Source organism: Pomacea canaliculata, linkage group LG3 (assembly GCF_003073045.1).
Source record: "Pomacea canaliculata isolate SZHN2017 linkage group LG3, ASM307304v1, whole genome shotgun sequence".
Classification (NCBI taxonomy): Eukaryota; Metazoa; Mollusca; class Gastropoda; order Architaenioglossa; family Ampullariidae; genus Pomacea; species Pomacea canaliculata.
Window position 1 is genome coordinate 3,656,848 of NC_037592.1, and position 60,948 is coordinate 3,717,795.

Consider the following 60,948-nt stretch of genomic DNA (forward strand, 5'->3'; position numbering starts at 1 on the left):
CACAAGCCAAAATTTTAAACACACAGTTGCTCTTTATGTGGTTCAAGTTGAAACTTTTTTTTATCCAAATCCGGTTAGGATAAGAGTGAAAAAAAAAAGACAAAGAAAAAAAGAAACAAAAATTCCGTCCTGCATGCCAGGACAAATGTGCTGTTGTCTGAGGAACAAATTAAGAACATCTTATCGTGACGTGGGTCCTATGTCTTCCTCAAGCCATCCTCCCTCATCCCCACCAACCACCCCCTCATCAGTTGCGTCACATGACCTGCTGCGTTCAACTGTCTTGGTGCCCGCGAGGGAGGAGGCTCGCCATCGTCTCGCTGACCTCTGGGGGCGCCAAGAGACAAATTGCAGGAGCAGGGATTCCCAGGCTCCGTGTTGGACATTTGGCTGGGATTCCCACTGACGTGGCTCTTGTGACACGAGAAAGAATGACTCACTCCACCCACCACCACCACCATCACCACCACTACCACCATCTCCGCCACCAATTATAGCTCTTGCTTCGTCAGGGAAAGTACAGACACACGGGTGGAAACTTCGTGAAAATAAACGGATGTCTGTCGTTCTGTCTGCTTGTGTGGATCCCGACCTGAAAAACACTGCAGACAGGAAAGATGGAGTTGCTAGTACAATTATAGGCAGACAGAAAGATGCGTTGTTTGCAGAGAATAAAAAGTTTCCCGTTGACAACAGCTTTCTGTGCATCTTGCGGTTAGTGGTTCACTGTGTCTAAGACATATAATATACAGATCGAAGCTCTCTTTCCACAGCCTTTTATCTTCTGGTAAGCATTTTGTTTTACTGTAAATCACCTCAGTCCACACTCTGGAGTGGAACTACAAATACTTGGACAACAGTTTGTTGTTGGCGAACTGTCTTCCCAGTCACCGGCCTCAATGAGGCCCCAACTGCCAAACCTTTAGTCCAACGAGTGGATGAAATGTTTGGCTTATTTCCATGTATTTCAATGAGAAAAGAAATAACCACTCTTCATCATATACGTGTATCAATCAGAGACTTGCAATAAAAATGGATTCGGCTATCTGTTGTATTAAATATGAACAAACACAATGACAATCATTTTTCTACAAGTGTGATTAGAAAAACAAAACAGATTTTAAAAAAAATATCTATTCATACCAGTGCAAACGTTCGTTAAAAGGCTAGAACTAATTGTGAGATAAAGGGAAACAGTTTTAGTTATTGATATAAAATATCTGCACGTGAAGCCACGAAGTAGCAAAATGTTTTTTAACAGTTTTCGCGCATGGTTTCCAACTGTGAATCGGAGGCCTCGGTATTCGACCCTAGGGTATGATACAAATAGAAAGAGATACTGGCTTGAACAGGCTGAAGATCGGTATGTGATTTCATTTATGACACAAGCAATGCACTGACTTAAACAAGTTTTGTATGTGATTTCCTGTGTTTGAAATAAGAAGAATTATTTAACAGAACGCATTCTGAGTCAAACTTAAAGAAACTGATCATATGGCACGCACCCACGCACGCACGCGCACACACAAATGGCAAGTGGAGGGGTGACAGGAGGGTAGCAGACGACTGGGTTTTACCTGTTTTGAGTTGGGTATTTTTTAAGCTGACCTTTGCCTCGCCTACTGTGGGATTTCCGCTGTCCATTTCGGGACATCAAAGGGAGGTCGACTGTGTTTCCTTCCCTCCCCTTTGAAGTAAGGAAGGAGGGTGTGTGGAATCAACAACAACTCGACAAAGGCGATGAGTGGGTCTGTGGTCCCCTCCCCGCTCCCCTCTAGTCGTGCTTTCAGCGCCATTCACTTTCAGTCAGCGGATGAGTAAAACGTGTAGTTAATTTTAGAATGAACTCATGCATGTGTGGCAAAATGATTGACAGGAGCTTACTCATGTAACCCATTTCTCTGTTGTGAAACAGGCAAAGCAGTGCACCTGTCCTCCTGACATGTTATTTTTCTGTCACCTGGTCCGCTCCTCCGAGTTACAGCCAAAACATTAATGCGAGCAATGGTGCTTCATTGGGTTCCCTCACACTTTGGAATAGCTGGCAACAGGCAAGACGACGTGCTAGCAAACTTGGCACAAACGAAAGACAATAAGACAGCGGGGTGTTAGTGACGGAGATGAAGACAACAATCAGATCCATCTACACACGACCATTGCATATGATAGCTATCATCAGTTGTCCAGACAAAGACATGTGTCCATATGCAAGCTCTTCACTGGGCACAGCAGATTAAATTCTCATCAGCTGACCAGACAAGAGCAAGTAATTATCTTTATGCTCACAACTCACCCGCGGACCAGTAAACCCTGCAATACAGGGAGATATGGCAAAGAGCAATGCCCTCTCCCCTCCCCTACAGGTCAAACTGTGAGGGGGTGAAGGAGACTCTACAGGAGAGGACTGCGCTCATATCAAGAACAATAAAGTGATGGACATACAAAAATAAAGAGGTCAAAGAAACGATAGGATGACCCATGAAGGTTGTATAATCCGTATTTTAACACCTTTACACATCCTCGCCGAAGTTTGGTAGTTAGAATCATAGTCTATCTTAACTCATATATGATATATACCTGATATATACCTACCGGTATCCTTAAACTTTATAATCCTACCTCTAGGTTCTCTTCAGTTAATATTCGAGATCAGGAGATAGGGTCAAGGGCAATGGGTCAAAGGGAGCGAATATGGACTAGCTCCATGCATAATCATAGCCAGGCGTGTTCCTTCTCCCAAGTTTACCTCCGGTCGTGACCCGAGTTCACACGCTGTCAGCTTCCGACGCCTGTGAGGACTGGTGCACTGTGACGGCGGTGTTGACAACTTGCCAGCTCACGCCCCACGCCCGCCCCACGCCCCACACCGACTCCCGCTGCAACAACCTTTCTCACCGAGACTGGCCCTCCACGAGTCACCCTCAGCGCCAGGGACACGCTGGTGCCGCAAGCATCCTGCGTCATCGTCATCATCATCTTGATGGACGTTCGGTCACGTCGCCATCGTCAGTCGCGACATCGCCGAGTGGGACTTGTGGGTGTCGTGGCGCAGTACCTGTGTGTGTGTGTGCGCGCGTGCGCTTATCCAGTGTTCATTCGCGTTCACACACACACCAACATGCATACACACTCCCACTCGCACATGCCACGCATTCCACTGAGACAATTCTCATGGTGAGAGTGCGAATGGCCAGGAAATTGTGTGTTTGCCTCTTAAAAGTCAGTTATTTGTGGCATGCTACATATCCTGTTGTCCACCTGTTGAAAATACTCTACAGTGAAGAGGATAATGCTTCTCTTATTGTCCAACCCTTGTGAACTTTAATACACGAGGCTATTGAATTCAGACTAGTCACACTATTCAAAGCCCTCACGACTGTTTCCATTAACCTTTTCGTACTGGTGTTATATACTGTTATATACAGAAAACCTGTATTGTGGAGCAGCACAGGTGGAGGACAGGTGGACTGGCGAGGCAATGATGTCCTTTATATGATGAGGAATTAATACACAAACATACAGTCCTACACCATCGTGACGGAATGCACACACACACACACGTACATGCACGCGCACAAACAAAGAGAGCTAACTAACCAACCCGTCCACCCCATCCCACCCCACCTTATAGAAAATGGCCGGTTAAACAATTCAACAATTTGTTTAGTGAATGTTATTGATAACACTAAGCACTATGATGAATGTGTGCACGATGAGCCACTCAAAGATCAACTACTATGGCTATGTCTAGGAGAACTCTCTTACTGTGTCCTCCTGAGGTAGACAGAACCTTCTTGTCAGACCTGTAGTAAACCGATCTCACCAGTTATACCAGTGGTAAATTGAGGTATATCGCTTCTATGGTTATATCAGTAATAAACTGGTGTAGGCATATAGCTATACCAGTAGTATATTGTATCATTTACATCGTTTAGCCAATTAAACTCGGTCTAGTGTTACACCGAATAATATGATCTAGTGATAGAGTTATACGATAATAAACTGTGTACACATTGTCTTATTGTTATATCACTAACAAACTCACGCAGTATATCGTTCATCGTTATAACAATAATAAACTAGAATGGGTATAGCTATATACTAGTAATAAGCTGATCTAAGTATGATGTAAGCATCGTTTTATCGCTACACCAGTAATTAAACGATCCAGGTAGAGCGTTGTCATGGTAATGAGCGTCTGAAGGTGTCTGAAGGTGCGATGTTGGTTTAGCCTTATCATTATACAGCTAAACACGCACTAGACTTCTGTCGCCCTGCGTGTGTATGTGCGCAGCACCGCGCGCTCAGGAAGTCGTTGGTGACGCCGACCAACCCGGATGTTGTTTGTACACCAGCGATAAACGTGCTTGGCGTCAATGCTGTCGTCGACATTTTGTGAGACCCACCACCTCTCCAACCTCTCCGCCACCCTCCCCCACCCTGTGCACTGAAACACCTCGGAGATGAAGGATTGGCATGCTTTGGTTGGCTGCTTGGTTGGTTCGGTTTGGTTATGGTTGGTTGCTTGGTTCGATTTGGTTTGGGTTTAGTTGGTTTGGTTTGGTTTTGGTTGGGTTGATTGCTTAGTTGGTTTCGGTTGCTTGTTTGGTTTGTTGAATAGGAATGCGCTTCCTCCTTGGCTGATTTCGCGCCTTGAGGACCGAGAGAGATGGCTGACTGCGCTGCAAGCCCCGGATGTTGATGGTCTCGGTAATCTTGATGTATTACACCCACGGGCGATGGCGAAGCAAGACAGGTGACAATTTTAGTTCTGTTTTTATCATCAAAGGAAATAAATGTTCGGATCAATTATCAGAAGATAGTGTTTGAGATTCATCACAACCTCCCAAACATTCAAGCGACACGAAGTCTACTACACACTACTGCCATCTACACACACCTGGTTGGTCGGTCTGTTGATTGAAGAAAAAGTGATAATTTCGTACAAAGAGAAAAGCGAGAAGTACTTAAACTCCAAGACGAGACCATCTGCAAGTCTTTTGATGCTGTTGGTTTTATTGGTTAAAGTCAAATGCTATTGACCGTGATACTTGATTACACTAAAACTCCTGTTGTCACCCTGTTGTATACCCTGTACACAGCTTTAGCAATGCTAATAGTGGATTAACTATCTTGTTAAACTCTCAAAAGATTGTTGACAGTTCAGGGCCGTAAGCAAGATTCATGGTGATGCTATATCAAGTTTTTTTTTAATGGGTGATACGTGAATTTTCTTAAATGAAATGTAGATGAGCATAGAGGTAAAGAATGGAATCACAGGTAAAGAATGGAATATCGACATCACAGCTTTCATAGGCGGACAAAATGACATGGACAGGTAAAGTAGAAAGTTTGTAAGGGCTCGCGATAAGACGACGACGTGCACACAAGCCGTGGAGACAAGACTTTGCTGTCGGTAGCGAAATTCCTCCGTGACACAGGCTTCGACCCCCGACCCCCGGCTTCTTCCCGTCGACGACATGCCATGCACCTGGCGATACCGACATGCCATGCACCTGGCGATACCGACATGCCATGCACCTGGCGATACCGACATGCCATGCAGCTGATGATACCGACATGCCATGCACCTGGCGATACCGACATGCCATGCACCTGGCGATACCGACATGCCATGCACCTGGCGATACCGACATGCCATGCTTCCGGTGAAGCTCACGCCACGTGTTGTACTAAGGGGACTCAAGCGACCTGCAGCACGACGGGCAAAGGGAGACTACCACAAACGAACGACAACTCATAGACAACCTCAACGTTTCATGCATCCTCCATCTCGACTTGTCACGAGGACTGACAAGCACTTTCAAAACAACAGCAAAAACGAAGGAACAAAAGGTTTTCAGATCCTTCTTCCTGTTTTCTTGCAGTAAATTTAGAACTATGGGTAAAACTCGTCCTTGAAATTTTCCAACATGTACTGGATGACCTCGGCTTAGAAGATCCTCTTAATTAGTCCCCGTGAGGCACAATGTTAGCAGAACACTTCCATAATAATAGAATCTGTAGAGTCCGGCTCCTTGAGCTCAATGCACTGTACAAGAAAGACAACAAATGAACGAACAATCAACCACACAAGCGGCAGCAAGCGAATGACACTGGAAAACAAACTTCGAGGTGTATTGATGAAGATGAAAAAACCGAGGAGTTCATTGTGAAAGTGGTTTGTGAGGCCAGAGTTAAAAGCTTCGAGCGCAGACAGTTCAAAGAGAACGGGGGCAGAGAACTCCAAACGGTGGGCCTGGGAAGAGGACAGGAGCATCTGTCGAGTTTTCCCAGGCTGATGTGTGGAGCAGACGAGAGGGCAGCAGACCAAAGAGACCGACTTGGGTGGTGAGGCATCACAAGCTGACAGGTATGATGGGGCGAGGCCGTCAAGAGAACGGCAGCCCAGTGTGGCCATTTGTACTGAATACCACCTCGGACTGACAGCCAGGTGAGCTCGTGGAGAGGGTGTAGCATGGTCTGTGATTCATCCACGAGCGGCATGATTCTCAACCCTTTGAAGTTCTCCGATAGGCAGTTAGGGGATCAATGAGTTGCAGTAATCCAGGACAACACAAAAGCAGACATGAGCTTTTTGGTGGCAGAATCAGACAGGAAGTGACTCATCCTGCGAAAAAAACTCATGTGAAATGGATTTGCAGACTGTTCTGATGCGAGATTCATGAGATAATGATGCGTCGATGATAAATAATAACACCGAGGTTCCCGAGAGTGGCTTAGTCACAGAATAAAAACTTTCGTCAAGAAGAAAACACATTAGTCCATAAAATTGACGAAATGTTATACATAGAAACTGAGGTTTACATGTTTTACTGAAACTGAGAACATAAGAACACTGAAACTGGGGAATGTAACTAAAACCTGAACAAACTAAACAACAAACAACCTCCGTTAAACAAATGTCAGAAGAAAAGAAAACATATCAAAAGTACAGATGTCATCAGATACATGACAGCACACTCAACTGTGTTTTCTTTGCTCCTGGATGACAGCCAACAACTAGTGGGTGACAAAAAGCGAGTGCATGCGCTGACAGACACTTCGTGTAAACGGAGCACAGGAAAATACTTCCCCTCCCTCCCAAACCCTCGCACTTTTTTCTCCCTCGCTCTATCTCTCAGCTGACATCTGGGTAACAAGGCCTGTTGCTGGGCCATCGCGGCACATCTACAACCTACAGGACCCATAAACAAAGCCACCCACCCTTCATAATTGGAAAGAGAAAACTTTAACAAGTGTCCAAATAATAGAAAGTTTTTCTTATATTTACCTGCATGATGGTTTTGTCCAAAAATCCCTCCACCTCATATGTTAAGCTGACAAAAAAAAAAAAACCGCAAAGAAGGTGGCAGAAAATAGTTCAACAAGACTTCCATTAGCCTGCTCGGTGGGTTCGTCCAGAAACCAGGTGACAAATGATGCAGGTGTGCAAGGTGGGAAAGCTGAGGCTGGAGCAAGTTTCAAAGGTCTGTCTGTCCAGAAACCGGACCGTCCTGGTGCAGGTCACAGTTCACTAGACGCAGGGAAGATTGGAGTATTTTTGTAGGAAACTCGATCGTTTGCTCCATCAACCTTCAGATGTCAGCTCTTGGGTCAGAGGTCAGGTCTTGCTGGCGTAGAGCATGCAATGACAAGTGATGGTGATGGTAGGGAGGGGGGAGTGTTTGGTAATTAAAGACTCCTAGGGACCAGCTGCACACCACTGTTTACATCCTTTTAGGACATAAATCTGTTTAGATAATTTAGCTAACGCGAGACACACTGCAATTTTAGATTGTTTTGGCTAAAATTGTTCGAATAAGATAAAACTGTTTACTCAGACTTGTGTGAAGAGAAGTTTTTTATTTGCTTCTTTAACAAAGTTTTGAGTTTGAGAAACATGTTGTGCAACTAGCCACAGGGTTTATAAGTGGATAGCACCGAGAGATGACTGCCGTGGAAAAAAATCGAAAAATAACCCAACCCGAGAGCAGTTTTCATTTCCTCTGGTTTCTGGCGAAAACGTCTCTCTACAGCGCAGAAAATGACAACGGATGAAAGGTCACGTGATGTACTTTCTGCTGTCCTCGGTTCTTAGATGAGTGAGTGTGTGAGAGAGAGATGCTCTGGATGGTGTTAAGGTTCAACGGCTTTGTTTGTCTTGGATGGAATCCTCGAAGCACATAGCATACGAGCTTCTAGCGAGGTTTTGTTATATTTTTTAACACGAAGATGAGGTAAGCAACTGACTTGGTGCAGGAATACTGGGTGGCTGCCTGCCACACAGCCCGTTACCGGAATATTGGCGATGATAGAGCCAAGGGTAACGACGATACTGCAATAAAACTCGACGGTGATAAAATAATGTCTCGGGAAACGGATCCCACCTTCTCTCTTGCCACAGACAGGGGGGAGAGTGTGGTTTTTTGCAGGCCATAATCAGTCTTCAGGGCTTACGCATGCGTCAAAACGATTCTTCAGTTTCCATTTCCTCAGCGCTTTCCTTCGGTGGTGCATTGCTGTTTGCTGTTGGTTGAGAGACTGATTTACATCAAGCTGTGTGCCAAGACCTCTTGGCCGCGAAGAAAAGATGCAAAGTAATCCGATGCGGAATGTTTCGAGGCTATTAACACAGTCCTGTTGGGGGCAGTGCATGAAGGCAGACGAGCTGGGATGAGAATGTCCAAGTGCATAGTGGTCTGGACACTCAGCAAGTCCAGTATGACAGCACGTGTCCCTGCGTTAGTTGGTTCCTTGGTACAAGCCTTATTTAATATACTTTCCTCCAATACTACCAAGACATGTAGTTCACATCTAGTTCGTTTAGTTTACATGTAGGGTTGTGAAAATCAAAAGGCGGGGTGTGTGATGTGTGTGATGTGTGCGTGTGTGGCGCGTGCGCTCGTGTTCTCCGTAAAGTTTGTAACTCTATGTCGCTTGTTGGAATGCAGTGGCGGGCCCCTGTACTGCCATGTCGTGCCCTGAAGAACTAGAAGGCAGAAGAATTTCTACAAGAGTTTACCTTACCTTAGTTCCTAGCCAGTATGTCCCACCCCTGGACTACACGGATGGTGGGAGTGTGTGTGTGTGGGGTAATTGTTTGCCGGCTGTGGTTAAAATATTCACTTGTCACTACTGTAGTGAGAACCAAAAGATCCTTGGTTCAGATCTCGTGTCGGGGAATGCATTAACACTTATTCGCATGACTGACCTTCGTTGAGGTCCTCGGGGTACTTATGTTTTCTTCTCCTTAATACAAATTCGCCTTCTAGGAGGAAGCGCTCTCCTGCCAAACGTCGTTGGTCACTGCCCTGCCTGGTTAGCGATCTCACCCGTTGGTCCGGGGCTACTTATTCACGCTCCGCCTAACTGGGTTGGTCGTCCTACTCGCGAACTGGAGACAGGCTTGACCCAGCACTATGAAGGATCATGGGTATGCTTGTTTGAATGTGCACGGAGTTTTCTTGTGTTGAGCGTCCTGCACGAGTGTATGTCTCCTGCGACACACACATACAGCCCCCTCCCCCAGCCACACACACACATAGCACACCACACAACACACACTACATGCCACACACACATAGCACACCACACAACACACACTACATGCCACACACACACACAGCACATCATACAACACACACTACACGCCACACACACACAGCACACCATACAACACACACTACACGCCACACACAGAGCACACCATACAACACACACCATACCCTCAACGCACACACACACACAGCACACCATACACCAACCACACATCCCATAACTCCCACTACACACACACAGCCACCATACACACACTTCAACACACACACCATACCCACACCACACACACCCCATAACTCCCACCACACACACACTGCAACACACACACCATACACAGATATGTTGCCATGCAGGTACTGTTACGTTTTGCTATTATTCGGCAAATGTAAGAAAAAAGAGACTTAAGTGAGAGTTGCCACAAACACTTTTATAAGAAGTTAAAAAAAACATTTCTTAACCATTGAACGTGCACAAGTGCAATGTCACAGATACCAATCGAAAAAAATGCAAAACTGCAAAACGTACTCTTCGTCCTTCAGCATTACGTAACAAACTCTTCAAGTCAATGTACAGTGCTTTCTGGCGTAACATCATCATGGGGTGCTTTCACACGATCCATATGACTTAGCCTGACAAAAGAAATAAACATAAATGTAATAAAAAAAAATCAATGCCAAGTGGTCATCGAAACCTGCATGATCCCTGAAATCTCGTAAAAATTAATACTCTTATAAAAAGTGGTATTAACATACTCAACTAGCATCTAATATCACATGAACAACGGAAGGAAACATTACAAATCAGAATGAAAGTCACGTACAACATGTCTGGAGAAGTGGCTATATCTTGTTACCAAGCACGTGTGAGCATATACAACCACTCTTTGGATACCTCACCCATTTATGATTTGCTTGCACGCTTATGTGTGTGAGCGCATGCATGCACACACACAATATTCAAGTAATTAGCACCCTTAGTTGAGATAAGTGATGAAATGACATACTGCTATGATTATGGCAACAATTTGTGTAAAAATAAACAATGTATAAATACATCTTCATGTAAAAAGTAAATGATAAATACCGCCCCATAAAAAGTGATGGACAAACACACATAAAAATTGCTAGATGGGATCAATTAAAAGCAAAGAATGACCAAGCTTTCTTTTTGTAACTTTGGTAAGAAGCTGAGGAAAAATCATCTGGATATTAATTCCAGCACCTAAAACACTGAATGTTGACATCATTAAAAACTGGAAAACATTTTAAAAGGTAATAGTATAATAATCCAAAATATTTAAGCTCAGTGATTGTAACCATCAATAACTCTGATAACAGTGATACCCAAGACTAACATTATGTGTTTGACAGTTGAACAAAAGATACAAAATTTTATGGATTTGTAAATATCTTCGAAATGGAGCTATTATACCTGTCTGTAAACTGAACAGTAAATACTTAACAGAAATAACTGTCCTAACTGTTCAATGCAAGCTTTGTAAGAAATGTACATCCAATCTCTACACTGATGTATACTTATCTATAATATTTTAATACAAATGTATACATGATTTTTATAGAAATGATGTAGCTCAAAAGCTCAAAATAAAAACACATGAAACCTAACAATGCACAAGACTGATACTTAAAAACCAAGGCTATCACCGGCCCCACCTCACCCAAACTCTTTATACTATGTAAGTATAGATACTACACAAGCATCCTCTGTTCCTTACTGGATTATATCTTCTCCCCAGATATATTAATAACTACAAGTGTTTGTTTTATATTTAAAATATTGCTGTTTTCACAGCACTTTATGCCAACATTCAATAAGCATTGGTAAGGTGGGAAAGGTGTGAGCTATAATGGGTCTTCAAAGGATGTGGGAACAGAAACTTTGGTAATGAAAATGCCCAGTATTGTTTGTATGAAGTACACTATATTCTTCTGACCTAGACAAAGTTATATTTCCACTATATATTAACAATAAATAAGTAATAAATAACTATGATAATAAACACATGGTGACAAATCAGACAAACAAGACAATTAATAAGTACTTCATTAAAGCCTGAATTAAAATTCAGCAATACGACTTCTGAAAAAAAATGAATAAATCAACACAAACAAATGATGCACAAAAATATGTATAGTACCTTTATGTGTGGTTGGTTGCAAAATACATCCATGTGACCTTAAGGAAGTGGCTACAGCTGTAAGTACAGTGTTGACTACTCCGTACGGTGGCACAGATTCATGCAATAGCAAGATTGGTAAAAGGCATGCTGATCAAAATATTTATCTGTCCCATCTCTATCTGTAGAATTATCATCCACTGGAGAGACAAGCATACTCATCAAATAAAATATACCATTTGTGCATGTCTAAATACCATGCCAATGCAGATAAGTCCAGTGGAAGATTTATGGCATCCTATTATTGATTCCTACAAGCAGAGTTACTTGCATTCTGGTAAAAATATTCTTTCTTTTCAGATCCACAAAGCATTTCTTTTTTTAAAGAACTTTTAATGAAAATGATTAACAATCATCCTTGCCTCCTCATAGACCAACATGCAACCTTCGCTTCTTTATTCCAGCTCCCATCATGTATTGTGCTTGCATATTTTTTCCCTTGAGCCAACACCAATTAATACTTTCCATAGATTAAACGCTTATGTCTTAATAAAGCTACATGGTTGTTGTGGCACTCCTAATATGTCTTAAAGGATTGTTGAAAATAAATTTCTCAGATCTGGACTGACCAGATATAACAAGTAGTACAGACAACCTGCTTCTCTTCCCATTAAAAGAGATAAAAATTACATCCAAATATGTAAAGCTTCCATGTTTGCGGCAGAAATTATTTTCATTGAAACTCTTTTTCTTACATAATAGTCATTTAAATGTTTCCTGGTCAAAGAAAAATCAGCTTCTACTACAAGTAAATGAAAACTATGGTCAAAGAATTTTTTTAATGAACTTCCAAGAGTTATCTTCCTTAGATTAATCACTCAAATGTTGCAAACATGAAAATGACTAAATCTCAGGATAAAATGCCAATAAAAGGATCTAGAAGCATTCATTTAATTTATTGCACAATGTTTTTTTGTGCTTTCTCCATCAGAACACTCCCTGTTAAATTAATGTTCCACTTGCATCAGACAAAAGTGTGTGGAATGATGATGATGGTCTGCAGATCAAGTGTCCTTGAGGATGAAGGCATTCATGACAACATGGCAAAGGCAGAAAATGAAAGTGGTGCACTGCTGACATGCCATAAAAATATTTCCTAACATAAAGAAGAGCATCAGTGTGGTACAGATGAGATAAACATCACCACAAACCCATAAAATTATTCAACTTACATGCTGTAAATGGTTTTAGAAATATTTCAGCACTAACATACTAGTCTTACTTTGAAAATAGTATATTAAAAGGTAAACTGAAACTTTCAAAACAAGTTTAACTTCCACACATTTTCAGCAAATGAAATGTACTTCCTTATTATCCTGGATAAGTTATGCTGCATGCAGAGGAAGCAGAAAGCATGGAAATTCTGAAAGTTCTTCTTGCCACATAAGGGTAAAAGTGCCAGATAAGCCAGTCCCGCGCATCAAAGTGCTGACTGAGCTGATACCTCATTCACATGATGGCCACTCAGAGCTTCCATGAGAAGCATACGGCTGTCAGAGTCTTTCATAAGCATCTGCTCTGTGGGAAAGACCTTTTCCTTCATACTATAGAGCTGTAGCAAAAAATAAACAAAGGGCACTTTTACAATGAATCTGCTAATGTATAAATGTAAGCACAAATGCTCATCTATATCTTAGATTGCTCTGACATTTATTAGAATCAATTTAAATTACAAATATTTCATAAAATTCGTAGCAATAAAAAAATGTTATGAGGGCAGACATTATACTGCAAGTAGTCAAAGATCTTCAACCATTTGAAGGCATTCTTAGAATTTAAGAAACATAGCAGGTAAACCACCAAAAGTTAAAGCCAAGCTAAAATTATAAACAAGCAGGGATTTTCAGACTGTTGATTTCCATAAATATACTTGATTTCCAGAAATATACTTGAAAAAATTTGTATGATGAAGAAATAGGAATTCCAAATGATCTTTTCTTCTCCTTGAAAAATCCCTTATGAAACTCCTTTAGAACACTTTTAACACTGTAACATTAGATGACTGAAATTATAACTGCAAGCCAGTTATAGTGATTTTTAATATAAAACTTTGGGAATAATATCTCTGTCATTTAAAAAAAAATATGTTATTTTTCTTCCTGTAGAGGATAAAGTTTATTGTAGATCTCTCGAAGTTTAACAAGCTGATCATCAAGATACTGACCACCAGAACAGCAACGATGAGTCCCAGGAGTCCACCAGCTAGAACATCAGTTGGATGATGCTTGTAGTCCGAAACTCGAGACAAGCATGTGTAGATGGCCAATAACAGGAAGACAGTCTGCAGAAAAGGCTTGATCAGCAGCATCCCCTCCCACAGAAGACGCCTTTGCATATAGATCTGGAATAACATGAATAAAAAAATGCACAAATGAATTTGCAGAAAAATTGCGAACTTGTTCACCATAAAACTGCAGCTAAGCACAGTCTCCAGTTCACAGACATTCTCCCTTCACTCACACCAAATTTTATGTGCAAAAGAAAAATTCTTTTTCTCTTTTTGCCTGGAAATGCACCAGAAAAAAATTGGTGTAACCCTAGTTTACCCTGACTAAACACAAAGCACTTCCAGAACCAGAACTCATACACAAAACCTAACTTTAAAATAACCCAAACCCCTGACATTAACCCCATCATGTCCCCATGAGTATATGCATGCACACACACACACACTCTCTCTTCCTTTTCTTACAGCCATTTTTATCCTTCCTTCAATGAAAATCTCTTTTTCCTTTGTGAGCTGGTTCCACAGTTTGTTTGTCCACAATAAGAACAACCTGAGCAGTATTGTCAACACAACTGGTGTCAAACAGAGGGATTTAGCTTCCTTTTTTGTGAGTTTGTTCATACCAAAACACGTATAGTAGCAGGGGAATTTGTTTTATAGAGTTTAGGTAAATGCCATCGCATAACTGCATGTAAAAGTAACAGGCACTTGAAATCATTTCTACCGTCTGCAGTCCAGCTGCTCAACCACAGATGAACTGTCAGTTGTGTGAGTGCATGATGTTGCAGGTGTGTCTTACATATGGTCTGAATTTAAGATTGCATGTTTTTTGTGTGATACATCACTTAGTTTATCCTTATCTTGTAACTAGCTTGTCCCATCTTTTTTAGTAACTTTTGATACTAAGCACAGTTCCCTAGTTATAACTGCAGACTGGGATGAATTAAGTTGGCCATTTGTCATTTGTCTCTCTCACTATAGTGGATTCATGCACACTGCAAAACTGTTCAAATAAAGTAACTCACCACCAGAAACACCATACAGTACACGGAATTGGAAGAATGTCCTGAGGGAAAAGACACCCTGAAAAAAAATCTTAAACTCTCTTTATCTGAGCTTTTACCAAGGTAAAAAAATAGAAATGGAAAAACATCTTCCTAATCTTGGTATTTCTTCTCCCCTTCCTGCTATACATGGCAGGGAAATGACAGAAATCGACTATATACTCATTCTGATCAGTTAGTTCAACAACCACTCCTTGCAGCATTCCCTTTCTTTTAAAATGCAAAAGCAAAAAAATCAACTAAAGCAATAAAAGAAAATTTAAACTTCTTTTAAGATTTGGTTACCACAGAAAACTGACATCTCACACTGTAACAAAAAAAAGTAATTATAGATCAGACTGGGAGCTTTGAGAAAACGGAAAAATTCACAGGCAACAATCATAAGACCAACCTTGCCTCTGTAATAAGAGCAGAGTCCTGACCAGTACAAATGTCTTCTTCTATGTATGGGAATGGTCTGTAAAATGATCCAGCACCTGTACCATTCAACTTACTCCAGTCTGGCTTGCATACATCAAAGAAATGTGGACGAAGCCTGTGGAATTGTAAAAGGTTTTCTCACAAGAATTGTATTAAAAACCCTTGACAGTGCTGTGATTCAGCTAGCCCTAAATGAATGTGGAAATTCTGACAAACAAAATGCACATATGTAAACATGGAGTGAGTGCACAAGCTCATAAAGCCTATGTTCTCACTGTCAGCTTATCACTAAAAATTTCCCTAAAATACTGTATAAGAAAAAAGCTGCAATCTAGAAGTGATGTAGAGCAACACAATATTTCCCTCCCTCTCTTCTGGCAGCAGGCTCTAGTGGATATAGACACAGGTAGAGAATTAAGAAGAATTATTCTTCCAATATGTTTGGAAATAAAAGTAACACCCAAAAATACATAGTAAATCTAGGCAGGCCAGGTTATGAAACACTTTACACCATCTTCACGCGTTTAATAAAATTATCAATAAATATAGAATTTCAGAGAAAAATATATATCAAGTTAAAAATCTACACGGTCAGAGTTGTTTTACAATTACGTGAATGTGGGAGTGGAGGAAGCAATGCATCTTTTTTCAAAAGGTAATTACTTTAATTCGGTAATGAATGATTTAACCTTTTAAGTATTGCATTTCCACCATTCTCTGGGGAAAAAGATGCAACAAACCTTCCTACTAGATGAGATCAGAAAAGCGGTACTCAGGCTTATTACTTCATCTGGGATCAAATCAAGTTACCCTGAGTACCGCTGAAGGTTAATCCTTTTCACATAAATTTCTGATCCAAAGTAACATTCGTGGTTAATGCCATGGAGGTTTATATTTTTTATTTTATTTATATTATATTTATATATAATAGTCTGATGATTAAGCTTACAGATGAATAGACTACTTACTATAAGAAAAAAGGGCTTCTGTAGGAAATTTGAAAAAAAAAAGAAATCAAACATACCTGCCTATGGAATACTTGCCAATGTTTGTGGCCAGATGGGTAACAACAACACCGAAGTAAAAGATAATACAGACTCTGAGTACCCGCCATAACCAGAAGTAAATCAAACTCTTCTTTGATTTGACTGATGCCAGTTCATAATTACTGTTGCGTGCCACCACAGTGAAAACCCAGCCTCCTTCTAAAAGTAGTATCTGAAACAGATTTGCTACATGTGAGGGAAAGAAAGTGGGTGGAAAATGAATTAATGATAGAAATAGTTGTCCCTGTCTTTCAAAGGACGTAAATGTATCAAGGTTACTAACATAATATTATAACAATCTGTTATTAAAAGAAAACTGTAACAATCCTTTTATACTTGCCCATGAATACATTTGTGTTTCTGTAAGGGTTGTATTTCTGAGAACTGTATGCTATATCTTTAAATATGGGACTTTGTAATAAGTTGCTCAGGGAAACATAATCAAAATATTAATAAACACCACATTTAGATAGCCTGATACTCCATCTCAAAGTCACATCAAAAAGTATTAATTAAATTCATTTGTAAAGGTTAAAGAGAAAAGTGCAATAGTTAACTGGTCAAAGTATGCAAATATGATAAATAAGCTAACAGTAGAAATTAAATGACAAATAGGAAAATAAGTTATTTAAAGTTCAGATGCTACAATAAATTGGGCAGTTCCCACTCCCAGGATCTCAGACATATCCCAAAGTTTGGCAGCGGAGTCTGATTGTCAATGCAGTATCAAAACTTGGTGAAGTTACTGACAGACAAAGCAGTACATGTACAGAACAGAGCAACTAAATGCTAACAGATGAACAAATGTTTCAGTTACTTTCAGCAAAACTCACAGCAAGGGAGGGAACTGTAAATCCAACAGAGTACATGACAGCTGATGTAACTGTTGAGTCCCTGTATGGATGCATAAGACTTTCATCATTCTGGAAAAATCCTCGGTGAAAGGGTGTGACCATATGCCTCAACAGACCAGATATAATGCCAACTGTAAAGAAACAGCACAGTTTACCAAAACAGAAGCATATTAATAGTCATCATTTCATGAATACTCCTAACAACTTTTCCCCTAATGCTAATCCTTTTTCACACCCTTCCTTTTGCAATATCATATTACTCTCAGCTCTTGTTCTTGTTATTTGATTCCTCTTTGTGTTTTCTGTATTTTAATTTATTGCTCGTTTAGTACGGTTGTTTATTCTTTTATAGTTCATATGTTATTGGTTTGTTTTCCTGTACTTCATATGCTGTCCATGTTTCGTTCTTGTTCTTAAGCGCTAAGAGCATGCTCCTTAGGAGTGTGAGTATGAGCTTTACAAATTTTGCATTTATTATTATTATTAAATTGTTTGCAAGTCTATTCTCATGAAAATTGCCTCAATTTTTTAATATGACTAATAATAAGGATACTTCTAAAAATACTACTATTAATACTTTTAACATCATTAACATTGTCATGTAAATATTGGTGTCTGAGGATTTTGTATTCAAGTTCATTTCAGTCCATTGACCTATTCTGTTCGTTAGGTGTCGGGAAGGAGTAGATCCTGGCAGAGAATACACTTCCTTGATATGAGGTGTTACACAAACATCCTGTATTTCTACTACAAAGACCACGTCAACAATAACGAATTACAAATCATAATAAAGCAGATATTTTAATCGGGATCTATGAACAGCTGATCACAGTGTAAAGACAAGAACCTGAAGGTACATAAGCACAGCTCAGGATCATCATGACAAGCAAAAATAATCCAACAAGGAACTGCAAAATAAAAGAAGATAAAAGAAAAGGCAGACATAAGAAGCATCCAATGGACTGCGCTGTCAGCAGATTGCACATAAGTGCAAAAGAACAGAGGCAACTTTAGTAGTATAGAACTATATAGATGTATAATTATATTGAAGTACAGCTTTAGTGAGACCTGGTAGTAACATCCATATGATGGCCCCACACCTAATCTAAATCAGGACTACGGGCCTATGATGATTATTATTATTTTACTATAACAGGTTGAATAAATGTTGTAGCTGGCGATATGTCCATGGGCATGTATTGCCCAGTCTAACCATGAACGTGGGATATATTAGTTCGTGGTCTAACTTGACTAAATGGCACCACAGAATATAGTCACTTCCCTAGAAGTCGTATCATAACCGTTAGTTTACTCACTTATACACACTATGGCGATATCTCCAAGTGTGCCCCAGACACAAGCAAATCTAACTGTTGACATGTTTCCTGGCATCATCAACTCAAGTAAGCCGCTAGACTGAATTCACAAGAAACAAACACGACCATCACCCAGGATCCTTTCCTGGTTACATTTGGCCTTACCCAGTCGCTGCAGATAAGTCCATTCGACTAACCATGTTTTAAAAAACAACATAATATTTTTATTTGAATATTTGTATATAACTGTATCTATAAGAAAAGTAAAGGTAATTTTAAATCGCAGTTGTTGTTTTATTTGTTTCGTTTCATTAAATGTTCGACCTTTGATGTGTCCAGTTTTCAAAATGTCGGCTACTTTCAACTTGAGACTTTATTAGCAATTCGCTCCATACTTTGTTACCATTGAACAGTTTCAGGACCGAAGTGTAAATATCCTATCAGGGATAGGATTGGTTTGTGCATCTAACCAATTTGTTTACAAAATATTACCTTTGAAGATGCTAATTACTTTCGGAACTGATGGATAAGCCATGATTAAAAAGAAGTCATAAGAAAAATGTTCTTTCAATATCTTCTTCCAAATAAAGATAAAAAGTTTAGATTTTTTCATATATTAAAATGATCATATAAATCCTTGCTAAAATGTATATTGTTCTTACAAACTGTTTCGCATATATACAAATGGTGCAAATAGCATAATTACTAAACATTTCCAAGTGAGAGCAGACGAATTTTTAGACGTTTTGTTTCACTTTCATGTTGCTAATATGTTATAATTACACAAGTTTTATACTTGTAAAATATAATTCAGTTAAGTTCTTTTTAACGTGCATATGCATATGAGCAGTTTTCAGAACTAAAATAGACTAAACATATCCCACTATTGTTCATAGTCCATGATTTAGGCTGGATGGGTAATTTTTTAGAAAGCAAAATATATAGTTTCTGGCAGTTTGAACATGTAATAACGTTAAATTGTAATACTTTCAGTCATTAGAGTCTGTATGTAAGAAAAAAGATGTAACTTTTTAAGTCATTAATCAAATTAGTACAATAAACTAAATACTGGAAAATTAACTGAAATTTGATATGGGGAGTTCAGCAGCAGACAATGCATTTTTCCCTACTCTGCATAGTAACGCTGGGAAGAACTGTGGCAATGAGGGTGATGATGTTGTATTGTGCTAATCACATGATCCTTCTTGCTCAGTGGTGGTGTTATATTGCATCAGCTTTTTTGTGGGTTGAGGGGGGCTGATTATACAGAGTTGTCTGCTCTTGTCAAAGATTCTTTTTTTTTCTTTTTCGTCTTGACAAAGTCTGCTGTGTGCAGGGATCTGAAGATCATTTTCTCCATTAGTGTATCATGCAGCAGGCCATGTCTCTGCTCTTCAGGTGGCTGGACAGTCTTCCAGGAAGTAGGCTATTGTCATTGGTGCCATGCACAGGAGCAGACATGGGGACTGTCCAGTGTAAACATATGTCTGAATGTGGAGTGACCTTTCAGTCTCTTGGTGGTGACCTGCACTTCTCTGTCTAGTTTTTAAAGTGGTTCAAGGCTGCTGTAGCTGGGATGCTGTTGAAGTCATTTTTTGTTTGCTTGACGTTAATTATTGTCTTGGCCTTAGCAAGAGGAAGGGGGAAGGTCCTCATGTAGTACATTGAAAGGAGAAAGCAAAATCATTAAGTAGAGTGTTACCTCATGAAGGATATATTTTGGATGAAAGTGCAATGAAAGCATTTATTCATGCCATTTTGGAGCATTCCGAAGTATTTCTTGAGTTTGTTCATGACTGCTCATTGCTTAAAAGCAGCTGCTTGTATGAATTAAGTGGTATTGAGAAGACACTCAGAAAAGTTGTGTTATAGAAATTAGATGGTTATACAGAAATGTTAGGATTCCATTGGACAAAGGTCAGTAGTACATGGAGTAATAAACTCCATTCAATGAACTGGATGATAGTGGGGTTTTTTTTAATGTTTTTGTTTTGTTTTTGTTTTTTTTTGCATTGGTTCAGAATTACATACAGGCCTTCTAAAGTCATCACATTACTAAATTTAAAGCTCCATCCACTTTTGGTGTGGTACATTGTTGAATAGAGCATTGACTGCTGGCCTCCCTAAATCAGATTTGTTCCCCAAATTAATGCAAAACAACTTATCACTCCAAATCTTTAATATTTGCATCCATTTAAAGAATATTTTGAATGGAAGGGGGATATCAGTAATATGCAGAATATTTAAAAAGAATAATTTAAAACACAACATTGGTGGCGGGGGTTCATAGTGAGACAGTTAAAAGGAGTTCTGTTATGAATGAGTACATTTATCAGGTTGGACCAGTTGCCCATCCTTTTTTAATCTTTTTTCTTCTGGAGTTTTGTTCTCTCTTATTTACTTTTTTTAACTCCTCCCAACCCAAGCATCTTACTGACAAGAACTGGTAACCACAACAGCACCATATATTTTCTGCAGATTATCGCCAAACATGATTTGGTCAAGACAGCTGGTAATGTTGCCTTTCGTCACCATGTTGTGGCATAGCCTGCATATCTGTCATGCTTCACAGCTTCACACAGGTATCTTACTTCTTGGAGGCACAGGTGACCTTGCTCGCAAGTACCTGTGGCAGGCACTGTTCAATGCATATATGAAACAAGAAAACACTGATGGTGAGCTGCAGCACACATTTTCAATTGTAGCTGGAGCATCTTCTCATGCCAATGTTGCATTTGCAAGATTAAAGGTATGTGAAAATGTTCAGTTGTGCATGCATATTCTTTGTGTTTTCTGTGTGTTGCTACCACTAAAAAGGCTAAAAGTTTCATGACTAATGGCCATAGTAGAAGCAAATTTGTGGTTCACCTTGTATAAGGTATAGTAAGTGGAAGGCCGAGCCCAACTCTCACCTGCTACATTTAGCATCTTTGCTATGTCAGGTACCAATCACTGCTGAAAGGATAGGGGTTTGTTTGGGAGTTTTATGTACTAACTTACAGCATGCTACAGAGCCTCCAGTCTTGTTTGTTCAAATGTTCAACTAAACTAGCAGGAGGCTGATGTGAATGTTACAACAGATTACAGACTGTAGCATCTTCTACTTAAAGTATCCTGGATAATTGTCTCGGGGCAAACAAATGTGACATACAGAGAGGGGGTGCAAGAAGTTCATGAAATGACTGAAACATTTGTCATTTTTAGACTTCGAAATGATGGCCAAGAATGTCTTTTGCCCAAATTCAGCTGGTTCAGAGATTAGAGAGGTCTACTCATTTGTACACATGACTTATCGCCCTGTGAATGTAAACTGTAGAAGATTGCAGCAATTCATTTTTTTTTTCTTTTACCCATTTCCACAGCAGGTTATCCTTAGAGAGTGCATTCCATGGACACATTACAAAAACACGTAAAATTTTCTGATTAATGCTACCAGGATCAGTGCTAAAGATAAAGGATATCCTGTTAGTAATTCCATGGATGGAATACGAAAGCACTTGAGATTGTAAAATCTTCTGATTAATGCTATCAGTGTCAGTTCTAGAGATAAAGGATAATCCATTAGTAATGCTAGTGGTAAATGTAAAAGAAAAGTAATAGCAAAGATAACTGTGATGATAATTGAAATTAGTGACCGCAAAATTTGAAGTGCAGCATTTTAATAATCCATGTATAAAATAGATATACCCAATTTTTCAAAAGATGATTAGATGAAAATCCAATTACAAAGGAAGACGTATCACGATAACACTTAACAGTTGTCACACATTAACCATGGACACCAAGTGCTTTTTTTTTAGCTTCTTTTTATCTCTTTTTATTGCAGGATATTTTTGACAACAATGTGATGTGCTCAGATGCTCATGGTTCCTTCACCATATGTTCCTCTAAAAAAGGAGAGTTCTATGACAGTGTGTCATACTTTCAGCTTATTGGTGCTGAAGACTATCAGGCCATGTGTAAATCATTGGAAAATTCCTTTAGCCAGTTTTCAAAAGACACTGAGAAAAAGATGATTATCTATCTTGCTGTACCTCCAAGGGTCTTTCTGCCAGCATTGAAGAACATCAAGGCCTCTTGCAAAATTTCTGAGCTAGGAGTTTCTGTCAAGGTTGGTGAAAAAAAATCTTTTCACACATACAAAACAGTTAAACAGAGATGTTGCTTACAAATTAAAAATAACATGTCACAGGCTGCATTAGCAAACAAGTGGTTATGACAAAAGAGCCTAACATTTATTAATATATTTATGCAATTCAGTGAGTGGGTGTGTGCTGTAGAAGTGAGCGTGTGAATATGGGTGCATAGTTGTCGATTCATTCTATATAATTATATATTATTTATGTAAAGCACTCAGTGCAAATCTTTGGAAAAGTGCTATATAAATCCTCATTATTATTAATTCAGTAACTTTTAGGTGAATAAGGGATGCCAGTATGCTCTTTCTTTTCTTTCAAAACATTGTTTTATTTTGTTTGTTTGTTTTTTAGGTAGTTCTGGAAAAGCCACAGGGTCGGAATCTTAAGTCTGCAGATGAACTTTCAGATGAACTGTTGGGTATGTTTGAGGAGCACCAGCTGTTTAGGGTGGACCATTACCTGGCAAAGAGTTTGGTCACAACAATTCTTCCTTTTAGGTGAGGACTCGGAATGATTGAGAGAGAGAGAGAGTTTGTATGCGTGAGCTTTATATGTACATGAGAAAGTAAGGGGTATAGATGAAGTTGGCCACCTTAGTCAGAAAATATAGTAGAAAGAAAAGTCCTGACATTTTTCCAAGCAAGATCTGATTTAATCATACATCAGAATGTCCACAAGCTTAAATCAGCTTGCACAGGAAACGTTCTTAGTATTTTGTTGAGATCAGCCTGAAGCAGTAATGGTTAAAGAGAATAGGATGTTCTCATTTATTTTCAACGTGTTTTATTTCTGACATATTTGCAGGGCTGCTAATCCTCAGTTAGAGCGAATACTCAACCGAGACCATGTGGAACGAGTAGAGATCTTTTTAAAGGAAACTGTCGGAGTAGAAGGTATTCACACTTACTGCATTATTTAGACTTCAGCAGCAAGAATCGTTAACACTGCAAACCTGTGGGTTTTGTATGCAGATTATATGCTGTCTCTGTATAGCTATGTGCTAGACTGCTTGCCTTTCTGTCTTTTGCCTCTAGTATCATTCTCCCTTACATCCCACTCTGTTTTTTTCTTGATCAGATTTTGTTTATTGTTTGTTTCTCTTTTTCAGACCTTTCTACTTTTAATAATTTCTTTCTTCCTCTCATATGCAAGGTACAGGACCAGTTTTCACATTCAGCCTGTCAGTTATTTGACAGTCACGTGAATAAAATTAACTGCAGGGCATTGGCACTGGCATTCTAGGCATTCTATATTATTTCATTAACTGAAGAATATATCCTGACACAGCTTAGGGAAAAGAGTTTTGTGAGAAGGATCACGTAGTATACCAAAAAAAAAAAGTTCTAATGTGACCAACGTGTAGGTAACAAGTTGAGGAAAGAATAGACAAAAAGGGAGAATACAGCGTGAGGTCCCTCAGCTTCTGGATGGTACAGGCCCACGATTTGCAGCCGATGTGAATGCCAGGACAGGTCATCGCCGTTTATTTCCTTTGCGATATATGTTTGTGATTAGTGTTTGCTGATTTAGTAGTAAGATCCAGTGTATTTATCTCTTTCACTCTGTCCTCTTAGCTTGGGGCCCATCAGCTTTATTGTGTGAAGAATTTGTGGGCCCCTTACAGGAGTGGGGCCTGTATAGTCAGGGGGAGAAGACCTGTCACCTTTCCCTTACTGAGCAGTAGCAGTGACCAGGTATTAATGTCACCCATCGAAGCCTCACTCCCTCCCTAGCGCTCATGCATCGCCCAAGTCGCTTGTCCAATTGGCGCCCTCTGCCCTCGACACCAAGGACAGCTGCAACGACCGAATGGCCGCGTAATTAGGAAACCGTCCTCATACGTCAGCAGGGCCAGAACAGCTTGCATTCGTCACCTCGAACAAGAAGCCACCAATTCTGATTAGTTCGTGACGCGCGGACCGGCCGCTGAAAGGAATTGATGACAGAAGCTGTGGAAACAAACATCAGAAACTCGACATTGAAAGGTTAGGACGTGTTTTGCACGTGCACCTCGGAAGGGACATCAAACAGTGAGTGAGCAAGGTTCATCGGTAGTTGCAAGGCTGTCTGGGTATTCTATGCGGATTTTTTAACGTTTAAAGGCAAACACACATGCTGGCTTATACGAATATGTTTTGCTCGGATGTTTTATGAATTGTTCACTGCATAAAAGAATAATATCACAGAAGATAGATTACTAATGTGTGTGTGTTTTGCCAGAGCACCAAATCAGCAATCAACAATAGTCACAAATGGCAAATGGAAGGCTGTAGCATTGGTTCACAGACACAGAAATCAATCCAGGAACATAACAAATGGGGTCACAGATGCACAGATCAGTATCAGACACAAAACATGACGCAGGTCAACGGGCAATGACGAAGAGTGAGGGACAACAGTCACCCTCTACAAGTCTACATCATGTTGATACCTGGCCTGTCTATACTACCGTGTATGTTACTCAATAAGTTTGTATCAAACAAGTAGTTCCTGGTATTGCTCAGTACCCTTCAAGTAGCTCTAAGTATCAAAAAGGTTGGTGACCCCTGCTCTAGCCAGTTAGGCGAACTGATATCATTCTGTGTAGAATTATTTTTTATAGCTTCTCCGGCAGTTTCATTCCCTTCGCCTTTCGATAAGACTCATTGTACTGTTTCTCTTCTAAATTAGCAGCTGGTAGACCATCTCTTTTCAAAAGTGTGAAACTCAGAACAGACATATCGGATTCTGCCTGTACCTGCCAGGTTCCGTCAAATTTGTCTTCTTAATTTCTCTTTCCGCGACAACTTTTCATAACCTGTGCTCTACTTTCTGTGTTCATTGTTCAAGCCAAATAACAACATAATGACACGTGAGTAAAGTTAAGTTTTTTTTGCTGTTTTCTCTGGAGAAAAGAGCGCTTTGGCTTTTATAATGACGTAGGCGTCATTCGCGACGTCTTCCAGAACCATCTAACCCAACTGCTGACCTTGGTGACCCTTGACCTGCCTGCAAATTTGTCCACGTCGACCACGTCTGTACAAGAAGCCAAAGTAATGACAATGTTTGCTTCTCTTTGCCTGATGAAGAGTTTTGCTTTTTTAAAGAAAGAAGTTAACTTTTTAACGTCATTTGACGGTTTGATGTGGCCCCCGTTGTCGCCAGGAACCGTTTTGCAGAGTACACCCCTAACCAGCCGTCTGTCAGATGCGTTGACATTACAACCACATGCATCAATTTGATGATTATGACCATACATGCCATAACCTGATGATAAGACAAGCAGAGCTGGTTTTTTTTTTTTCGTGAATACCATCTTTTTTCCACAATATTCCCCCCCTTTTCTCCCCGATCCCTCGGTTTTTCTAGTGTACAAATGTGCCATTGTGTTTGTAGTTTGCTTTCATCTGTTCATTCACATCAAGTTGCTTGCTATAAGGAAGTAGGCTATACACATTGTTTATGATTGTTGTTATTATTATATTTTAGATATTGAGCTTAATTCTAAAAAAGAAGATTACAGCAGAGCGTTATTTTGAGTTATTTGCACTCAGGTACGACTACTACGACAAATCCCCCGTGTGACATCACAAGGACTGTTGTTGGGCCAGTACGCGTCATATGCTTACGAAGCAGCCCGCGAACTGCCGGACTCCAACGTGACGTCACTGGTTCCCACGTTCGCTGCAGCGTTGGTCAAGGTATGCTCACGTCACAGCGTGTCCGATGTTTAGAGCTGTTACTGTTCAAACCTTCCCAAGTCCAGGTTTTCGTTGTTCCTTGGCTTTTGTGCAGTTCTCGCTACATTCCTGTGCTCGTTCTCACTGAGTTGTTTTACCAGATTTATATTGTGTTAACGGAGACAACTGTCAAAGAAAGTTGTGTCCCCTCTGTCTCTCTGCTGTCTTTCTCAGTACATCTACTGTGCAGTGATGTGCTCCTCATTACAGTTTTTGTAAATCGCCGTTTTGTACTTGGCAGTGGCATAGTTTTCAGCGTCTGAGTCTCTGTTAGCATCAGTGAACACTCGTTAGCAGTAGTTCCATATGACTGGAGGTTTGTCACCGACAATCCGTAGCTGCCAGATTGTGCTCATCAACATAATCTGCCATGAGACAAATGGGTTCGCTCCAAATCATTGCGTAAACAGCTTTCTTTTACTAGCATAAATTCCGTTTTCCTACATGTGTATTTTGTATTGTTATGTCAAAGTAGCCAAGAATTAAGTCATGGAAACACGTTTCCTCTGATCCAAATTCATTCAAGTTTCTTGTGTAATTCCTGTCGTTTGTGTTCTTTTTTTTTTTCCCTGTTGTATAATTTTAAATTAATTTTATAGCGAAGTGAGCGAGACGAAACAAATAATGCGTAGTCTTAGGGCCACTTAACAAACTGTTATAGAAAGACAGCTGATGTTGGAAGTACAGAAAATAGACAGCAGTCCTAAAAGATATAATTCCTAAATATCGATGTAATATTTAAATCAGTCTTATATAAATTAATTTTACAAATAAGAGGGAAGAGGGACCAATAGAAATAGTTTATTTTCAGAGTGCTGTGTAATGAATGTGAAACGAGAACTAGTGTTGCAGGTACAGATAATAGATATAAAGTTCACACGAAAACTTGAAACTCGTATTATCTCGTAAGAAAAGCACTCGTGCCAGTGGGAGACAAAGCCGCTTTTGAAATCGAAAGTTTCCATAGATAATTTTTAACTTCTTTCGGTAATTTAAAAGTAACAGTGCGGGACCGCGTCTTCCAGAGGCCTCCGGCTTTTAGCGATCAGTGATGCAAATAGGGGCTTACATGGGTTTCCATGTACACAGCTTAATGATCAAAGACACAAGTGATTGACACATCAGGGCGTCGAATGTCATGAGGTGGAGTAAAGCAGTTTTGCCGAGGTTTTTGAGGCGATTTTGACCCTTGATCTTTTTTCCCAGGTTCAGTCCCCTCGCTGGGCCGACGTCCCGTTCATCCTTGTGTCCGGTAAGAAGATGGACGAGCGGTCCAGCTACATACGGATCGTCTTCAAGCCTAACCGCGTCTGTGTCAGTGGTTGTCACGATGACTATCACCTTGGCGAAGGTGCTGGCCACGCCTACCGGTCGGAGGTCAACGCCAGCGAGGTCACCTTAAATGGAAAGGGAGGTCAGTCGCCGTACTCCTCCCCAAAACAGCTGGTGTTTCAGATCGGTCACGGAGGAGTCGGCAAGCCCTTGATCTCGGTATCCACGTCGTTAGGCAAGCCAGTCTGGCCCGACTGCTTACAAGAGACCTTCGACTCGGAAGTTTTCGGCACGCTCAAGAAGTACCACGGTGCCTCGCCGGACGCTTTTTTCCACGCCACGCCGGTTAGCCAGTCCGACGCCTACACCACGGTGCTGGACGACGCCTTGCAGGACAGGCGTGAGAGGTTCATCAGTACCAGCGAGCTGCTTCTGGCCTGGCGGATCTGGGACCAGGTGATCGAGCCCAGTCCCAACCGACCCCCACGAATCTACGATGCGGGCGACCCCGCCGCGCTGCTCAACTTTGAGGTCAAGGGCGGGCGGCTGGCGTACACGGCAGAGGACAGGGACCAGGACGCAGGCGAGAAGACGAGGGAGGGGCCTGCCCCTCACCTGCAGCACCTGCAGACACCAGCCTCGTTCTTGGGTGAGATCTCTTCTCAACACGCTTTTTATACGCACCTGACAACACTATTTTATCAAGCACGACTTGAGCAGTTGGAGGAAAAAAAATTTAAACTGAATGTTTGGGCAGGTTGTAAATTATAATCCGCAGTGACCTTGCCATTGCGCGCAAACTTAGTCGTCTTCTGACAGTCTGTTCAGACTCTCCGTAATAGAAAGAACATGTCTAACTAGCTTTCTGTCACTTTACAGTCTTTACTAAAACAATAAATATTCTTTGTGTAAGGTTATTGCTATCCGTCACATGTAAACCGCATTTATCATTAGGATTACAACACTGCTGCACACTAGTCGGGAGAAAATGGCAGACGGTTCTTCTTTGCTGGTCCCGATGTTTGGAATTCTCTTTCTCTCTTCGGCCTGTGTATACTTTCGAAACCAAATAATCTGGTCTAAAAAACAAATATCTTGCTTTATCAGGAGTACAGCTCTGCCCACTCCTTAGTTCTTCATCTAGTCATGGATTGTTTATTGTTTATTGTATGGTCGACTCACAGTTTGCTGGTTGTCTGTCGTGTTCGGCGCTTTGAGCTCGTGTCTACATGGGGAAATGCGCTGTATAAATACCACTGTTATATATACATATAAAAAAAATTTTTCAACGTGTATTTTGTTTTTCTAGATCAGTGTAGTTTTGTGCAGGTCACCGACTGGTCAGCGGGACGAGAGAGTCTTTGGCTTTGCACCTGGCGCGTGAGATAGAGACTGCGGCGGAGGCAGATATTATGAGCAAGGGGGTGTTCCACGTGGCGTTTTCAGGAGGTACCTCGCCGATCCTCCTGTGGCAGGCGCTGGCGCACAGCTTTGCCAGCGAGAACTGGGCCAACATTCATGTCTGGCAGGTCAGTAGCAGATCTTTCTTACAAACGTGTGACCTTTTTCCCTACTATTATAAATTGTTATTTTCTTTCACTTGCTTCCTTATTTGGTTTCATTCACAGTCTTCAATTTCGATGTCCGGAACAAAGCCTGATTTTTGTTCTCGTAAATTCACCTGTAGTGGTTTTCTTCTCAGGTGGACGAGAGATGTGTTCATCCTGCCGGAGATTTCCGCTCAAACCTGTTTCACCTGGACCGCCACCTGTTGAGACTAGCGGGGGTTCCTTGGTCGCACGTTCACACAATGCCAGTCGATCTGGCCGGTCGTATCTGTGATCCCGAATTGCAAGGTCCAGGACAAAGTCTGGGTTTATTTGTTTCCAGTGAAAATACCACACTCACACACCCCACACACTCACGTTAAGCAAAAATTCCAGAACGATAGTTTAATTGCAGTGTTTTTAAAGTAATTTCGTTTCATTGTTGTTGTAATGATATTAAATTTCTCGGCAGGTGCCAGACTCTACTCTGACAGCATCCGTAAGCATGTCATGAACCTGCAGATGGATTTTATCCTCCTCGGCCTAGGTGAGGACGGTCACACAGCGTCGCTGTTTCCCAGAAGCCCTACACTCAGCGCCGACTCGGAAACGCTCGTGGTCTTGACGGACAGCGGACCCAAGGACACGCCCTCTCGCATGACCATGACCTTGCCCCTCATTAACCGGGCCAAGCGCGTGGCCTTCCTGGTGATGGGCTCCCAGAAGCACGCGGTGCTAGAGAAGCTGGAGAAGGCCCACTCAAGAACGGGCATCGTCGACGAGTTGCCTGCCCTAGGTGTGAATCCGGTCAACGGAACCCTGACCTGGTACATCGACTATGACGCGCTGCTAGCAAACCATTACGAGGAAATTAAAAGATGAGAGTACGGGTCACCGCCTCGCTATCACTCGTTGTACAGACTAGATGGATGAGGTGTTGAAAGCACGAGTGTTGTGATAAAATTTGTGTTTGGCGCAGCGAACTGTCATTAAATGTCTAGTGGTGGGCAGTTTTCATTAATGACTGAATAGAGCTAGGTTTTTCTGTCATCCCAAGTAATCTTTCTGGAAGTAGTTGACTTTGTCTCACATGGCGCCCAGTTTCATGAGCAGATGCTTTGAATGCTCTCAGGTACTAGAGACTAAATTTAGGGAAAGTTCAAGTCTCTGGAGCAGATACAATGATCGACTATGGTGCTGGTCAACGTAAACCGGCCTCTTTCGTCCCCTTTCGTCCCCCTGCACGGGTGCTGTTCCTGATTGTTAGGTCGCAGACTATACAGAACTATATCAGAAACTTTTCACAAGGTAAAACAGTTCGGATTCATGGTTTTCATACTACACTTAACTAAATCTTTATGACTGAATTATGGCGATATTATAGCCAATGTAAATTCTGATCGCAATCAAGAATCGATGTTTCAGCTACACACATTTTAGACTTGACCATAATTTTCTTGTTATAATTAGGTAAATTGCATATAAACTGCAATTATGCAGTTTGTCTATCACTAACAAAAACTGTTAAAATCGAATTGGAGCTGAACTGGACTGTCATTAAATGTTATTGTCATCGTAACAAGAACTTATTCCATGCGAAGTGATTTCAGCAGCAAGACGACTATGTATGAGAAATGTTTTCGTAAGACACCCAATGTCCAGCCAACCTATCTACATCAAGTTAAAAAAATTGGGGGTTCAAGCAGACCATCATCATTCCTGCTGAAGATATGAGATTCAGACATGCGCATTACGTAGACAGACCAACGGAAGCTGGTGAGCCTCGGCTGTGATGCCATTACCGTTGCACTTTGCGGCTCTCTTTACTCACAGTCTTCACCTTTACCTCTTCTCCCCAGGAGAGCTCCCCACAGCAGGACAAATTTCTACAAATATGTGAAGTTCTAGGAAGTAAACATTGACGCGGGATGTGGGTTTTTCCTCCTTTAGGTGCACTGAGCAAATACTGTTACCATGCTGCTGTTTCCAGTGCCAGTGAAGCCATAAAATCATCAGTGGCCTACATACACTATTCACAAAGACTGGAAAGGAGGGTTTGTGGGTTGGTGGTTGGGAGTGAGAGAAAGCCGTCCATTGAATGTAAAACATTGCGACATCTGCTGCTGACTAAGACGAATTAAAATTCTTAATTAAATGGCGACCACGAGCTGGTTTCGTATTGATTGCTCATTTGAGTTCCGGCTCTTAATTGGCGCAAACGCACTGACACCCGGAAGATGGTTGTAGACGATTTTGCTCTCGGAGTTTTTAGTCGCTGACTCTAGAGACTCAGTCCTCGGAAAAACGAGAAACTTTGGGACTTTCCCCATATTTATTACATTAAAATAGTATTATACAAATCAATACATTCAACTTTGACTACTTTTAATTTAAAAAAAACAGGATCGACGATAAAAATTTAATGCCCGCACCTGCTTTGAACATTTTTCCGACCCAATCAGTACTCCAGCCGGGGTTCTTCTTCCTAGTAAACAATGACACTGGGCTCCTGATCAACAACGGCCAAGGAAGAGATCACTCAGTTCTCTCCAGGTAAGCGGTATCTCGCCACTCTACTACAATCCATTCTGGAAGGCTAGTCGAGTGCCAAGCACTTTTTCCCATAATTCATTCGTCCCTTGGTACCGGTCATTAGGGGGTGGGGGAGCACATGGATGGACTGACAACTGAGAAAGGCCGCCACGTGCAGGACTGAGGTGATAATGAGCAGGTCCTGTACAGGACGACCAGTCCACTCATTTGCACTCTGCACTTTACTGAAGAAATGGCTAAAATGCATTTAATTTGTTCTTGCACCCACAGAACACAAGTATTTATTCTTTCTTTCCTTTCTTCTTTCGTTTTGGCTCTCTTTTACGCATTAAATACCGAAGGCATGCCCTAAACATGTTTTGACCATTCCATGTTCTGACAGATGTCCTTCCATTCCGCCTGTTCTGCGGTCATGTGCATAAAGCATGAAACTATAGCTTTTTTCATTCCTTTTAGCATCTTTATTTTTTCCATTTTATGGTGTGTATGTGTGTACAGATATTTTTAAAAGGTGGAAGCAGAATTTACGTACATATAATTGTGGTTTGGATTTTAACTGCTCAAAAAAGTTTCAAATGAACCATCAGTCGCTGGCCTAATAAGCTTTGTTAGTCGAGCCGAGTGTCGGACAATCTGCAAATAGTCCAGGCTGGCCATCGCAAATCAGACAGACAAAAAACGTGCTTCTGACAAAAAGCAAAAGCTTTGACTTGTCAAATGTCTGGCTGTCCTCAAACAAATGAGAATTTTGCCTTTTAAGGATGTGGACGTTTCCGAGTCAGGTAGTCAGGGAACACGATCTGCACAGCGGACTCCACACATCAGAGATGTTGAGGGGATGAGGGAAGGGAGGGTAGACTGAGGAAGTGGTTGAAGGAGGGAAGTCGACAAGAAACAGTAGAGTCCAGATAAGACATTGTTATTATTGCTGTTGGTGATGTCACATGTAGACTGCTTCTTGCAGGGACGGGAAAACAGATAACATACAACTCACAGGATAATAGGGGATAATGAAAGATAATTCGAGGCTTAGTAACATACGTGGAAAGGCAGCCAGGCATGCTCTTCCTGACTGACAATGGAAATTTAAGTCAAAACAAGAAGGGAATAGTGACAATGTTTATGAAGATGGACAAGTAAGACAAATAGATATTTGAAGACGTGTCCTGCGAACGGTAGATGCCATCTGGCCCACGTGACTTACCAGAATAACAAGTTTTTTTCCTGCCAGCAGCTAGATTGAAACTATCTTCAAAATCTCTGCTGAATCCTTGCCGTTGACTTTGTTCTTGTCAATGCTGGCTTCCGGTCTGTATGCAATCACAGTATCAGTAAGTCTGTTGGTAAGGTCTTGCAGTTCGCTGTTGTTACCTGCTCTTAGATGTACATCTGCAAAGCTCTGGCTACACGTGGGCCACTGTACAAAAACACACGAGAATCTTACACCTCAACGGTCCTATAATGCTAACTGAACGGAAAATATTCCTCCCTGGAACACTGGTACACACTTATTCTTACATCAAGAAAGAACCTCATCCTGGGAAAAGGCTTTGATAAAACTTTTGCTAATTATTCGTATAAAAAGAAGAGAGATATAAAAATCATTATTTCAAGTTACAAACTGCTTATAGAGTCAGAATGGCTATCATTAACATTGTAGCCTCTTTGCGAAAGAGGAAACTCCACCACTGGGAGGCAGGAGGAAAAACCACTATCTTTACACATATAATATTTCATTATATTATAATAAATACACTTTGCACTCGGAGAGACAAAGAGAGACACATTTAGATGAAGACAGTTTTTACCCTCTGTACACTAAAATGTATTCAACCTATTTCTTTTTGTTTAAATAGGAATTTTTTGACCATTTTTTTTACAAGAAGTATTGTTTATTCATGACCAGCCATTAGACACCAGCTGCAGCAATGAGTTCATCCCTGATGTCAGTGTCTGTGAGTTGGTGATGTCTGTAGCCTGTTTCTTAATGTGGTGTGGTGTTACAAACTCAGGTTTTGATAAACACTATCTTGTAATGAGGTGAGCCCGAAAGAAAGATGCTCCCTTTAAAGCAATGAACGCCTTTAAAGCAATTGATTGTAAAGACTTGCAGGTGCGCATAATGCATGAGTGAAGAAGAGTATGCATGGGCGTTTGAACCGAAATTGTTATATCTGACATATAATGCATGAGCTATACAGTGGAACCTCGGTTAGCGAACGCCTTGGATAGCGAATATTTCAGATAACGAACAAAACATTCGTTAAAAATTTGTCTCGGATAGCGAACAAAATTTCGGATAACGAACAGCCACGTGAACCACACGTGACCGACCAGCATGTCATCATTCGTGCTCGAGACACAGTTACGATCGGTCGTTCCTTAGCTATGCGCATCCTTCTTATTTAGTGATTGTTGTGCTTTATTTTAATAAGATAATCCTCAATAATGGCTCCAAAGAAAAATCTGTAGAAAAGTCTTTCCCGAACAGTGCGATAGACAATAGGAGGCTAAACGTGTTCAATGATAATGTGATGTATTACCAAAGAGTTTCACAAAAAAAGTCAGAAGCAACAGACACTGGACAAGTTTTTTTCCTTCAACCTCAAAGCGACAGAAAAGGGAAGTCACCCCCGTTTTTACAATGTCATGTGCTCATGGAGGGGGAATCCAATCAGTAATTCCACCCCTTCCTCCCCACACCTCCATCCACCCACGCCGTCAAAACGACAAGTTTTCTTATGTTTAAATGCTTTCGTTAATGTTTTTATATTTATTTAACTCCATTTATGTTGTATTATAATTGTTCTCACACACACACACGCACTACATAAACCATCGTGTGCACGTGCCACATACACTGCATTCATGTATGTACGACAACTATGACTATACATGTGCAACACATACTTCTATCTGTAAGTACTACAAATGTATATACCATGTATATGCGCTAATGTACTACTGTATATGGATTAATTACCATATGTGTACTAATGTACTACAATATATTTATTAATTATTATGTATGGGTACTAATAGACTATTATATGTACACGCACTAGTGTACTGCTGTGTATATGTAGTACACATACTTAAGGTGACCAGACGTTTCTGGGGCGAAAGCGGGACACGCGCCGATGATGGTGTCGTCACCGTCAAAGAACGCCGAAAAAAGTGATTTTTAAAGACAACCGGGACATTTGATGGACTTGCCAGAAAGCGGGACATTGGGCGTCCCGCCTGATGAGCAGGCGGGACACGAGGTCAAAAGCGGGACGTCTGGTTACCTTACATACATCTATGCATGTGTATACACCGTGTGTTTTACGGTATATACTGCTGTACTACTGTATGAAGTTCATATACTATGTTGTATATGCATGCAGGGCTTCTGCTAAGGTTAAATTATTTGGGGTCCCAGGGACCCCTTCTTCAGATTTCTAAGGGGTCCCAGGCTTACTCTTAGGGGTCCCTTCACACTATGAAAAAAACAACAACAAATCAATGTAGCCGTGTTGGTTACATCAACATACTTTTTCAGGCACACCAAGCACTGTAATGTCTAGTCAGAAACGGCGAGATTTCTGTGCCATGAAGTCTGTGCAAGCATCTATGATGAGCTTATGCTCACTGTACTTGGGATGCTCACTTTCTTTCCGTTTCTGAGACGATGATTTCAACCACGCTGTCAACATTTTAGAAAGGAACTCTCCCCAGTAAAGGGAAAAAAAAAAAACTCAGTGCAAGGGAAGTAACTCTCACCTTGTAGCAGACGACAACAATAGATTGAGCTACGATGTCAGACACTATACTAACCCAATTTTGTATCTGTTCTTCGCCCATATTTGAAGGGGTCCCCTGGGACCTCATTGACGAAAATTGAAGGGGTCCTCCGAACTTTTAATGCGTACTGTACGCAATTTTTTGCGTAAGCAGAAGCCCTGCTGCATGTATCTGGGATAGCTGGATTTTGAGGAAGAGTTCGGACAGCCAACAACAAGAAAAATAAGAAAGTCATACAGATAGAACCCTGCTTACGAAGTCTATCTCGGTAAACTTTATGGGACTCTTGAATTTTCGGGAGAAGGAACAATCGAGAAGTGACCTCCTCTACATGATGATGATGAGGAGGAGGATACGTTTCGTGCACCCAGCAACACATTTCGCCCGCCTGTTGCCTTCCAAGTGATGAGAAGCATGGAGGGTTTCTTTGTCTGTAAGATGGCCGAGACCAGTAACACCTGTCGTTATGGAGCAGAGTTTACCTTCTGTCCAATTCTAATTGAGGGATTTTATTTTCGTTTTCAAAGGAGTCACAAAGCTTTCTTGCTGCATAGAAAACTGTCATTTAATGATGTTGATATAGAGGAGTGTGTGGAATTTAATGATTTCAGTATAGTTGTTGGCATTGCAGGTTCAATTTATGTCTCTTGCACATAGAGAAATATTTCATAGCCGGAGCGCTGTTTAATGTTTGAATGATTGTAGGGGTCTTTCATACAGATTTCACATTAAAGTATATCATAGCGACGCAAATAACATTAACAGTAAAAATATTCACAGACAGAAGAAAATAAACACAGAGGCTACCGGAGTCGGAGAGTCTTACCCGTAAAAAGACTTTAATTTACATTTAGAAAACATCCTTACGAAGATCTTCTGTAAATTCTTCAGTTATTTGTTTGTACGTTAACTTTGGAAAGATTTACATGCAAGTAAAAAACTAATGTGGAATAATGTCTAATGATACCAGATAATGATACGTTCACGATAAGACTTGCCGAATTCAAAGTAATCCACCCTTTCCATTCTCAAGATACACACCCACAAACATCAGCATGTATAGGTCAAGGCCACTCGCACAGACGTCAGAGTTGTACATAGCGAGTCAACAGGGGCTGGGAACCAATTAAATCTGTTTCATTTATTTCGTATGTGAAAAAATGTTTCGGATAACCAACATTTCGGATAACGAACAACTTTCCAGAACGGATTAAGTTTGTCAACGGAGGTTCCACTGTATAAGGCAATGCAAACATGTCAGTGACAGATGTCACATTAAAGCATGAGCTATAACAGGCGACAACAACATGTCAGTTCTCACATCACACATCTCTTTTCTTTGAAGAGGGTGGGCAGTGGGTTTTCGGGTGTGGCCAAGATGGCTGTGCGTTATTTCCTGTCAACGGATATGGAATACACTGGACTGGCATTGTGGCTGTTTGCTCAGGTTTTGTCTGGCAGGGGCAGAAAAAATAAGACTCGAGTCTGGTAAAATATTCTAACTTAAGGTAATTATTCAGCTCAAATGTGGACAGAAACCAATGCAAAATCTTGTGCACGCGCACAAAAATGCACAGACACATAAACACACACATACACACAGAAACACACGCACACACACATATGCACACACACACACACACACAGAGAGAAACGCACACACACAAATATATATATACACATACACAAGAAAAACATATACACAGGTAGATTATACAATCCTGATGTTCATTGCGCTTTTCCTTCACAGGGCAATACAATTCTGCTGTTTTCATTTACGTCTTTTTGTTGTATTTGTTTTTTTTTGTTGTTTTTTTTTTTTTTTTTTTTTTTTTGTTGCAATATGCTTGCAGAACTATAATAATTATGAAGAAAGAGGAGAGAATGTTTCCTGTTGTGTACAAAGGCGTGTAGACCCTCGTTTCAAATGGGAGAAAGGCGCTATAATTCCTCTACGATTGTTATTGTTGTTATTATTATTGTTATTATTATGATTATTATTGCACAAATGTTAAAACAGGGATGACAGGTACTCTTATTATTTACTTAGTGCCACGTCATTGATTGACTGATTTCCTGTGAGCCTTTAGGCTCCATATTCGCTTTTTCCCCTTCATTTATTATTCCTTTCCTTTCTTTTTCTTTTCACCCGAGATCAAACCGTCTAATCAGAAGTTGACTTACATGGTAACCAAACTGTACTACAACAACTGAACACTGATCATTACTTATGAAAACTACACGGACAACATGTCCTTCTCCACCTACATATCGACATACCCAGCAAACAAATGCATCCTGCAAACATAAAATGGTGAGTGCATGTAAACATCAAACACATACAATGTAATTAACAAAGTATATCAACGTGGCCTGAACAACTAGCTATAAACATGATCTTGAATATAGACTAGAAGCATCCCCTGTGCTACGTGCACAGACCATCTTCCTGTTGACCTCCCACGCCTGAGTGTCCAGAGTTCAGATGGATGACTATTGGCAGACGTCCTGTGCGCATGACAGTGGACACCGTAGAAAGCATTTTTTCAATGACATGGGCCCACGTGCGAGGCAGGGCGGCAGATAGATGAGGGGGATCTCTATAAAAGCGATGTCTGGCGGTTCCTCTGTCTCCAACCGTGCTCTGTGCCCTCCCTTCCAGCACCTGTGCAGTTCCCCACCCTAGGAAGCCAGCGTTATCTGCCCCTGCCTTGGTTTTGGTCTTCGCTTGTTCTAAAAAATGAAGGTAGGTTGCAATTTCGTGGACTTAAAAAAACATATTCTATTCGTTCTCCAATCTACCCGTTGGTCTATCTGGCTACCCACCCTTCTCTCCGTCCGGCTGACCTATTCTTCCCGTCTGTCTATGAGTTGTCATTCCGAGTACGGCTGGCTGGATGGCTGGATGGCCAGATGGCCTGACCGATTGGGGAAAAAGGACATGATATGCTTATGTGTAGCATTCAGAAGGCAAGAGGTTTGTCATGTTGTGCACTAGTAGTTGAGGTGGACTGAACTGTGCAGACTTTGCTGTGGTTTTGATGACTAAAGGCACAGGTAACATGATTGCAAAGGTGTACAAGGCGAAGGTGTGAGGGACACCATTAACGCTGACAACGATTTCTGTCCTCCACTTTCCAGTCATATTTTAGTCAACATCATTTGGCATTCAGTGTAACTTTTAAAACAGTTTACAGATATGAAAACAGATAAAGAATCTTTATCTATTCATCGTCGAAAGCGCCAAGTGGTGGAGTAGTAGCAGCAGCAGACCAGGAAGGAGCTGCGTTTGTAGAAGGAAAACAGAGATATAAAGACAGGCAGAGAGGGAGAGAGATATATAAAAGTGCTAAAAGTGTGACATACAAGTAGGCACTAACCTCGTCTTCCGAAATGTTATTTACAAAGAACATCAGGGTTGGTTTAAGAAGCCAGACAAACTGAGTGTAAGGGCTGTACGGTGTTGAGGTTCCTGAGTGTTGAAATGTTAAAGGTTTCACTATAATTGGGGATAATGAAGGAGGATTCTCTAAAAATGTTCTTGTTTTCCTTGCTTCACCTAAGCAGACTTGGCTGTTGTTTCTCTTGTTGCCGTAGTTTGGTTTTCATTTTATCAGCTTCGTCGTCTAGATTTTTTTTTCAAGCACTCTGCCTTTATCGTCTGGCATTTCGTTCCTTGCTTAAAAAAATCAAGTTTCTTTCAGTGAAAAAATTCTACATTTTTTGTTTTAACTGGAACACTCAGCCAATGCGTCAACAGCTTTTCCAAACAAAGTTTTCTCCACAACTTGCCAGCTCCCAACATCCTTCCACAACCTGTAATTACTTTACTACAGGTGGGCGGCAAGTCATTAGCTCTCGTGTTTTTTCAACATTTCTGCTCGTAAATATTGCGTTTGACATTTCTTTGTACTGTCAATATTCAGAACACTTTAATAGACGAGGTTAGTTAGTGTTGCTGACACGATAGTGAGTCGTAGTCACGAACGATTGTATGAAGAGATTTTAGCCATTACACTTGCAATCGCCATTTCCTTTTTTTTCAAGTTGAATTCTGGACAATACCAGCCAAGTCTGTAGTTAACCATCGAACATTCTAAAAGCAAGAGAAACTCCTATACAGAAAAATGATTCTGAATGTTTAAATGCTTAGTATTAATTAGCATTAGTATTTCAATGTTTAGTATTAACATTAGTTATCTCGAAAATGATGAATAACTTAACCCGACTTGACAACTGAAAACAGAAAGGCCTGAATCAAGATCATAACGATTTCTGTACACACTATCATTGTCATTGCACACTCTATAACTAATAATCACAAGTCTTTTATAATTTATTTTTGGTGAACAGATTGTATTTTATATTTGAGACGAGGCTAAAATGGCGGTGGTGGTTGGAACATGTAAACGTCCTCAAAGGGTGGCTGATCTCGATGGTCACTAAAACATTTTCTTGTTTTTCCCTTAAACTTAACTTTGTTGTTTTGGTTGATCAGGTTCAGTAGTTCAGAACTAACAAACTATCCATCGCTTGGTGTGCTTTAATAATAAGATTCAGGGACGACCAGAGAACTTTTCCACCATGAACATTCATTAAAATCTGTCTGGATACGCTCCTAACAAATAATCCACTTTTTTGACCATCTCTACATAGAAATGTAGCAAGCCACATCTGTGATTGCAGGTCATCCTCATCCTGCTTGTTGTGCTTCTGGGACTTGTCCTCCTTGCTTCCCACTCTCAAGGGATGAGACACTACGCCGGCATGTGAGTGAGGCTTTCTCAAATTTATTTAAAACAATTATATACCTCCGATGAATGTTACCATGGCAATGAGCGAGCCGGGATTATTGAAGACATCCTGGCATTGTTAATGTGCGGTGGGACCCACCTTAAGGTCTATATGCCTACTTGGGTTGTGTAGTCAAGCACCCTCCTACGTGTTTGTGCTGATGCAAGAAGATTTTAATGAAAACATTTTAATGAAAATTTTCTTGATCTGTCCTCTTGTCAACACCAAGGGTGCCGCCAAACCAAGGCATCGACGAGTTTCTGAACGTTTGTCGCGTGTGCGGTCAGTGGTACGGCGGCGCCATGGAGCGAGAGTGCATCTGGGACAAAACCTTCGTCACCTTCGCCAACTGCCACAACGCCATCAACAGCCGGAGATAAGCACTTCCAACAGACAGACAGAGAGGTTGTCCTCCAATTCTCTCGCCAGCAACGTCCTGATGTGATAACAAAGTCTATTTTCGGCTGTCAATGGGGTCCTTATCAATAAAAACGTGATGTCCAGATTGTTGTTGTTGTTGTTGTTGTTGTTGTTGTTGTTGTTTCTTTGTCCATCTTTCATAGGTGTATCGTGGGTGACACGTGTGACCGAAATCAGTCAACTTTAAAACATTTTTATGAAACATATTTAGCGCATTTCGACACAATTCGTATCGAGAGGAAGTTTGATTTTAGTTCAAACAACATCCACAGGCCATGAAATTCTAATACAGACTATAGTGTACGTGAGGGAATAAACCATCTGTACACGCTTAATGAAAAAGAGTTCACATAAGGGGGATAATCGTAAAATGACGTGGATGCTCTTTCAGTTTTTTTCATTTGTTTTCTCCCTCATTTGCTCTCAAACACGGTGTTTATAGATGTTGACCCATCATTCATGTGACAGACAGGCAGAATTAACTGTACACACCCGAGTTTAACTTCAAAAGTTTTGCTGTCAAGATGCTTTGTCCAACTGTCCAGTGAAACAGGTCTTCAGATGCACCGACATCAACACTGATGATCTCCTCCTCCCCTAAAAAAACATTTCGAGTGGACACCCTGTGGTCACATGGTAGACAGGTTTCTGTCAGGTGTCATTGTGAGTCCTTTTCTTTGTCCCTGTTTCTCTTTGGTCTTCTTATTGTGGACATTTACAACTACTACGGTACTGTCTGTTGTTTGTTTGTTTGTTTGTTTGTTTGTTTGTTTGTTTGCTCCTTTTTAACAGCAATAGATGAAGATACTGTAATACCAAAAACATCGCATCAAATCAAATCAAAATCAAATCAAAACAGACTTTATTGTCTGCCCAGGAGACCCAGGGCAGAAATTTGTCTTTGCTCACATACCCATACAGACATTTAACACACAGTTAGAAATAAAAGTGAGGAGTAAAATAGTGTTGATTGCACCAGTCCATCAAAGCAGTGTATGTTTATCCTAACAACAAACCTTGGGTGACCAAGGGCCTAAAAGCACTGCTGAACAAAAAGAAACATTTGTTCATCATGGGCAGAAGCCCACGACAGAAGATTAGTACATAGAGAGGACCATGATGCTATCCGTTGGGTGGGCAGAGGCTCTATGAGCATACTATATAGTTAGTCCGCTTTCAGTAGTTTGCCGGTGGACCAACGAGTGTCGACGAGATTGAAACAGAGGTCGAGTTAGCTCTCGCCATAAACCCGATGTGTCAGAATGCGGCTCGTGGCTACATCTTGAGCTCGCTGGAGGGACCTGCCAGACGTCGAGTGTTGATGCTTCCGCATGACGCAAGAGATACGCCGAGAAAGATCTTGGGTGTCCTAGTGGAGGCGTACGGCGAACGGAAAGATGTCGACATCAGTGCCACAGCAACGTGATGAGGTGGTCGACGAATACGCCGCGAAGCTCCAGAATTTAAGCAGGCGAGGTAGAAGGCGGCGCAGAGCATCGAAGTGGCGGCGATTGACACCATCTCGGAGGACTGCAGCCCGACCGGTCAGGGAAAGTGACTGCCCCCGTTTTCCGTAACAGGATGACAGGGAAATAAAGTGTAGCTGGCCTGACTGGAAAGTGTCCGACGGCGGAGGTTGTCATTTATGGCAGTTGGGTGATGGCGTTGCTCGACACCGGCAGTGAGGTAACGACGGTCACTGACGAGTGGGCACGAGGGTACATACAGGACTTACAGCTAAAACAAAATCAGGAGTGGCGGTGGTGGACATGTTTACGGCCAGCGTCTGAGGACGTTCCTATCCTGGTGGTCAAGGACCTGGTCGATGTGGTCACAAGTGAGCGCAGGAGGCGCGTGTCGCTTCTACTAGGGAAGAACGTCCTTGATCGGATAATGGACTCTACCGCAGATGTGGCGCAGGCAGTACAGGCAGCCGTGCATGAAGCTCATCTTGAGAAGACATTGTCAACAAAAGGACTGGCTAGGGCCGCTGGCAACACGCCCGTTCCAGGATGCCAATGGGTCTGACGTCCACACCAGCCACTTTCCAGAGGTTAATGCAGACCACCATGCCGAACTTTTTAATTCCAGTCCTTCTTGTGTACCTAGACGATCATTTGGTATACTCCAAGATAAAGGACATTCAACTGCGGGAGGCGCCATACCTTCAGGATGACGACAGTGAAGAGGAGACGCCAGGGTGGTATGCTACTCTTCCAAACCATCACCACAGAACTCTTGTGACAATGCCTGTGGTGCCAGAAGTAACAGTGTCTGTGGTGTCAGATGACAGTACCAGAAATGACAGTCCCTATCGTGTCCGAACCGCGCAGATCGCAGCGACTTACCGCGAGACAGGCAACAAAGTCGCACAAAGTGTAGGATGAAACAGTTCGTGCGACGCTATGCCATGGCAATATGAATACCATGGATATATTTTTTAGTTGCGGTAATCGGTGACACCGTAGATGACACGTACGCATTGATCAGTTGTTTATTTTGCTCTTTGTTCATTTTTCTTCAACTTTACCGCGGCTGCGTCCAGAAAATGTCATTGACAAGAATGACACACGAGGTGATGGCTGACAATAGATGTCAGCACTCACTCTTCTTCAGTCTCTGTTTGATTCCTCCTGAGTCCTTGTGCCTTTATTTAGGATGGTGATGGCTGCTGGCACGAAGGACCTCTGGCAGGCAGCTTTCCTTATGCGTGGTACCTTATAGCGCCTCCCTGAGGGCAACAGCTGGAAGCTGGTGTGGAGAGGGTGTTTCAGGTCCGAAATGATGTTATGTGCCATCTTTCTGACTGCATGAAGGTACAAGTCAGAAAGTGGCAGCTGTGCTTGACCAATAATTTTATTTGCCTGGTGGATGATTCTGGCCAGAATTGCCTTGTCTTTGACTAGTAGGTGACCATACCAGGCAGCGATGTTGAATGAGAGGATGCTCTCAACAAGAGACCTGTACACAGTCTCCAGCACCCCAGAGCTGACGTCGAAGCTGCGAAGTTTCCTCAGAAGGTACAGCCGTTGCTGGGCCTTTTTGTACACTTGGTTCACGTGATCACTAAATGAGAGCTTTCCGTCGATCACTGTACCAAGGTACCTAAACACAGCAGCCCTCTGCACCTGCTGTCCCTTGATTTGGAGTGGTGGGGAGAGAGGGGTTGTGCCATCTCTTCCTTCGTAGGCTCTTCCAAAGGCCATCTCCTCCGTTTTTTCAACGTTCAGCTCCAGAAAGCTGCGGTCAAACCACTCCTCCAGCTCCCCCACACAGGCCAGGTACTGTGACAGGGACTGCTCGTCTTTCAGGCAGCCCACAAGGGCCATGTCATCTGCATATTTAACAAGTTTGAGAATAGCACTGTTAATAGTAATCCCATTTGTATATACAGAGAACAGGATGGGGGAAAGCACACATCCCTGAGGGGTACCCGTGTTGAGGATCTGCTCATCTGACAGAATCATTCCATCCACTGACAAATAAACTCCGTCAGACGAGCTGCTGGACCCTATAGTACCTGTCGGTGGAACTCTGAGACCCACCCTCTGTGGTCGGTCCTTCAGGAATGATCTGATCCATAGAACTAGGCCAGTGTTGACATCCAGGTCTAGTAGGCGCTGTACAAGAAGGTGTGGCTGGACCGTGTTGAAGGCGCTGGAAAAGTCCATGAACAGGACCCGAACATAGGTGCCAGAAGTGTCCAAGTGTTGTAGGATAGTATTTAAAAGCGTGAGAGTTGCATCAGACACCCCCCTGCGTGGCTTGTAGGCAAACTGCAAAGGATCCAGGCGATCAGCCATGGTGGGGATTAACAATCTTCCCACAACTCTCTCCAAACATTTGGCCACAACAGACGTGAGAGCCACAGGTCGAAAGTCTTTCAAGTTGGTAGCATGAGGCTTCTTTGGCACTGGTATTATTGTGGATGTTCTCCACACGCGGGGGACACTATGAGAGTCAAGGGAGAGCTGAAAAAGTCTGGTAAAAACACCACTCAGCTGACTAGCACACTCTTTGAGTACTTTGCCTCTCACGTGGTCAGGTCCAGGGGCTTTACGTGGGTTCACATGAGAGAGAATTCTGACAACATCTCCCTCACAGATGGTGACAGTGGCTGCCGACAGTGAAGAACAGATATTTTCTGCTTCATTGCTGAAGTCTCTCACATCAAACCGCGCGTAGAAAGTGTTGAGCTCATTAACAAATGACACTGGGTCATCACACTTTACTCTTTGTGTCTTGCGTTCTCTACCCATCATGGTGTCCAGGCCCTTCCAAGCATCTCTTGCGTTGCCCTCAATTAATTGCTTTTCTACCTTCTTTCTGTATTCCACTCTAGCCGTTCTTGCCTTTGCCCTGAACTCCTTCTCCTTTTCTTTCACTTTCTGTTTGTCTCCTTGCATAAAAGCTATCTTCTTTTCATTGAGACAGTGCTTCAGTCCTTTACCTAGCCATGGTTTGTTATTTGGATAGCTGCAGATCTGCTTGGTAGGGATGACAGACTCTTCACAGAAGGTAATGTAAGAGGTGATTGTGTCTGCCAGACAGTCCAGGTCGTCTCCACAGGTAGTGAAGAACAGATCCCAGTCAGTGACCTCTAGGCAGTCTCTGAGCATCTCAGTTGCTTCATTTGTCCAGGTCCTAATACATAGTGTTGTCGGCTTTTCACGTTTAAGGAGCTGTCTGTATGTGGGTAGCAGATGAACAATGTTGTGGTCCGATCTGCCCAGCGGCGGCCGGCACTTGGAAACATAAGCGGCCGGCACATTACCGAAACACCTGTCTAGCGTTCTGTCGAGGCGGGTGGGACACGTGACGTATTGATGGAGACAGGGGAGCAGTTTACAGACATCACAGCGGTTGAAGTCACCGAGCAAAAACACAGGCTGATCAACTGATCTTGTTGTCGCTTGATTATATGTGTCTGCAATGTGCTCAGCTGCAAGGTTGAAGTCTGGGCCGGGCACATAGACGAGGACCACAGTGATTTGGCCGAATTCACGAGGTAAATAATGCGGCCTGAAGGACACTGTCAGTATCTCATAATGGGGGGTACTAGTCTGTTCTCGTACTGTGTAGTTCGTGGCCCATTTCTCATTTGCAAGCATACACAAGCCTCCCCCTACATGCTTGTTTGTCGCTTGTGCATTCCTGTCAAATCGAATCGTTGTGTATCCTTCAAGTCCGAATGTCTCCTCCTCTGTTAGCCATGTTTCAGTGAAACAGAAGAGATCACAACGTCGGTAGTCTCCATCGAATTTAATGAGCGCAGAGAGCTCATCCTGTTTGTTGTGGAGAGAGCGCACATTCGACAGGGTGATGGCTGGCAGTGGATGTCGGCATCCTCTCCTCTTCAGTCTGTGTCTGACTCCTCCTCTAGATCCTCTCAGTTTCTTTTTTCTTTGCCCGCCCTGTGTCGGAATGTCACTGAAATTCACATCAAGGGCCTGTGTGGCCTTCTGCCTCAGCGATAGCAGAAAGTCCCGACTGTAGATCAGCATGACTACATGACTACATGACTACAGCGCCAGTCTAACACATCGAAGTGTGAAAGTCTGCCGTACAGGCACACACGCAGACTACACTGCTCAAAACACGATCATGGCAGATCTATCGCCGATTCAACTAGGTATTTGGATTGTGATAGATCTACTTGGTAGGACGATACTCAGTCACTGAAGGGAGTGTTGTCAGCCAGATAGTCCCGATTGGCCGCATATGTAGTCCGTTTCAGTCCGTTTCTGACTATCTATAGATCTAACCAACGGTCACAAAATGGACGCGGTATTGGTAAAAGAAATGTCTCCCGTACAGGGACACTCACACGCAGCAATACGGTGCTCCTCACAGTCAGACAGTCAGATGCATAAAAAAGGTATTCAAAATTTTAATTCATGCACTCCAGTGAGTAAACTAATAATATCATACTCAAATGTTTGACATTCATAAAAATGTTTAAAGCATAAAAACTTTTAATATTTTCTCGTGAAATCAAATATCTACAGCAAATAAAAGACATTTTACAGATATTGATGATACGATTCTTCTACAACATACAATCTTTTTACAGAATTGATGAAACATCATATAAATTCCTGATGAAAATCTTCCAGTCCGTTTCATCATAACTGAACACGAAGAACAAGTGAATAACATATTTAAACTTAAAAGCTAACTCTTTGGTGCCATCGAGGAAATAATGGAGAAGATAATAAAGACAATAACACAAGAGGTTAGATATAAACAATATCTACAACAATAGTCATGTTATTAGGTTCGAGGGAAAAAGGATTTTTTTAAATATTTCTTACATGTTAATTAAGGACAACCTACATTATGTAGGCTCTAACTGGAATTTTAAGGCTTGTACCTGAAGCCTGACATGTTTAAATGATACACAAGAAAGTGAATGTACTTCAGTTCTGCTGCCCTCGTGACAAGTACATCAGGTACACACACCTTCAGGTTTGGTCACCTGTAAGTCAGCTTTTAAACTATTTTCATACATTCACAGCACTACATTTCTTCACATAAAATTTCTTAGAAAACACACTAAAATAATGTAATCGGCCTTTTGTTTCATAGCCGACTGAGGAAATTTCGCAAATAATTTGTAGCGCCTGTTCGTGGCAGTTAAAGAGAAAACAGATTAATATTAGTAATACATATAGTTTAAGCATTTATGACATTTTAAAACTTTCTTTACATTCTTTACAGCCAGCTTTTAAAATTTCCTAAATATTCCCAATTAATTATTAATTGCAACCCCAGGAATAATCAAAACTGCGCAAGTGAAATCCGGGAATGTTGAGGACCGACCGTAAAAAAAAAACCAACAAAAACTTCTACATATTGTCCTGGACTTCAACAACATCTAGTCAGACTGTCTATATTGAAAGCAGTCTACAACAGCTGACGAAATTATTTTCTATATAACAAAGTCCACCTCACTGCCATGAAAACATGGGTCTGAACTCTTTGGAAGTAGTCAAACCTACTTCGTGTCATTCTTTTTCTGTTTGTTCATGCGGACCTACACAGATGTTTGAGTTTTAGGTGTAGGAACATGGGTTCTTAGTGAACTGAAATCAGTAGTTAGTTCCTGCAATGTGTCATGGGACTTTGTTTGTGTACTGGCCACGATTCTACCAACCACAGCTCCTGTCGACAAAATCGTGTAGAAGGTGTAGAAGGTGTAGAAGGTGCAGAAGGTGTGGTTCATTAGAAGAAAGTCACTCACATCACCAGTTCACAACCACTGACTGTACATGGAGGAACACAACAGTACATGTTGAAGCGCCTGCAGCAATCAGTTTCCTGTGTATGTCTTTTACAAATTTCAGGAATATTCTTGAAGTTGATTTCTCCATACACTGTTTTCACACAGTGCAGAAGAGTTATCCACTCCCTATTCCACTGGTTTTAGAAAATTGTGAGCTGGAGCCTAAACTCAGGAACTACAGCTGTCCTGACATGAATCGCAAGCATGCCACAAAACTTAGTCTTAGTTTTGCTTTCACCAACCTTGCACAAATGCACCTGAATAAAGATAAATCCAGGTCTATTAAATCTTCGGAACTATTCAGAAATGTTCATCCCCGATGCATTTAATTTGGTATTGCCATCATAAAATGTAACCAGTTACAAGGATTTTGGTGCATTCACAGTTTCTGTGAAAGGGTCAACGTGATGACCCCACAGCCAGTGATCTCTGTCTCTGAAAATTATGCGCTGCCTGTTTGTTTGTTCGTCCTCTGGAAGCCGGTCTTGGTCATCTCGGTGACCACTTTCTACCGCTCAGTCTGATTGGTGTTCAGTCGTTCTAACCTAGTTCCATCCGCGTGCTCTTTGGAGCTGGAATTATGCTTCTGCGCATGCTTCATACCATCGCCGGTATCTTCCACTTCTCTCTCTTTTTTCTCCCGTCTGGGTCCGTGCTTCGCGGAGACAGGGTTTCTTGGAGCAGATGATGTCCTCCGGGTTTCATCCTCCGCCCTGGTCTTGGTGAGCTGCTGATGCCATCGCTGCCGGACACACACAAGCAAGATGAATAACAATTCTGTAAATGTATTAGCGGTATTGACAATAGCTAGAGTGACATCCATTAAACAACAGTAGGTAAAAGAAAGAACAAGTTTTTAATAATTAAAAATACAATAAAAACGAAGGAACCTCCGACAGACAGAAAAGTAAATCTGTAAGAAACTAATCGAACATGGAGGGAAGGAAGAAACGATGATTATCAATAAATTATTAAAATGAAAGCAGAAACAGTAAATGTTGCAATAAACAAGAGGATGGTAGTGAAGGAGGAGGTTTTTCACACACACACACCTTAACACGCGCTCCCCATTTATTTCGCCAAGGGACAGCAACCGCGGAGGCCGGCGGCAGGAGTAGCTTCCCTTCAACTGCATCTTGGTGGCCCGCGAACAGGTAGTGGCGGCCCTCGCGCAGCTTGGGACAAGCACAGCTGCTGTTCATCCACAGAGTCACGTGATTAGAGCGTGGAAACTTCACGTCACTGCAGAAAAGAACTTCCTCCACGTGCACTTTCAGGGTTACCGTCCTTGGATCCGTTTTCTTCAGCTTCACCAGTCGAGCGTGAACAGCTGTCAACGGAGAAAGAAAAGAGTAAATAAAAACACTAAACAGTTGGAAAGATGAGTTATGAAAATAACATTAATACAAGATTGCTGCTTGTTGCACAACTCGGCTGGAATCCATGGAAAATTCATCCACACGTTGTTTTCTGCACCACCGATGTTCCACCAGAAAGTTCTGCAGCTTCATTGACTTGAAGAATGTCTTGGGGAATGTTTTTCAGAGCTGATTTAATTAATGTAGAAATATGCCAGCCATCGGTGTCAGTAGTGAAGTCCCCATGAACAGTCTTTACAGCTCTCTAACTGCTAAATAGGGAATAACCGGGTCCTGGACACGAATCTCATGACTTCTATCCTCCTGTGAAAGCTGACCTCGAGAAGAAGATTCAAGCCTTTGAAGCGAAATGTTTCCAGAACATTCCGTTGACTAAGAACAAGACTGATGCCTACTGGCACAACAGACCGCACATCCTAGCCGGTCTCTAGGACCCACATCTTGCCACAGTCAACAATAAGAAAGACATCTTGGTGAAAACTTTACCCAGGACAAAATAGTTCTGCAAATAAAAAAATTCTATTTCCTGTTTAAATTGTTCTGCCATTTATCAACAAAGTCTTCGCCGTGATGGTCGGTTTCTGTTATCCAGTAAGTGACAAACATTATATCAAGAACAAACATGATACCATGTAAAATAAAGTTTGCGATAACTTACTCTTAAGCCATTACTGACAAAAATTAATTCTTGTAAGACATAAGCATGAGAATTCTAGACACTACGATCACTGTCGTCGTGAAACATCATTGTAATTATCAACAATAACAAATATGTTTGTCTTTGGCTAAGATACTGCGCTGTATAATTCTTACTTATTGTTGCTGCTATTATTATTAACAAATACAACAAAAATATTGCTATTACTGCCACGATTGTTCTCACTAGTCATTGTGTGCCACTTACCGTACTGATACTGGTGTTTTCTGAGCATGCTTTTCACCCTTTGCTTCTTCTTTTTGCAAGTACATTCTTTAAAGAAGAAAAAAAAAACAAAGAACAATCATTATATAGGCCATGTCAACATTTGAAATGTGATAGTGGGAATTGAAGAAAATGTCTAGCGAATTTAGAAACCAAGCATTTGTGCACGAAACAATTCTTGTTAAAATATCTTACATATTTACTTGCGCTCTCTCTCTCTCACACACACACACACACCATATAATAATAATAATAACAAAATGCAAAATGTGTAAAGTATATACTCACTCCGAAAGTGCTCTTAGCGCTACAGAACAAGAATGAAACATGAACAGCATAGGAGGGACAGGAACACAAACAAATAACATATGAACTATAAAAGAATAAACAACAGTACTAAAAGAAGAATAAAAATCAAATACAGAAAAACACAAAGACGAATCAAATAACAAGACCAAGAGCTGTAACATGATATTGGAAAAGGAAGGGTGTGAAAAAGACTAGCATTATGGGCAAGGTTGTTAATAATAATAAGTGGATATCTATGCCTTTCTTCGGACCTGCAGTTATCTTTATGAGGTACGGGGTTCACAATGATGACTTAAAAAGATGAGGAGGTCGACGAATTTGCAAATAAAGAAAAGATAGCAGGATATTCAGCTGCATTCCACAAGAACAGGTGTTAATTACTTTATTGCGTGTCTTAATGAAGACAAGACTTTACTGCACGTGTTCTCACACTTCAGGGAGTTGTACAGGAGACTCTCGCAAGAGATACAATCAACATCCACCCGAACATTGGCTTGTAAATAACAGGAGAAGATTTTCCAGATACATCACCCTGTAACCTTCTTATGTATTAAATGTAGGTAATTAAAAAGTATATCCCAATATTACATAATATATCTCCTACGTTAAATCCTTCAATCTTTGGGTTCGGAATTCCCTTGAATGCCCAAGATTTAACAGAATCTGTCCAGTCTATCCTTTAAATAAGCTCGGAGAGAAGGCTCATTACTTTAGCAACACGCGGGGCACACAACTCCTGTCCCCTTCAACAACTAAGGCCAACAACTCCTCCCACAGTTTTCATTCATTATGCGGTTTACGCTGCACTCGTCAACACTTTTCACACCTGTACGGGGGTTGTAAAATCAACAAATCTCTCCTCTCACCCGCCCCCACCTCCCTGTTCCCCATGACTTGAAAACCCTATCAAAAAAAGAAAGAAAAAAAAAGAAGACCGTAGTGGACTAGACTCCAGCCAGGGCGCATGCGCTAAACAAGGGACGTCATTCTGGTGTAGGGGAAGCGCAAGGAAAATCACGGTCGCGCTCAGCACGCGCAAGTAAAAGATCTAAGAGAGCACAGAAATGAGCTGTCAGCCCCATACCGGGACTCAAGCAGGTGGAAGCTTTTGTAAAAGGCTTTATAAGGATTTCCTACCAGATACCCCTGCGCCACCCGATATCACTGTGCTTTTCACCTGGCGCCGCCTAGCGGCTCCATTGATCTCGGCTGCAGGGCGCTGCGATTGTGGAGGAGGCCGACAGTGACAAATCACTGAGGACCGCGCGAGCCTCTTGTTTTCTTTTGTCAGCCCCCGGTTCCACTTTTGTCGCCAGGACAAATTCGAATTGTGAGGAAAACGTTCTGAGGGTGACTAAAGAATCTGGTCCCCATCCCTCCCACCTACCCACACCCCACCCTCATGTCTTCCTCGCTCTGCTCTTCCATCACAACCGTGCACAACTCATTCATACAGGGGGACCAGTGTTTTTCCTCGGGGGGAACATTCTGGAGCAGTTATTTGTTTTCATACTAAACATGTTCTCGTCGGTTGCGTTTCTTCCCTGGTTCAACTCGTTCCAACACTTCCTACTGGAACATTCAACAGTTTTTTGTTGTTTTTTTTTCTGTTGACTAACACTTACCAAGTTTCGTTTTTTCACACCATGCGGCTCATACTTTCCCTCGACTTATATCGAATGACAGTTGCTGTTACTCGTCATAATATTCACACACGCTCACACACACTTGTCTTTTCCCGTCCTCAGTCTTCCTTTCCCACACCTCGTCCACCTTACCTTCCTCCTTCCATCCATCCTGACTTACCTGTCTACTCTCTCACGCTCGCTCACTCTCACCCCTCTCTTGTTCAAGTCACGCATCGAGCGCGCCGTTGACGCAGGTGAGAACGCTCGTAACGAACAGCGGCGTTATCAAGTTTCCCTTTGATGTGCTCCAGTCGCCGCCCTTGCTTGTTCAGCCTCACGGCCTGCTATCATCTTGCCAACAGCACGTGTCAACACGCCAGCGGCCTATCGACGAGCTCGATGTGTTCAACAGATAACAACTCCGACGACCGGCGGAGGGACTAATGAAGGATCATACTTTTGAGCTTTATTGGCTCGCAGGATGATGGGATGGCGGAGGGGGGAAGAGAGGAAATATTGATGATCATTGCAGTTATTTAATTGGCGATGTCTGTCGGTCAGAGGTCATCACTTATGAACCACACACATACGTGCGCAAATACCGATACATATCGAGTCTTACCGTGGAGTAAGACACGTATCGCATGGGAAACTACAGGGAATGCTTAATTTTAATACTTATTTTTTTCGAAATTTTAAGAAAAAGATTGAGTGTTGGCCATCGCGTGTCATGCCACCATGTATATAAGTAATTCTAGCTTGGGTTTTAAAAATTTATAGGAATGTCAAGTAGACAAGAATAGTTTCAGAGGATTATCAAGATAAGAACGAGAGGACGTTTGTGTTTTAATCTCCTGTTCTACATGGCGATGGACACTTGCATGTGTAAAACGAAAAAAAGAGATGCACTTTATTGATATGAAGACAGTGAGAGGTAGTCACGTGTAGAATGCGCTGTGTTCATCTGTAGTGTGGGTGGTCCGTGTACACTACAAATGTTGCTCTTCTGTCTTCCTCTTGAAGGGTTGGAACGAAACGAAAGACAAAGAACACAGATAAAAGCTTCTTTCCTTTATCCTCATGAAGCTGTCTTTCAAAGCGCGCTGGAAGGAAACAGCAAGAGGAGGGCAAGTAAAAATATGGTCTTCTGAGACCCTCCCCATTCCTTGCCGCAGTCAAGAAGCCATCACTGTCCTGTCTTAGAATTCTTCTGACTTTCACATCAGCGAATGTAAGTCGAAGACCCCGGTACCCGTGTCCTCCGAGCTCGCGCTACACGTGACTTCACGAGAGGTCTTCTTGTTTGGGTGACACAAAAGTTCTCGTCTCGAGAACCTGAACTGTTGCTGAAAGTCTCTATCCGCGCCGTTATGTTATATCGGGTGGCTTACCCACCCACTTATCCACCCCTTCTCCACGCGGGATGTCTTCAATAGCACCGCTTTTGGAAATCAGCCCGAAAGTAGGGGATAAAGAACTACATTTTCTTGACCGTTGATGGGGTGTCTGACGTCGGCGGATTCAGAGATGATGGGGGAGAAGGGGTGGGGTTCGGTCGGCTCCCTCCGCCGCACTTGACGATCTCCGGGTGTCTCAGGGGAGCTCCACGGGGAGGTGCCGCCACTTTGTGTGACGACAAAGTTGAGGAAGCTGTTCATTACTTTCCGCACAACCAGCCCGCCTCCCTCATTTGCTCGCTCTTTTGTGCAAACAGGCGATCCACCCGGATTTGGGGGAGGTGTGGCGAGCGGGTACTGTGTGGTCGGTACGTCAACAAGGGTGTTCTTCCTGTCCTATTCTCCAATCTCTCTCTCCATTCTTTCTCTTACATCGCTTGCACGAGAGCGAAAATACAAAATGTAAGAAAAAGGTAACGAGTCCCATACTACCTAGCGGCCATATAGTGGACGTAAGTGGTCCACTGTATCTAGTGCTTGGTATGTAAACGGTAGGAGCCAAGCTTGGTGAATTTGCTCCTAAACACAGACCCACCTCCTGAGCGTGGTGTTCATGGTGAGTGGTGTGCAGTGCCAAGTCTGCTGATGATAGTCATTCATAGATTATCACCACAAGGATCAGATTCTGTGGGAGCCTGAGGCGTCGACAGGAAAATTGCTGGTTGGGAAGAATTATTTCTTTAAAATAATGGCCGACTATACAGATTCCGTTTGCCAGGGATGTTATCTGTGAGCAGGTGTGTGCGTGCGCGCGCCTTCGACATGCATGTGTGTGTTTGTAAATAATTTTTAATACACATTCGAAGATGAGGTAAGGCGGCACATAAATTAACTTATTATTCTTCCAGAGGGTGACATAGAAACAAGAGTCCTCCGAGACTTATTAACTCAAAGGGACTGATGATAATGAGGATGACTAACATGAACACTAGTGATTTTACTGAGAAACAAATTGAACTCATGGTAGCCTTACAACCTGTAAAACTCAACAGAACTATTTGCGAGAAACACGCTCACTCTTTGTTGTGACATTTCAAAACAAGTAACACGGAGAGGAATGCGGAGACCCCACATCCACCGAGTTGGTCGCTGGTAAATCCCTAAACAAAACTCCGCCTTACATCCCCCCGCAAGGGGCCTTCACTCCCATCGTGCTCGGACTGTGCTTAAGGATTATCGGGATTGGAAGGCATCAGCAGGAGGGAATTTACTGCGCGCGCATCAAAGGTGTAGGGTCACGCGCATGAGAGGGAGGTGCCAACTCAAACATGACTGCTCTGACGGTCGTCCACACGCCACAGTAATTGTTGGAGGGCTTCTTCACTGGCCACAGAGCCACAGTGAGTCTGTGGACATCGTGTGGCGACACTTGGTTGCCTTGGCAATTGTAGTTTGCGGAAGTTACTTTGAGTAAGGTTCCCACACACCACCACCACCACTTGGTTCCCACACACCACCACCACCTGCTGATCATGGACGATGTTGTTTCAAATTATCAACCAACATCCGACATGGACATTCAAGATGAGGCAGTCAGTCGCGCTGAAGTTTCTACGAAGAGTTCGTAGATGGGCATGACCCTCAAATTTCCTTCGCCCACCAAAGAAGACTTGGTCCTTGAGAAAGTGCTTCTACCTTGAGGTGATTTCTCACTGTGAAGGAAGAGGGAATGGGGGAGGGAATGGGGAGTACCCAGAGAAAACCCTCAGACTCCCAGGTTTGTGAGCCGGTGTCACATGCAGTGTCCCGAGGCGAGATGTAAACCCAGGGCCTCTCTGTAGTGGTGACAAACGAGTGTTTTAACCACCACACCACCGGACGCCCTCACTTTGCCAAACATATCTCGACACACAGACGACAATAGGTTTCCGTTTAAAAACGGCCTTTGAAAATACGACACTGTCGTCAGAGGCGGGTGGGTGGATGGCTGGCCTCCTTCAACCAAGCAATTATCCACTGGGCGTGGAGAAATCTCCTGGCTGCACGTGCAGTCAAATCCCATGTCGGCTTTTTGTGAATACCTGAGGTGAAACTGACACCAGGTGGCGCTTTCATGCCCCCGTTAATAACGCCGCCATGCGCCATCAAAGACAAGACTTCAAAGGACTGACGGCTGCCGACGACCACGGGCGACAAGTTGACCTGCTGTTGACAGTGGCGTCCCCTCGAGCAAGTGTTAACGACGAGGCGCACAAAGACTCGCTGATTTACTGTTCCGTCCACGCGATGCCAGACTAACGAGATGCACTTCTGCGAGCCAGAACAATGTGAGGACCTTGTTAACGGAACAGAAATACCGTTGCTGCTGTCAGACGAGTGGCAGACGATCTTACTTTGACAACGACCGGTAGACACCTCGTCTAACGCCCTCACACTTTGGCCACGAATGTAGATGAAGCCAGAGTAGGTCGCTGTCCTGGGAAACACGAAGATCTGAAGAACAAGCATCTTGTTTCCAAAGTCATGAAGTGGGGTCGAGACCCCGTAAATGTCTTGCGCCTGGAGCCGTCGTTATAAAAATGGTGACAACGGTTTCTTGGGGTAAAGGGACATGCAGTAGTGTTTTTTTTTTGTTTTAAATAACTCAGGCTTTGTCTTGACCTTCCTCAGTAAGGATCTTCTGTCGTTGGTGGGAATTTTTACTGTCACCTCCTGTACGATTGCTCTGTGAGATGCAAATTGTCTTCAAAAGCTGACGCTGTTGACCTGTTGACCTGTCTTGGCGAGGGTCTTCAGTACTAAGTACTAAGTAGCGTTGCTCCTCAATCAGGCTCTCGTTAAATAATGTCCTCCATCACCACGAGGAATCGAGGATTCAGCAATCTCCGGATGGTTTGGTCTAGAGTTTGATCGACTACATCTTGCTACTAGGGTGTTTCACATTCAGCACCAAGGTAAGGTAATATTCAGGCAGAGATCATGATCTAGTCTTTACAAACCTGAAACTGTCGGTAAAGTTTAAACAACCTGTCGCTATAATTTGACTTGGAGATACAGTAAGAACCAGTGAAATGTCAGTTGACCGCCACATACCTACCCACCAACTCGCCGAAAACATCCAAAAGCTGCGGATTTCAACAGCCGAAGACATGTAATGCGACAGAGGAAGAAGTAACAACTTATGTCTGAAATGATATTCTCGATTTGTGACCAGCGAAGAGCCTTGAAGTTTGAGAGGAAAAGTAACCTGAAGCAACAGCTGAATAAAAATGAACAGCAACATCAGCAAAGGGACTGAACAGCGTGTTTGGTTGCGTGCATGTCTGTATGATTAACTTTCACTCTTTGAATGTGTTTAGTGTTTCTGTTTATGTTATACAAGGCTACTAAGGAAGTAGTCATTAGAATCAACCTTCCGTTACACGTATGAATGTATTGTGTGACACAAGGTCTAACATAAATGTTACAGAAATGTGTGAAGGTAATGAGTGAAATGTGTGAAGTAATATGTGAATATTATGTCTGTGAATATAGTTTGTAAACACAAAAAAGGCAGGTAGATCATCCAAAAGCAGTGGACAAAAAGACGATAAAATGAAACTAAGCATAAAAAACAAACAAGGGGAATGAAAGCGAAGAACGAATGAAAATAGAAGCTATAGATGATGATGATGAAAGATTGGATGGAGGAGAGAGACTAACGAGGCTCAAGCACAAAAAAAGAAAGAGAGAGAGGGGAGGACATACATGAAGGTGGAAGGACAGAAAAAAAGAGCTAAAAAAATCCTTTCAAATTGGTAAGCAGCTCACTTTTCTTGCCGGTGTTGGGAGTGATGATCGCCTCAGGGGAGACGCACACCCCTCGCTCGTAGCGCGGCAGGTGAGAGCAGCTGAGGGCCTCGGGCCACGAGACGTTGTGGGCCTGCATCAGGGGTTCGCATCCCGCCCTCGCGCGCTCGCAGACGTCCCTGCAGGGCGGGATGGGGTCGGGCTGGAAGGCCACGGTGCAGATGGGCACGTACATGGCGCACAGCAGGAAGAGCAGCACGGGCGAGCAGTCCTGGTCCAGCAGCACGTGGAACTGCTCGAAGGCCAGGCGCGCGTTCTCCTGCGTGCTGTGGTGCAGCAGGTTGGGCATGCGCGTCATGTTGTACGGCATGGAGCGGCAGCGCGGCACGTCGATGGCCTCGCAGCGGTCCAGCTTGCCGCGGGTGAAGGCCGAGGTCATGGACGTCAGGCTGACGGTGGCCAATGTCATGACGACCTGGGTGGACAGCCTTGACCCTCGTGTCGGCATTTTTTTTTCTCTCTTGACGATTTGGATGTTGACGGGTGGGGAGGGCGGAGAAGCTCGAACAGATTAAGCCGAATGTTAGAAGCAGAAAAATGTTTTTCAAGCTCGAGCTCTGTTGTGTGTCGTGCGCATGATGCTCGTGTCCACGATGTTGCTCGACAGGTCGTGGAGCTTGGCAAGATCAGACTCTGTGTGTGAACTACATCAGCTGATTGCTGGCATGACACTGATGTTCGCTAGCATGAACACCACTACTGTTCACTGGCAAGTTCAGCCCTGTTCACTGGCAAGGCTGGTTGCTAGAGGTTTCTGCGAGAACATGTTGATTGAGAAGAAAGCAAACCTTAGAATCCACACGAGGACTGCTGTCTCTGTTCAGTCTTTCGGCAGCTGGTCGATCCTAAGCCCCTGAAATGAAATATAATTACTGTGAACACATTTCATGAAACATATTTACAAACAAACAGGAGAATTTGGAGGAGCTGAGGACTTATTTCAATCGGTAAGCAAACGGCAGCGTATCTACTGCAATGAGATGTAAACAATGTTTCTACAAGATGTCAGCAGTATTGTTGCAATGACATGACAGATGTCAGCAGTATTTCTGTGATGAGATGCCAATAGGTAAAATTCTCGGCATTGCTCATGTAAAGCTGTTTAACCCCAGATAGCCTCTGTGTGAATGTGAGTTCTGCGTGCATGTGTGTAGGAGAGAAAGAAATGTAGATAATATCCGCCCTGGTTTTCGTGTTCAGCAGTATTAATTGGAAATTTCTTTTAAAACTGTCAGCAACAGTACAAAACAACAAAATAATTTTTTTAAGCTGACAGAAGGCCACTTTCAGTGCATGGCCTGATAAACAATCACAAAAATGCCTGCAATGTGTGACCTAATAAACGTTCACTTAAAATTCTTTAAATACTTGACCTGATAAAAGTTAAGTGGGTGACCTCATACAAGATCACATTAAATGCCGCAAATGTTAGAGAGATCCAATAAACCTTCACTTAAAATTCTGTACATACTTGACCTGATTAAAGTCACTTTAAATGCGTGACCTGATACAAGAACCTTTAAATGCTCGTGTTTGTGTGTCTGTGAGTGTGTCTGTGAGTGTGTTTTGTGAGTGAGAGAGAGGTTCAGAAACTGTCCATGTATGTTCCTCATCTTCAGGAAAGCGTAGTACTAATGGTAAATTTATTTTATAACTGTCAACAACAGAAGAAAACAAGCAAATAAAATTACAACACAAGATCACATGACATACTTTAATGACCTAATAAACGATCATCTGAAATTCTTTACATCCTTGACCTGACGAACATCAGACATCTTGCGGACGATGTGGGGGCCTAGATGTTGCTGCACTAAACCAGAGAAAAGAGATCATCTAGACAATCTACAGCTAATCGAACCTCCTTGCTTAGGAGCAGGTCAGGTGTTCGACACTCGTTAGAGGCTGTGAATGAAAATTCCACCTGACCACCCGGCATCAGTGGCTACCCGAGTTACCTGTCAAGATAACAGGCAGCTACGCCTTTCTAATGACATGCGCGAACCACTCACAGTCCACTAAACTGTGGGGCCAGTGGGGCCAGTGGAGCCATCACACTTAGCTAAAGAATAAGTTTGTCACACTGACAAAGGTCGTGACTGGATTTACATGAGCCGTTACACTAGTGTGACGTGTCATCTTGTAAAAGTGTTCGAAGGCACCATCGTTGGTGGTTAAAAAGAAAAGTTTTTATCAAATGTGAAGACAGTCTTAGTCTATAACTTTTCTCTTTCTTTATATTTTTTTGTGGTTTTTAAGTAATAGAAATCCTTACCTTGATTATTTCCCAATTGTAACCTGAGCTGATGGAATCCTTTCTTGCTGCGGGTCTCGAAACCTGTTTTTGAAGTTCGGGTACATATTTCGCTGAGGTCCTGAGTTCCAGGGAAGAGTGCAGGTCTAGAAGAGTCTGGAGTGGCTTGCCGGGTGTCCTGTAGACAGTCGTGTGTTCCTGTACCCGACGACAAACTAACGGACAACCACAACGGTCCTGTCAATGACGGGAGGGACTGACGGAGGGTGGGGAGTAAGGGAGGCGACTCTGGGCGCATGCAGGTAATCGTGCAGCGGGGACGACTGCGGCACACACAGACAACGAAGGTTTTTGGCCTCAGGTGCGACAGGTGAGTGTTGGTGGGGCGCTGGTCCCTGATTCGCTACCAGAAGTGGACACGCTCGCCACAGGGGCAGATAATGAGGGAGATGGTGTGGGGGGGGGACAGGTAGGCGAGGGGGTGGGAGCGTGGACTGGGGGAGGGTGGGGAAGAAAAGCAGCACTGAGGGTGGGTGGGAGGGGTGGGAGATTACGGGGACGAGAGGGTTTAGGTTTGTGTCATCGCGTGGGAAGTGGCGGGGCTTGAAGCTCGGAGTCGGCGCGCTGGTGCTTTGATGTCCATGTCAGCGGCGGATAAAGACAACTGTACCGGCACGACGGGGGCGGGGCTGACTTGTTATTACTAGGCGATGACAGGGTCAGAGAATGATGGCGAGGATTAGGAGGATCTGTGAAGAAAAGACCTGCACGCAGATACAAGCGCGCTCTCTCTATCAGACACACCTACACACACACACACACACGCGCGCACACACACACACAAACACACTGGGTTCTGTCGCTTACCTCCTTGTAAAACAGCTCTCAACATTTTTTTGGGCATGTTCTTCAAAAACATTTTTGCAACACCACAATTTAATGGGATGAATTGTAGTAAAATGAAAAGGAATAATCAACAACAACAAAAAACAAAAGCCAATGGGTCGTTG

At 42.4% G+C, this 60,948-nt stretch overlaps 3 protein-coding genes across 4 annotated transcripts; 1 reads left to right on the forward strand and 2 right to left on the reverse strand.

Moving 5' to 3' along the window:
* Positions 1 to 9,967: 9,967 nt before the first annotated feature.
* Positions 9,968 to 18,861, reverse strand: LOC112559219 (phospholipid phosphatase 1-like). The gene is made up of 8 exons (XM_025230278.1): positions 18,686 to 18,861; positions 17,349 to 17,500; positions 16,494 to 16,687; positions 15,441 to 15,584; positions 15,011 to 15,068; positions 13,923 to 14,099; positions 13,203 to 13,310; positions 9,968 to 10,190 (listed from the first exon to the last, which is right to left on the reverse strand). The coding sequence occupies exons 1-8, from the start codon at positions 18,762 to 18,764 to the stop codon at positions 10,155 to 10,157; spliced, it is 948 nt and encodes a 315-aa protein (XP_025086063.1). The 5' UTR covers positions 18,765 to 18,861; the 3' UTR covers positions 9,968 to 10,154.
* Positions 18,862 to 18,988: 127 nt separating this feature from the next.
* On the forward strand, positions 18,989 to 30,941 carry LOC112559208 (GDH/6PGL endoplasmic bifunctional protein-like). 2 transcript variants are annotated; one of them, XM_025230252.1, is made up of 11 exons: positions 18,989 to 19,113; positions 21,164 to 21,434; positions 22,512 to 22,796; positions 23,176 to 23,321; positions 23,629 to 23,717; positions 25,720 to 25,856; positions 26,358 to 26,504; positions 27,750 to 28,464; positions 29,145 to 29,344; positions 29,518 to 29,671; positions 29,835 to 30,941. In XM_025230252.1, exons 2-11 carry the CDS (start codon positions 21,177 to 21,179, stop codon positions 30,242 to 30,244), a joined length of 2,541 nt encoding a protein of 846 aa, XP_025086037.1. In that variant the 5' UTR covers positions 18,989 to 19,113; positions 21,164 to 21,176; the 3' UTR covers positions 30,245 to 30,941. The 2 variants fall into 2 exon arrangements, with proteins under 2 accessions (XP_025086037.1, XP_025086036.1); XM_025230251.1 differs by having other exon boundaries at positions 18,991 to 19,140.
* A 15,855-nt stretch (positions 30,942 to 46,796) lies between these two features.
* LOC112559216 (secreted frizzled-related protein 3-like) lies at positions 46,797 to 60,330 on the reverse strand. The gene is made up of 5 exons (XM_025230272.1): positions 59,960 to 60,330; positions 57,646 to 58,537; positions 50,484 to 50,549; positions 49,253 to 49,530; positions 46,797 to 48,942 (listed from the first exon to the last, which is right to left on the reverse strand). Exons 2-5 carry the CDS (start codon positions 58,130 to 58,132, stop codon positions 48,709 to 48,711), a joined length of 1,065 nt encoding a protein of 354 aa, XP_025086057.1. The 5' UTR covers positions 58,133 to 58,537; positions 59,960 to 60,330; the 3' UTR covers positions 46,797 to 48,708.
* Positions 60,331 to 60,948: the final 618 nt, after the last annotated feature.

Bases quoted from the DNA above. Each gene is read 5' to 3' on its own strand.
- LOC112559219 (XM_025230278.1), bottom strand. From the start codon at position 18,764: ATGATGCCAGGAAACATGTCAACAGTTAGATTTGCTTGTGTCTGGGGC. The intron at 15,069-15,440 runs GTTGGTCTTATG...ATTTTTTTTCAG, and splicing joins GCTCTTATTACAGAGGCAAG to GGTGTCTTTTCCCTCAGGAC. The intron at 10,191-13,202 runs GTATCAGCTCAG...TTCTTTTGTCAG, and splicing joins GTGGCCATCATGTGAATGAG to GCTAAGTCATATGGATCGTG.
- LOC112559208 (XM_025230252.1), top strand. From the start codon at position 21,177: ATGATTTGGTCAAGACAGCTGGTAATGTTGCCTTTCGTCACCATGTTG. The intron at 26,505-27,749 runs GTATGCTCACGT...CTTTTTTCCCAG, and splicing joins TCGCTGCAGCGTTGGTCAAG to GTTCAGTCCCCTCGCTGGGC. The intron at 29,672-29,834 runs GTCCAGGACAAA...ATTTCTCGGCAG, and splicing joins CTGTGATCCCGAATTGCAAG to GTGCCAGACTCTACTCTGAC.
- LOC112559216 (XM_025230272.1), bottom strand. From the start codon at position 58,132: ATGCCGACACGAGGGTCAAGGCTGTCCACCCAGGTCGTCATGACATTG. The intron at 50,550-57,645 runs GTGAGCTGCTTA...TCTTCTTTAAAG, and splicing joins TCCCAACACCGGCAAGAAAA to AATGTACTTGCAAAAAGAAG. The intron at 48,943-49,252 runs GTGTGTGTGTGT...TGTGTCCGGCAG, and splicing joins AATGGGGAGCGCGTGTTAAG to CGATGGCATCAGCAGCTCAC.